Genomic DNA, 57,732 nt, shown 5'->3' with positions numbered 1-57,732 from the left:
TCCTTCCGGAAAAAATCGAAAAATCTGTTTTTCAAGGTAACCCTGTGCCAAGGTCAGGCCACACCTCCCTTTCCTCGCGTGTGTCCAAGACCCCGGTGAAATTATGCTATTATCCTTCTACAAACACGGAGCCGCAATTTCTTCCTGCTTCCTCCTGTCTCTGTTTGTTTCAGCTGATGACCAATATTGAGCAAACGTGCAGCTGCAGCCTGGGGACCAGGAACATCTGGTGCTGTTCTCCCGGGGTTCAGACATGCCAAGGGCCACAGTGCGGCAGGCTGTCATTGGCTTTGCTTTGTCGTCCCAGGAGGAGCAGCAGCAGGGCCAGCCGCCCCCAGAATTCCCAGCAGTGCCCCTGCAACCTCCCAGAGGATCGCCCGCCACCATCACCGTATTTCCGGGTATATAAAACCCCACGGCAGTAGGGAGTTCCCCTCTGAGGGCAACTCTGCCTCCTTTCCCCAGGGGACATTTGACAAGATCTGGGGACCTTTTTTGCTGCCACAGTTTGATGTGCATCTAACGGGTGGAAGCCAGGCATGCTGGTGAGTGCCAGAGAGGTGTAAGACAGCCCCCGCAAAATGGAGAATTATCTGGTCCCAGATGGCCACGGAGCCAACGCCGAGAAACTTTGGTCCATACTAGGGAGCTCCTCCAAGGACAGATTTTGAAAGAAAACATTCGCAGGTACTTTTCGTAACAATTATTTAAAATGACTCCAGAGTGGTTTTGCACTAGAAAGATATTCTGGTCTCATGCAAGAAGAGGTAACTTCTGTACTGACATCTGGATGTAAGCGGCGATCTCAGTGTGGTCATATTTTACCAACCGAAAATGAGGGTACAAAAACGCGTGGCTGAGAATACGCAAAGAGCCCAGACGTGCATTGACAGATGAACGCATAAAGAAGAGGTGGTCTATATACACAATGGAATACTATGCAGCCACCCAAAAACCGAAATCTTGCCATTTGCAGTGACATGGTTGGAACCAGAGGGCAGTCTGCTCGCCGAAATCAATCAATCAGAGAAAGACAATTATTATACGATCTCACTCCAATATGGAATTTAAGAAACGAAACAGAGAAGCATTGGGGAAGGAAGGGAAAAATGAAACAAAGTGAAATGAGAGAGGGAGACATACCATAAGAGACTCTTAATCATAGGAAACAAACTGAGGGTTGCGGGGGGGGGGGGGTGGGGTGCGGGGGGGGGGGGTAACGGGGTGATGGGTATTAAGAAGGGCATGTGATGTAATGCGCACTGGGTGTTACATAAGACTGATGAATCACTGACCTCTACCTCGGAAACTAATAATGCCTTTATGTTAATTAATTGAACTTTTAAAAAAGCACACAGCTAAAAATTAATAAATTGAGCTAATGAAAATCGGCACATAGCAACGTTCTGGTAGGATAGATTTAACTGTTCAGTAAGGAGGAATACACACATTACCTTTGATCAGCTGTGTAGGATTTGACTAAACTGAATGTTGAAAGAATCTATCATTGTTGGGGGCGGGGTGCTGTTATTGTTATGCTATGTGGTTATGCGGCCACTCGCCACTAGGGGGTGGTAGTAGTACCTGCTCTTTCATTTTCTGGCCAAGGTGCCTCCCGAAGTCTGGAAAGCAAACGCACTGGAAACAGGGTACATTTGAGATACACATTTTTTGGGAGGGGTGGAGGAGATATTCATATACATGTTCTAGTGTTTACCTCCAAATGTAAATTTAAAACACATCCGCTTTATGGACCTAGATCTGCTCCCGGAAAATGACGATCTGCAAACTTTTGGGAATCACCCGAGAAACCTGAAGTCCTAACATTCAGACACCGGGCCAGTCCCTTCAAGATTTAACAGATCCGGGCTCTGCATTTGCACAAGTATGCCTTAAATGGTGTGCGCTCGGGGTGGTTCCATTCACACACACACACGTTCTCTATTTTATGTCCCCAAACAGAAGTCTGGCCTAATAGATTATATTAATGGCCTCTATCCTTTGCTCCCTCCCGCCCTCACCTTCTCAACCCCATCCTCCGCCAGGTGACTGTGTGGTGCTCTCCCTGGAGGAGGGAGCTGGTTTCCCCTCCTTGCACCCAGGTAAGATCTGCAGCCCGTGTGGCGGATACGAGGCCGCAGGAGTGGCTTCCCAACTGCGAGCCCGAGAGAATGTCCATGTTTCCCTTCGCTCTCCTGCATCTCTGCCATCACCGTGAGTCTATACCCGAGCCAGTCTGATCCGGGACACGGGAGCTACAGAACACACGGTTGAGTGCCCCAGCCATCTCAGACAAGGCCAGTCTTCATCCGCCAACACCCAGACTTGGGGCCAAGTCCACCCAGGATGAGCAGAGCTGCCCAGCCCACCTCCAGCTGAGCCCAGACCCACGAACACCAAACACTGGCTCATCCACTCCCGTCTTGCAAGGGGCCACCATCAATCAAAGGAGGTGGTTTGGGGGAGAAGAGAGACCAAAGGAAACCGCTTTGCCTCCTTATTGTACGTACCTGCTCTTCTTCTCGCTTTCCCACCAGTAACAGGAGTGCACGGTGTCTGCTCTGTTTGGCGGGTTGCCACGGGAATCAAATGTAATGATACAATTCATGGGAAGATGCTCTGTCAGCCGGGGTTCTGGGCGGCTCCGCGAGCACTCAGTGTCCTCCGCACCGTGTCCCGCACATGGACTTCCTCGCTGAATCCCCACAACCCTGCGTAACAGCGGGGCCCACGGCCCTGTCCTTTCCGTCTCAAACCCTCCTAACGCAGGTTTCAGTGTCAGCATCACGCCAGCAATGAGTTCTCGCCTCCTGAGTTGCTGTCTTCCCATCACCCTGCCTCCTTCACGGGCTATATCCCAATTTGTAGTTTTATTTTTCTTGCTTGCGGTCTGTTTGTGCTTGCTATAATGAAGTCTCCATGAGTGTGTGGGACCTGTCTGGTCCATCCTTGCGTCTCTGCGCCTATCCCACTATATGGCGCATAGTAGTTGCTCAACACACATGGGCAGAACAGGAGACCAGACGGCCGGAGCATTACCCCATTTTGCAGATTAGGACACGAGGTCTGCAGCATCTTAGTCAGTTGGCAAAGCCTCCACGCAACTAGTTGCTGAGTCAGAGTGGAACCTGGGCCTGTCTGGTTCTGAGGCCCAAGTGTCTTAGGTGGCCTGGCCTTGCCTTCTGGGGAGGGTTTGATTGTTGGCAGAATTCCGGGGCCATGGCCTTGGGTGGGAGGGAGAAATGCAGCCATCAGAGAAGACAAATCAAAGCTCTGACCCCAGAGGCAATGAGTCAGAAACCTCAGCCCCTTAAAAAAGCCAGATGCGCTCTGTAATTAGCCATCTGCGTGGGATTACACATTGCCCTCCTGGGTCACTGCCGTCCCAGAAGCCCAAGTGGGGCGTGTGGTCAGAAGCGGGGGTGAGAGTATGGGGCGTGCCGGGCTTCCTCGGAGGCTGGAAGCCTCTGATGGTGCACATCCAGGTATGGCCTCACTGACATCCGTGTGGGATTGGGCCGTATCACTAGGCCAGCTTGAAAGAGGAAACTCAGGAAATCGTGATCTGGCGGAACCAGGCACACCTGTGAATTCCCTTACACCAGCAAGAGCATCGGTTCACGGGTTTTTTTACACTGCCATTACGAGGCAAATAACCCCAGTGCTACCCAGCTAGATGAGATGATACCTACAGTCACACCGCGTGGGGGGCAGTCACTGTCTTCTGACCGAGCAGCTATGGTCCCGACCCTATCTTCACGCCTCTCCATCTGTTCCTAGCCTCCCTTCTTCCTTGGAAAGGAGCAGTTCTCGGGCTCAAAGCCTCCACCAGACTATGCACTTAATAGCATTCTCATTTTAAATCATATCCAGGTCACTTGGGACAACCGATGCTGGTTTTCAACTTACCCGATACTTTCCTTCGGTATCAATGCATTTATGTTTAAAAAATAGCTGCTTGGAAGAACAATGTTCGGCAAACAATAGTGCAGACGGTACATGTCTACAAGCAAGGGGCCGTGGCTGAGAGACGCGTCCATAAAGCTTGGGAAGCATGAGCGGGTCAATGCGGAACGGGATTCCGGTAGGATGCAGCAGGCACTTGGCACTGGGTTCGACCGCCCAGCATTTGAATTTCCTTCTTCTGTTGGGGAAGTGCCTTCCTTCCGAGTCCTGGTGGGTGGCCGACCTTTCCTCCCCCTGCAGACGCTGACAACGCCTGCTGCCTATTTCCCAGCCTCCCTTGCAGCGAGGGCGTGGTCACATGACTCCCTAGCAGCGAGGGCGTGGTCACATGACGCAGTCTTCACCAATCAGGTGGACGCAGCGTGCCGGGCTCTGCTCCGGAAGGAGTCGGGCCCGCGCGGATAGATGAATGTCTCCAGGCGGAGCGATGGGCTGTGCAAGGTAAGTTCTCGGCGCAGTGCACCATCTTGGGGGGCCCGCAGTGGTCTCCCTGGCAAACGGTTCTCTGGAAGGATCTAAGGCAATGCCCAGGGGCTTGGCTGCCTTCTTCCGAAGCCCGTGCGCTGCCTGATTTCCTTTTACGGAACTCCTGTTCGGGGTACACCAGCCGGAGTCACTGTGGCTCGCATCTAAGTGATGGGACTAAACGTGGGCGCTCCAAGCCACAGACGCTCTACGGAGCCGTTGGCCGGCGGAGGCGGCAGAGCCGAGGGCGGTGAGGATCCCCTCTTCCAGGCTGGTATGGTCTCTTGGACAACCAAATCATCTCTGCCGCTGTTCTTTTGTTTGGGTTTTTAAGATTTTTCTTATTTATTGGGAAGAGAGTAAGTGACAGCACGAGCAGGGAGAGGGGCAGCGGGAGAGGGAGAAGCAGACTTGCGCTGAGCAGGGAGCCTGACACGGGGCTCGATCCCAGGACTCCGGGATCCTGACATATGTTGTCATGCCAGGGAAAGTTTTAGAAACATATCGGGGCTGGTGCCCTGTGCAGCTTCCTGGAGTTTTCACCAAGCTCCTGCGAGAAAACGTCCATTTGAGCCGGAAGGTGGTTCATCTAATAGCAGAAGTGGAAGAAAATACAGCTTTACTAAGATTCTGTCCAAAGCCCACAGTCTAAAGTCCAAAGATTCCGAGATTGGCAGGGATGGACGACTCAAATTCTAAGCCAGGACTAGGCCCCTTGGCCTGTAAAGGGCCAGCCGGTAAAGAGTTGAGGTGTCCCGGGCCACCTAAGGTCATTGCTGCATTCTTCTCCACGTTTTTTTAGCACTCTTTAAAAACCAAAATGCGTTCTTTGCTCTGGGGCCTTAAAAAAGCAGGCCTTTGGCCTGCGAACCTGTCTCGTGCCAAGCCCTGCTCTGAACCACAGGTCAGGGGCGTGGATGCCGAAAGCCAAACAGAATGGGTGAGATAACTAGAAAAGATAGGCCAGGTCCTAGTCTTTTCACCAAAGGGCCAAGCCCAGGGATGTAGCTAGGATGATGACAGCTTGACGGTATGGCCTCAGGAGACACAGCCACGGGTCAAGGAGACAGGCGTTCTCCAGCTCAAAGTCTGCCCCACCTCGTAAAAGACCATAAGGCAGAACCACCCAGCTATGCTGCTGCTGGAACCTTCAGGCACTGGGCATTGATTCTCCTTCTGCTCATGCATTTTCCAAAGAGGATCGTTTATGATGGACATTCTGTTCCTTTCCCCCGTTACATGTTGGGGACATCGGGCGTCTACAACTTAGCTTCCTGTCACAGGCTGCCAGGCCATGAGGTGCCACATCTGATAAAGAGGGTAATCAGTGTCACCAAATGCCCCCCGAGTTGGAAGTACTAACTGGTTTGGGCTTCAGACTGTTTACCTCTTGGGAAGGGGTTGGTTCATTTCATGAATATATAAGAATCTTAAAAATTCTTAACGGAGTTATGTGTGCATGTGGGGCAGCCCAGGGATGGACTGGGGCACACAGTGTCCGTCGCCTCTTCTCTTCTTTTTTTTTTTTTTTTAAAGATTTATTTATTTGACAGAAATCACAAGAGAGGCAGGCAGAGAGAGAGGAAGGGAAGCAGGCTCTCCGCTGAGCAGAGAGCCCGATGCGGGACTCGATCCCAGGACCCCGAGATCATGACCTGAGCTGAAGGCAGCGGCTTAACCCACTGAGCCACCCAGGCGCCCCGCCTCTTCTCTTTTCTAAGAGCGTGCTTCCTGAGTGTATCCCTCGCTGAAGGAATCTGATACCCAGCTAAGATGCAGTGCTCAGCGTGGTCATTTTAATGACCTCTGCCAGTGTCTGGGTTAAGCATGAAAACTGGAATCCTCAGGCCAAGGGCATTGGGAAGAGTTTGCCAGAGGGTTCTAGGAAAACTCTTCTTGTTCCTAAAAAGAGATACACAAAGACACAGTTCCCTTCTTGTATTAGACCAGAAGATGGCAAACATTTTCTAGAACAGGCCACATAGCATTAGGGCTTTGCAGGCTGTGCGTGTCCTACAGTAACTCTGCTAGCAAAGCAAGAAGGCAGCCAGTGTGATGGCTAGACAAGAGGGCATGGCCGCGTCCCAATAAAACCTTATTTATGGACACTGAAATTCGAATTTCATGTAATTTTCCTGTGCACCAAGTATGCTTATTTTCACTTTTTTTTTTTCCTAAGGGGACTAAGGTAAGTCTAGAGCAGGGCTGAGACTAGGTACCTAACACTGAGCACAGTGCTTAGGCTGTAATATACACATAGCTGGTGAATAAATATTTATGACATCCTCATGACGAAGTGATCCGTTTACCGTAAAAATGAACACAGAATCATTAATGCAATGTCAGAGCCCCTAGACACAAAGCAATATTAACAGATCCCAAGGGAGGGATACAATAATAGTAGTAGACTTCCGACCCCGGTCAGCAAGGGATAGATCATCCAGGTAGAAAAACCCTATGGATACCTTGGGATGGAACCAGACTTTAGATCAAATGGACCAGACAGACATCTCAGAACATTCCCTCCAAGAGTAGCAGAATACACAGTCTTCTCAAGCACGTGTGGAATGTTCTCCAGAATGAATAAGGCTAAGTCACCAAGATTTGGTGAATGAATGAATGACAGGCTTTCTTCCAAATGGAGGAAATAGATAAAATTGAGTTCTCTAGGGAGACCACCATCTACTTGCCACGTGGACCAAACCCCAAGCCAAGCCAACCAACAACCAACAGAAAACCCTAGAAACACCAAGAATACAGACAGTAACCACGGAAGGTTTTAGTCTGCAGCTCCCGTGTGGAGACAAGGGAACGTAGGTTCCCCAGATAGATTGCTTTTACTACCTTTGGCATTCCTTAGGTTAAAAACTCAAGATCTCTCTCTCTCTCTTCATCTATCTATGTACCTACCTACCGACCTACCTTCCTACCTACCTACTTATCTACCTATGTATCCAGCATCTTCTTCTTTCTGGCTGCATTTTTCATTTTTGTAGCAGAGTGTTCCATGAAGATAGTCTGATTTTCATCATCACTCAACCCCTTTAAAGCAACAGTCTTTATCAAGCAAACTGGAGAACAGGGCTGTCTCTGCAATCCTTGGAGACCACTGCAAATAGAAAATGGGGGGCTGCTGGCTCTGCTGTCGAGGAGAACTTTCAGATGGTACCACCAGATCACTAGCCAAGCATGGGGTCCCGAGCCCCTGCGGGTCCTTCTTCCAGGAATCCGGTTCCACGAGAGGCAGAGGCCGCTGGAGGCTGTCCTGTGATGAGTTGTCAGACATCGGTTGCTCCCTGCAAAGACCTCACGTGATTGTCTTGATGAGAAATCACATGGCACGTGTCACTCGAAACGGCAGCATTGTCCCCTGGCTGTTGGGACGGTCGGAACACTAGAGGCTGATGGCCTGGGTGATCTGGTTCCAAACTTTGTCACACACAGTTTCACGTTATATAAAATATAGGAAATAGACTACTTGAAAGGCACATGAAACAGAACGTACCCAGCTATCCTAAAATCACAATTCGTCCCCAAACCAAAATTCAAATTGAGCCCTGAGGCCTTTCCCTCACATTTCCCCCCAAAACCACTGCCCCCCACCCCAGTACACAAAACTGTCACCTGTTGTATTGTGAAGTAACCTTTCAACTATTAGCAAGTTATTTCCCTATCCAGGCAGAATTTTTTAAAGATTTTACTTATTCATTTGACAGAGACACAGCGAGAGAGGGAACACAAGCAGGGGGAGTGGGAGAGGGAGAAGCAGGCCTCCCATGGAGCAGGGAGCCCAATGTGGGACTCGATCCCAGGACCCCGGGGATCATGACCTGAGTCGAAGGCAGATGCTTAAGGACTGAGCCACCCAGGTGCCCCAATCCAGACAGATTTTAAACGAAGCCACAGCTGCTGTGGCTTTTCCAGCTATGTTTAATATGTGTGCCTGCGGCCTTGGGATCAGGGTTTCTCCATCACCAGTAAATATAGAGCATCCCAGAACTCCCATACGCACAGGCACACAACCTACAGCAGAGAGGATGTGGCGTTGGGGGCTGGGGGGGGCAGTGGGGGGGGTGTGGTAGGGAACATCCCCAATTCTCCTGTATTCAGGTCTGAATATACACATTCACTCAGGGCAACAAATCAGTCCTCCAAACTCATCTGAACAGAGACCCAAAGTAATTTTAATGCAAATAACAAAACAAGTTAGTCTGTCTCCATCCGTAGCCCCTCCACGCGAGAATTACAGTACTTTATAAAAATGTTCTAAAAGGCGCAAACTACAGTTCCTTCAAATACGGTTGTTACGGGTAACATGTTTGGTCCTAATATTTGCTTCTTGGGTGTCTCAGCTAATTTGCCGTGTTAGGTAACTGATAACAAGCACCGAGGGAGGGCTGGTTCTACCTACAGGTCAGAAGTTCGGGCAGTTTTGTCCTCCCCGCTTTCCCGGTGCAGGTCACACTGCCGGCGGGGTCGGGGGTCGCGAGGGAAAGCAGCTCTCGTATTTCACAAAACCTTGGTGTCACAGATGGATGTGGCGACCAGCTAGAAAAATCCATGAGGTCGTCACAGATGCTCAAGTTTGGGGGAATGATACTCACACACTGCCTGGCAGAGTAGGCTTTCCAGATTCCTGGCTCTAAGACTTTTTGTTTGTTTCCACTATGGCTACAAGAAAAATCTAGAAAAGCCACCCGGGTGAGAAGCCCTGGGGCATATCGCCCTACCTTCCTCTTTGGGGCTCACGTCGCATCTTGCAAACCCCAGGGGTGTGACCGACCCTCCCTACCCACAGCAGGGCTCACGGGAGTTTTCCAGGGAGGCACAGGTGGCCACTGGTCCTGTCTCTGTCCCTATGTCACCCTGCACGGTGTTGGGGTCCCGTCTCAGAGAGGCTGTCTGAATTTGCTTGCCCTGTGTTTTGAGAGCCTCACCCAGTGCCTGGCACATAGTAAGCATTGACTAGTCTGTTGAAAATGAACGAGCGAGTGAATGAGTGGATGGAGAGAGAACCCAGTCCTGCTCTGGTGTCCGTGGTGGCCCTAAATCACTCAAACCAGACATCTTCCCAGCTCCATGGGACCGGGGCTGATGAAGGTCAGGGGCAAGAGCACGTACATGGCACCAGCTCGGAGAGGGGGCAGACGGGTCCCCCACACGGCCCCAGCAGCGCACTCAACAACTGGGAGGCTACAGACAGCGAGGTGCGGAGAACTGCTTCACGGGCCCTTCCTGGGGTCACCTGCCTGGCCGCACACGGGCACAATGCTCCCACACTTAAGGGCAAACTACCCCCCCCGCCCCGCCGCCACCACACTGGCACCCCGCAGGACGGTCTCAGAATCGCCCGGAGCGCCCTTCACCCAGACCCTGCCAAAGCACGTTCCCTGGGGGGCAGTGCACGCACTGAATTGGAAAGCCACCGCCATCTGGAAGCTTCTCACGGCTTCGTTTGCATTCGGGATGCCGGGCCCCTCCAGATCCAGACACGTGTCCTCTGGGGGTAACCCAGACTACACCACCCCATGAAGGCACTCCGCATGGCTGGCTGGAGTGGTATTTCGGCCCATCTAAGTGCCTCTGGGACGGGCAGGGACGGAGCAGGCTCCCCCCCACCCATGAGCCTCGCTTTTGAACCCCTGGTTGTGTTCTCTGCCGCCTTCCTCAGTGTGCGATTACTTTTCCTAAGTTTCCAGCTGCGCTCTCCACGGGACGGCGAGCCCCAGAAGAGCCTGCCCACATGGCATCCCCGGTGCTGGGCAGGCACCAAGCCCCCTGCAATTTCTGCTGTTGAAGGAACAGCAGTGGGTGGGTCCACTGAGGCCAGCAAGCCTTAGAAGGCAGGGCAGGAGAGGGAGGGCGGGGCCTTCCTACTGAGAGGAGGAGGGAGACAGCAGCACCCTGAGGCTGTCTGGCTGGCCGTGGGGGTGCGGGGCCGGGCTGCTGTTGGGAAGACCCACCTGTGAGCAGCTGCGGGACAGACAGACAGGGAAGGCCGGGGTGATGGAGGCCAGCAGAGGCCGGCATTCACCATCTGGACACAACAAGATCTTTAACATTTATGAGGCGGCTCTGCTCGCCTGGCCCCAGGGCCGCGGTCCTCAGCTTCAAGGCGCTACGTGTCCCCAGGGAGCTTGTTAGAAATGCAGGTGCCCAGGCCCCGTCCCTGGAGCCTCTGATTCCATAGGTCTAGGGAGGGCCCCGGTTACTACTGTGTGCTGGGGGTCATGCTGAGATTCTTTGCCTTAGGAAGGTGTGCCTAAATCCGACCCCAAGTTAAAGACTGCCTCCCCTAAAGCAAGCCGGTAACCGTGTCTCCCAAGCTGGGTGGCACTTTCTCGACCCAGCCCAGCGCAGGAGGGTCGGGGCTTTTGTCTGGATATAGACACAACGCAGGGGTGACACCTGTTTCTCACATGGAACTTGGCTAAACATCTGAGCAGGCTTCACCCCTCACCCCACCTCCAACCCTAACACAGACAGAAGGGGGAGGGGAGGCTGAGCTGGGGCGGGGAGGGGTTCAGCGCAGCTCACGCCTAGGGAAGGATGTCCCCCTGAGACCTGGAGTTCTTGGTCTCTCGTCACATCACATCACATCCCCAGGGTTAAGAAACCTCCTGCTGAATGTTTTTGGACTTGAGCATCGCTGGACTAGGGGCTTGGTCTCGTTGAGACTTTCAGATGGGCAGGAATTCCGCATCCCAGCCTTCATCGTCTATTCTCTGATCTCAAGAATGCAAAATTCTTCTCTCTCTCTTTTTTTTTTTTTCTTTTTGGCTTTTAAAGGAAACAATATGTTTGCTAGAAAAACCGCACACAAAAAAATTGATTATATACAAAACGGTTATCTGAACGTAGATTTTTGTACTGTAGCAAAAGCGACCTCGCTCCCGGGCTTCTATTTGCGTTTCCTCAGGATCAGGTACATGAGGCCGCTGATGAAGGTGAAGGCGAAGGCCACCCACGCCAGGATGAAGGAGTAGCCGTAGCTGCCTTCCTGAGCTCGGTGGTAGAATTCCGTGTTGCTCTTGTGAAGGTCTTCACGCCGGTCTGTATATATGGAAGCTGCAATCATGACACAAAGGCCTGCCAAGAGCAAGTAAATAATCAGACACAGACCACATCACAGCGTGGGCCATAGACCCGAGGAGACCACGGCCAGAGAGAAAGCACACTTGAGCTCTGATTATGGGCGGGTGTTTATTTTAGTCCAGGGGAAAGAGCACTGCTACTATTTCATCGCAGGTCATGGCTGCCCACTCTGTATGGCTTCACTTCCCGCTTGCTGCTAGCTGAGCCCGATTTTGCCTGGGCAACTGGAAACCCAGCCCATAACTGGTCTAAGGCCACAGGTGCCAGACAGAGAATAGTTTGGGGTCTGTGTGCCACATACAACCTCTGTTCCAACTATTCAGTTCAGCCATGGTTGCGGTGGCTACGTGGACATAGCCGCAGGCATTATGCAAATGAATGGGCGGGGCTATAGTCCAGTAAAATGTTACTTACAAGACCAGGCAGTGAACCAGATTTGGCCCGGCACCATACTCTGCCAACTGTCCCCCACCCCCAGGCAATCCTGTTCCTGTTTATTTCTAGTATGCTCCAGTTCTGGCCACAGAGAAACGCTTCAGTGAAAAATATTACTCCTTGGAAAGAGACAGGGAGGATAAAGCACTTTTTTTTTGGTTGCCGTGCTTTCCCTTGTTAACTGCTTCAGATACTGTTAGGTCAGAAGGAATGTTTGGAGCTACAGCAGCCTTGTGGGGGCCATGAGGAGGTCATCGTTGACACTCTAAGGACGAAAGCATCAAAGGATCAAGTGGAGGTTCTTGCTGCTGCTGCTGGGCTGCCAGACCCACAATGGCACCTTCCACCTTAAAGCTTTTTGTTGTTTCAGAAAAGCAACAGTCTTTGGGGCTGAAGTCATTGTTAGTTGGATTTTCCTCTTACTTGAACTCAAAAGCATCCTGAGTGAATCACCAACGGACGTTAGTGGCAGGATGAGGTCAAGTACCCTGATCTTCCCTGGGGAACCTGTGTCTCTTCCCTCCGTACCAAGATAGCACATTCTTGATGGCAGCTCCTTCTTACCCTGCAGATCTTGGCTGAGGCTTCCTGTCTCCGGCACGCCTGCCTTGACCCTCTGTCTAAATCCCGACTCTGAGGTATAAAGTGTTAGGCCACAGCATGGCGGCCGGATTCTCCTTTCCAAAGCCTCGCCTGCTGCATGGCTCCTGGCTCCTGCTCACCGTGGCCGGGAAGGGAATGCTTATTCCAGGAAGCCCGTCGCTGTACTTACATGACATGAGCTGGATGATGGAGGTCAGCACGAACCTCTCTCCCTGCTTGAGGCGGAAGAGTTGGAGCACAAAGATGAGGAAGGCGATGCAGCAGAGAATGGTGGACAGGATCATGGTGGCCTGGACCGCCTGCATCGTGGGGTAATCTGTGGGGAGAGGGCAAGACAGCGGGACTGAGGACAGCAGACCCCTGGGCCCCTCCAGTGGGCAGAGTGACGGGACAGCTCCAGAGTCGGGGACGATGGGAGGCAGAAGTACGTTTGCACAGTATGAGCACAAGAACAGCCCAGGGGTCGGTCCCAACATCCCCTCCCCCAGTGTCCATCTGTGCACTGGACCAGAGGGTCCCCAATGTCTTTTTCTGGAAAAGGGAGTGAGAACCTCCTGCTCTGTCATTCTTCTCAGCACAGGGCTGGGGATTTTTTCTTTCCTTTTTTTTTTTTTAAGTACAAACCCTCGGGTTCCAACCTGGCAAACTCTGGTTTGGGAAGTCAGGATGGACGGGTCAGGATTAGGGGTATCCAGAGGGACTCTGGGGAATCTGGAGCTCACGGGGCTGAGTGACCTTCAGAAGTACTCTGGGAACTACCTAGTACACCCCGAAAAGAAGAGAGTTACCCTTGTGACCGCTATTTAGGAAAAAGAGAAAAGGAGGAGCTCCCTCTTGGAGAGCAGGGGTCTGCAGAGGGAAGTCTCAGCAGAGAAAGGAGCTGGTCTCAGATGGAGGCCACGGCACTCGGGGAGAACACAGTGGAAGCCCCACACTGCGGGTATAGAGAAAAGGTCAAGGACAGAGACTGGAACCACCCGCATGGTTCCCAGTTTCCTCCTCTGGAAAACAGGGATGATAACAGCTCCTCCCGTCTCAGGCAGGGTAAGTGGAAGGAATTCATCCATGCAAGGATTTTAGGGGGTGCTGCCAAGAGGGGAGTCCTGGGTAAGGGCTGAAGGTTATCACCAGGATGCAGCTAAGAGAGGTGAGGGGACAGTGCCTGAAGTTGCCCAGGAAAACCTAAGAACGAGCCTTCTCCTTTTTTCTGACTTTTGCCTGAAATTTACAGGGGGGAAGCGTGATTTCTAAATCCTTCATGAAATGCTTGGAGTAACGGGTGCTGGTTCATCCTGGCCACATGTGGGGATCACCCACAGGGCACCCAGGCCCTTGGCCCATTCCTTATGCTGAGGAAAGAAGCTTGACCACCTCCCCCCGACACACACACACCGTATGACTCTGTCTACACAAAGTCCAAGAACAGACGGGAGGAGACTAGGGTGACAGAGGTCAGAAGTAGTTGCCCTTGGGATGGGGCCTGTGGGAAACCAGTGGAAATAGGCCCCGGGGAACTTTCTAGGGAAGCAGGAAAATTCTCTATCTTGCTTTGGATGGTCGTTATGTGGGTATATATGTAATTGTCCAAACTCTATAAGCCGAGCCCTTAAGAAGTACATTTCTTGTTTGTAAATTATAGCTGCATGAAAAAGACAAATCCAGCGCACTACAGGGAGAGGATGTAGGTCAGAATCTCCGGTGTTGGAACCAGGCACAGGGGCGAGGTGGGTAAGGTTCCCCAGGCAAGTCCAACGTGGGGCCAAGGCTGTGACCCTCTGGCTAAGAGTAGTGTTTCCCAAATTGGCCCAATCTCAGAAATCACATGGAGGCTTGTTAAAAATACAGATTCCTTAAAAAAAAAAAAAAAAACCAAAAACAGACTCCTGGACCCCTCTCCCTGAGATGAGGGCACAGTGGTTCCAGGGCGGCCACCAGGAATCCGTATTTGGAATCCCGCAGGGGCGGTCCAAATACAGACGCTGCAGATGGTTTCCATCTCCTTAAAATGCTGATATCGAAATCCTAACCCCCGACGGGATGGCCCTGGGACGTGGGGCCTTTAGATTTACCCAAATCAGGTTGTGTGGGCGGAGGACCCGTGAATGGGATGAAGAGACGGAGCACCGGTTCAGCTCTCTGCCCTCCGCCCCGTGAGACCACGAGGAGAGGGCGGCTGCGCACCAACCAAGAGAGGCCTCACCGGAGGCCCAATCTTCCCGCACCTCGAGAGACACAGAAGCTCTGCTGGGTCCAGGAACAGGGAAGGGAAGGGTGCCCCCAACTCCGCTGGGCCCAGCACGCCCCCAGCCTCTGGGTTCTGCACACCCCTCCTGTCTCCAGCTTGCAGGGAGCCCGCGGCCACGCCCCTCTGGGGGACCCCGAGAGTGCAAGGAAGGGCGTGAAAGCAGCGAACAGGGGTTCACTGTTCACAGGGAACAGCTCAGGTGCGCTGCACCGGCTCGCCACTCACCCCGATAGTTCGTGTCGATTTCTGTGCAGTTCGTGTTGTTGACACACACTCTCCAGACGTCTGCAAAAAACTCTTCTCCCACCCACCAGGCCTGTGAACACAAACGGAAACACAGTACGGGCTGTGGGTTAACCAGGAAAATGCTCCTTCTACTCGGCTTCGAGGCACAGCGGTTGGTCCGGACTCGGGACCCGTGCTTCTCCGTCTGCCCTGTGCATGCGAGTCCCCGGAAGACAGGTTAAAATGCAGATTCTGACTGACAGCTCTGGGCTGGGGCCCGGGATTCTGCACTTCTGACGGGCTCCCCTATGCGTGGGGTGGCTGGAAAGTAAGACATGGGCCGGGGACCGGGCCCTCCCAGGGCACAGGGGCACAGACGAAGCTTAGTGGGGGGTCAGAGGCATGCACCGCGGTTAATCTAAAGAACTACAGCGGTGAAGTCGGCGGGGGGGGGGGGGTAGGGGTCAGAGAGGCTGAAATCTAGGGGCAAGGCCTGGTACAGAAGGAACGATCAGACAAAACCCTCCTCTTTTTGTCCAAGTGCCTGCTTCCTCTTTGTGCTTCTGCAGCTCCCAGAGGACCCGCTGTGTGCCTTCCACCCACCCAAACACGGAATCTCCCTCTCCCATCCTCCAGCCAACCGACGGTCACTGAACTCCACCGTGTGCCGGCTACATGCCAAGTGCAATTCCTAACTCCTGATGACACCCGCTGACTTCCCGAGAGGCAAAAACAGGGCTTGTGTCTTCTCAGTAGTGCACAGCAACACAAACACCCAAGGGCACCCGAAGGATTAACGGGGGCCTGGGCTGATGCTTTTTGGCCCCTGAGGTCTGTCGGTCCCTTTCGCCAGGTCTGGGACCCTTTCAGGATCCCACAGGGGTAGAGGCAAGAGACATTGCAAGGGGGCTCGGAAAGAACGTTCACGGTAGTGAATTTATGTCGCAGACCGTGGGGTCCTCTGGGTGATGGCAGACCCAATGCCTTAAGCCACAGTATCAGTGTGAGAGCTCTGTCCTGGACACTCATTCCAGAACCTTCAGGAACCGAAACTGATCACTGTATTTACCTACCTGACGAGATCGAGGGTGGGGAGCAGTTTGAATCCCAGCTCTGCCGCTTAGGGCTGCCTGCACTCCACAGGACTCACTCCCTACAGGGCAGGTGTTGTGATGGTCTGTTTGTTATGTGATGATAAATTAACACGTAAGACGTAAGCAGAGCTGGTGGCCACTCGTGAGGTACACCCGGGGCCTCTAGGAGCCATGTTTCTGACTCTAAATGCACCTGAGGCTGAACTGATCGGGATTGAAGCCAGGCTTTTGGATCAAGGTGTGGGCCACTGAGGACCTCGGTAGAAAGCTTCATTTCCTGCTGGGACAGACAGTAATCTATACCAATAGGTCATTTATCAAATGCATCCTTGCCATCTGGCTGCAAGCTGGGTACTTAAGTAAAAAGTTCCATTTTTCAGGGGAGCCTGGGCCACCGGGAAAGTTCCAAGCACGAGCTTTGCTAGGGAGGGCATAGCTCGGTGGCTCTCAGTTGGGTTCATGATTTGCAAGGGCAGGAGGGGCAGAGATCACCTGGCATGGGTTACCTAGGGCATCCAGGACAGCGGTCCTCAACTGAGGGTGGTTTTGTTCCCCCTCAGGACATCTGGCCATGTCCAAAGGCATTTTTGGCTCTCACAAGTAGGGGTGGGAGTGCTTGCCATCCAGTGAGCAGGGACCAAAGATGCTGCTAAGCATCCTACAGTCCACAGGATGGCCCCAGAGCAAAGAATGATCCAGCCCCAAATGGATCCAGCCCCAAATGGCTGAGGTTGAAAAATTTATCTAGAGGAGGGTTCAATCCAAGCAGCATCCTCAAAGAGCTCCCTACGCCCCAGCCAGCATGCCAGGCTCTGTGGGGGGCATCAGGGATGAGAGAAGCCAGGTCCCTGCACACCCACACTTGACCATGAGATGCTCCCAACCTCCCCACGGGAGGCCGAGTCCTGGGGCCTGAACTGAGATGTCTCCATAGGGAGTACAACCCCGTATCCTAATCAACTAGGGGAAGTTCTCCATCCTGCTTCTATGGACTGCAGGATCCAGGGGTTGTGGGATGAGTGGAAGGAATAGGAACTCACATTGTCGATGGTGGCGACGAACAGCAGTGCGGCAGAGGTGATGTGGAAGATGATGATGAAAGCCAGAAGCACCAACATTTTCACCAGGCGCGGCGGGGTGAGGAGTGGCGCTTAGAGCCCAGAAAGACAGAGAGAGAGACGCTAAAGGGGTGCAAAAGAGAAATACATTCGTCAATGATAGAACAGAATTAAATGAAAAACAGGCCATTTTTAGTGGGGTTTTAGAAAATCAAAAAATGGGGCACCTGGGTGACTCAGTGTGTTAAGCATCCAACCCACTCTTGATTTCGGCCCAGGTGGTGATCTCAGGGTCATGAGACCGAGCGCCGTGTAGCGCTCCTCACTCAGGAGGGAGTCCGCTTGGGAGTCTCTCTCTCTCTCTCTCTCTCTACCTCTCTCGCTCTCTCAATAAATAAAATCTTAAAAAAAAAAAAAAGGCGAAAACCACTCTTCTCATCATTCCTCGTCTGGAGAGGATTTACTGCACATAATCTGGCAGGAGGAGCTGCTCCCGGTTGCATCTAGATGCCAAATATTCCTCCTGGTGGAGGACAGGTGAGGACCAATTCGAATCTTGAATTCAGAAAAGCATCGCACCTCTTCAGAGTGGCGCGCTCCATAAAGGCGCCAGGGCAGGAAGGAGCGACCCTATGCCTCCTAAAAGGACTGCATTTCCCAGCTTCCCCTGCGGGGAGGGTGGAGCCTTGTGACTAACTCTGGCCAATGGGCTGCAAGCAAGGCAGGCAGATGTCATTTCCAGGCTGAAGAGCAGGTGTGAGTTCTCCCACATCCCTCCCCTATGACGTCGTTAGCATGGTGCAGCCCCAATTCCTCGAAGCCTCCCACTTTGGACAGATAGAGTGATGGACAAACAATTCCTCTGGATGTTAAACCATTGAGATTTGGTGGTAGTCTTTTTTTTTTTTTAAATTATGGCTGGACAGTCTGAATAATATGCAATAGGAAGTGACTGCGATGTGAAATCGGAAATCTGGCAAAACAGCTGCGGTTGTAGCTGGTTTTTAGAAGTGATGCTGGAGAGCTCTTGAAAGGGTGCCGAAGGCAGTCATCCATGAGGGCTTGTCCCATGTATGACCACGCTTATTCTCACTCATGGGACTCATTATTATTCCCTCATGGGGAAGGACTCTTGTGGGCTCACACAGAGTGGCTCCATAAGACCCAGGACTCCCTAACACCTAGCCAGGAGCCTTGGCTGCAGAGCTCAGACTGGGTGGTCCCTGCTGTAATTCTGCACGTCATCAATTAGAAGAACCCAACGAACCAGCTCAGAGATTCTCCCAATTCTTCTTAAAAGGACAAATACTCTTTTATTGATGCCTGCATCATTCTTCAAAAAAAAAATGTTTTTTATTAGAGAGAATGAATGGGGGGAGGGGCAGAAGGAGAGGGAGAGGCAGACTCCCTGCTGAGTGTGGAGCCAACATGGGGACTTGATCCCAGGACCCTGAGATCATGACCTGAGCCGAAGGCAGATGCTTAACCAACGGAGCCACGGAGGTGTCCCACACCTGCATGATTCTTAAATGTCATCATAGGCTGCTCCCAAACAGATTTCTGACCTTTGTCCAAAAGCCAACCTCATCGGGGAGGGCTATAAATGCCAGGGTGATAACAGACCTCCTATGTTATCCAGTTCAGATGACACAAAAGCATATGGACACATAACTAAAACTTTCCAGAAGAGGGGGGAAAGGCTGTAACTCAGTTTTCTCCAAAGTGTGGAACTCAAATGCTATAGGGCATGATTTTTGGTTGGAACATTGGTTGATACGGCAATAAATAACACTGAACCACGGAGTGAGAAAGTCCCCCTTCTAATCCTTCTGAGTTCACCAAAGAAAAAGAGCCAGTTTGTTGCTAGCCTGTCTCAAACACCTGCCATTTAAAAAAAGGAAAAAAAAAAAGAAGAGAAGAGAGAAGGAGAGAGAAAGAAAGAGGAAGGAAGGAAGGAAAGAAGGAAGGAAGAAAAAAAAAAGCAGAACTTTAGGTAGGTCAGTGTAGCTAGAATTTAACAATGTCGTTTAGATTTTAATAAGTTCATTTTTAAGGTTCCTTCTTTTTATAAGAAGTAAAGCTATTTATAGACAAATTTGAAGTTTTGAAAGTGAGTCATTTAAGAAAAATATTATGTAAATAAAAGGAATGGTGGCCTTTAGCGTTAACAAAAATCCTGAGGCTGGTTCTCAAACGCCCAATTCTGGGAGGCACCGCTTTAACACCTGGAATTCCAGACATTAGCAAGGAGCTCCTGCAGAGGAAAGAGTTAAGTTTTTACAATAGGTCTTGAGTTCAGTGTAAGAGAAAGATCGAGGGGGCATACAAGGGTGGCTACAGATCGGTTGGAACTGGTAGATGTCCAGGAAAATGAGGGCATAGAGAAGCAAATGCCAACTACTTAGTGCTCCCCCGTGATGACGTCTGGACCTCCTGTAAAAACAAAATGGGTTAAAAGATAGAATTTGTGCAGCTAGGACATTGCTCGTGACCTCATCAGGGGCTTTGGAGGATATCATTCATAAGTAGAAGAGATCCTCTAGATCTTTAAGAGAGACCCTTTGCTCCTGCGTCTTTACACCAGCCGTCTCTTTAGCTACTATCCCTGAGGCCACCGACCCACTTTCTTTCCTCCAGGGAACCAGTCTGCAGGCTTGCTGTGCGTCCCACCAGGAATAGGGGCTGCGTGGGAACACTTATTCCCCACTCTTCAGGTTTCCGTGTGGAGGGAACAGCATCAGAGTAGCACTTCTGGCCTCGTGCCCCGCCCTCCGCTCCTGATTGGAGGGGGCCCCAGCGTCCACTTTCTGGATTGGTGGAGCTCGGGGTTAAGGGCGCGCGGCGGGTTGTGCTCTCCCCCACACCTCCTCCCTCGCTGAGGGTAGCGGGACCGTTTGCGCGGGGGAGGCCCGCGTCTGCCATTCTTGGGGCGAGGTGTCCCCCTGGGCTGGTGCGGGGCGGGGTGTGGAGCCGCGAGCCCGTGCTGCAGCCCGGCTTCTCCCCGCACGGGAACCCTCCAGCATCACTCCCTTCCAGCCGCTGCGCCGCCTCGCCGGCATGGCCGCCCGCCTGGCGCTGGCCTGTGAGGCCGAAGCCGCGGTCGGCGGCTCGCCGGTCCCCACTGATGGCGCCTGCGGTCCTCTGCGAACATTCTTCGACTGCAAGCTGCACTGCCCGTGGACATCCTTACGCTTCTTTCTTTCTTTCACGTTTTACCTTGAACTATTCTCCGCTCCCAAGGTGGGGCTCGAACTCGGGACCCCGAGGGCAGAGGTCGCAGCTCCACCGACTGAGCCCGCCGGCCTCCCCCGCTTCCACTCACGCCCCTGCACACTCGCGTCAGTGGATCTGAGGGCAGAGTCCTAGAAGCGGGGGTGCCGGGCGGAAGGCCATGACCCGCCGTTGACTGCGCTTTTACCCTTTTTGTACTCAGCGGAGCCTCAGAGGATGGGGCTGTGCCGGCTCCGTTCTCAAAGGTGACCTAGTGCACCCAGGTCTCCTCTCTGACCCATTCCCGCCCGGAGTTCCGCAGGAAGCATAATCCTCGCGTCTACCCACCAGCCTCCGCCATCTCCTGGGCCCTTCCCAGCGGAGCACCCCTTCCCACGACACCCGCCACCCCCGTGCACCCTCTCTGCAGACACCGAGGACACACCGGCCCCGGGCTGGGGGGCGGCATGAACACCGGCCCACCCAACCCACGGCGGCACGGAACTGAACCCTGCCGTTCACAAAGATTTATTTTCCCTCCCCCCAAAATGTCACACTCAATGCCGATCCCTCTTGGTCCCCTTGTCCTTGTGGGCTTCGGGCGCGGTCTCAGTTCCCCGGAGCAGAGTTCCCGGAGGACTCCCTCCTTGCCACCCTCAGCTGGCTCTCCCTCGCACGGTCTAGGTCTCAGTTCCACACCCCCTCCTCAGAGAGGCGCCCAGATCACCTGCTGTGAAGCACCCACGCGCCCCACCCCCAATATGGTCTCTCCTGTCCCCCTGGCCTATTTTCTTCCAGGGACTTCCATGGTCTCAAAGTACCTCCTTTGGTCCCACGTTGCTCTCTCTCCCCCTCTGCTGCCGTGCTCGGAGCACAGAAAGCTATTTCTCATCATTCTTCATTTTAAAAAACGCGTAACTGTGCCTGCTCTTGAGAAGCTCAAAGCCCTGATAGACCAGAGGCGGGGACTGAGACCAGAGAGGGCCACAGCTTGCTGTCATCCCACAGTGAAGCAGGAGCAAGGTCAGGACGGGAGCGTGTCCTGACCTCTCCCTCCAGTGGCTCTTTCGACCTCACTGGGGGACCCCTCAGAGGACGGGAGACAGTCTGCCAATGTCAGCGAGCATTTCCCAGCGGCCTCTGCCCCATGCTCCCCAACCCTCACCAGGCATTGCCAGCTGCCGTGTCATTCCTTGGGCCATTCCTTCAGGGGCCGAGCCAGCCCAAGTTCTGAAAGGCTGCCTGGATTTGGGCACGGACCTGGCTGCATTCGGTGTTTCCAAGCTTCTGTCTAGAAATCAAAGTCCTTTTTTTTTTTTTTTTTTACAGATTTTATGTATTTATTTGACAGAGAGAGACACAGTGAGAGAGGGAACACAAGCAAGGGGAGTGGGAGAGGGAGAAGCAGGCTTCCCGTTGAGTGGGGAAGCCCGATGTAGGGCTCCATCCCAGGACCCCGGGATCATGACACAAGCCAAAGTCAGACACTTAACGACTGAGCCCCCCAGGGGCCCCTAGAAATCAAGGTCTTAAGACTTGCAGGACTTCTCTCTTAAACATACATGTTGAGGGGCGCCTGAGTGGCTCAGATGGCTAAGCTTCTGCCTTGTCAGGTTGTGATCTCCGGGTCCTGGGCTCAAGCCCCACATCGGGCTCCCAGCTCAGCAGGGAGTCTGCTCCTCCCTCTGCCTCTCCCCCTGCTTGTGCTCTCTCGGTCTCTCTCTCAAATGAATGAATAAAATCATTTTTAAAAAAACGTTTCGATCTACATAATACATGTGATGACAAAGGGGAAAAACCCCGCAAAGATAAAAGAACTAAAAGCACGTGGTGAAAAACCACAGCCTCTGCCTACACCCTAGGCCAGGCCTCCGGACACAGTCACTTTTAACCCCTTCAGCTGGGCTTTTCCCCAGAGTTCCATATTTCCAGACAACCTTCCTGTACTTCTATTTCCTGATTCCTCTGCCGTAAACACTGATTTCCTGCCCCCGGTGGCGGGGGGGGGGGGTTTCTTTGTCACCTTCGCCCCAACCCCCACACCTGCCCACTCCCTCAATCCCCGCAACAGTCTGGCCATCCCCACGTAGATCACCGCCCTTGACATTATATGACGATGCAACTGTTGTAAACTACGGAGCACATCGGGGGGCTGTGAGGGCTTCTTCTCTTCCCCGAAGAACCCTTCTGGTCCTTGGCGTGGCTAGCTGCCTGTCCCAGCCCACGGGGGCTCCGTGGGCTGTCCACACATCTTTAGTTCTCTGCAAAATTCTCATTCTGAGCCCTCAGTCGCTGCACACCAGGTGCTAAGCAAACGCACTGTCTCGGTTACAAGCCCACGGTCGGACATCCCTCGTGGGGCATCTGATCCAGGCAGTCCCGCTCTCCCAACCTGGTCCCCTCTGCTCCCAGCCTCAGCAGCTGCTACTGAGGACCAGCAAAGTCGCCCTGGACTGGGAGCAGGGCGCGGGATTGCCGGCATGACCCCAAGACACGGAGGAGGGAAAGCAGGTCCCGGCAGCAGGAAAGGGGTCCTCCGAGGGCTCACCCCACAGGACTCTCCAGGATTAAAGGCGGAGTGGCAGTTAATCATAGCACGTCTTGTGTCGGACCTTCACATCAACCCTGTGAAGCTGGTGGGGCAAGGTATCATTATCCCCACTTTACAGATGAAAGGCTGAGGCTCACAAAGGCGTCAGGTGATTTGTCAAGGTTGGCAGAGGTGGATTCCAACCCCCGGATCTTCCAACTCGGGCTCTGGGACATTCTCTGCTACCCTCCCTCCTCCTCCCATGTTTACGGCTAATGAAAATCACACGGGGGCCCAGTCTGCATCAGGCGAGAGGTCACAGGCAGTGTCTGCACCCTTGGCCTTCGGCAGGACCTCCCCCAATCTCTGTAGCAGGCCAGAGGGATCTGGGGAGGCAGCGTTTCTCTGCACTGGCCCGTGGGCCCAGGCTGGGATATGACCGGGGCGTTATTCGAGGAGGCCTGATGGAGAACCGTACACAGGTCTCCAGTTGCCTTAAAAATAGCGCTTCCTGCATTTTTGATCCCGGTAGATCACGGGCCCACTGAAGCCAGCGTTGTCTTTATTGATCTTCTTGGGAGATGGGTCTGGATCTTGGAGACAGCTTTTCCTTGATCACTGAAAGGATTCATTCAGAAAGTACACAGACTCAGCTCCGTTTGCTACGTGTATCCCAACACAGCCCGTTTCCACCCGGAAACTCAGGTGGGTCTCGCAGACCCCTCAGCCTCGATTTAAAAGACGCACTGGGAGAACCACAAGACAGTGTCTTGAGACTGAAGGCCTCCATGCTCTCCATTCTAGAAAATACCTACGAAAATAATCACATAAAAGAATAGCGAACCCAGGACACGAGAGAACATAAGATGCAAAAGAATTTTTTTTCAAAAGGAAAAAGAATCAGTAATGGGCAGAGGAGGAGCAGCAAATGGGTCTCCGTGGGCCAGTCCCCTCTGGAGGGACCCAGAGTTGGGGGGTGGGTGAAGCACCGGGAGGTGACTCTGGGACTCTGGGAACTCTGTGCACAGAACTGAGTATCTGCAGCTCGGTAAGCTTTAAGTTTGGACAGTGGACAGGATGAAGGACGGCAGTCCCTGAAATGTCCAGACCTCAGGGACCAAGCAGGACCCGCCAAAAATTGGCATCTCCTTGCTGGCTCCAGGGAGAGATGTTGTCCTGCTTTGCCTCGGCCCGATGTTTGCCTGACGTGTGTGTGTGTGCGCGCGCGCGTGCTCACTATGCATGTCCAGTTCCGGGTGGGGACAAGCCCTTGCTGGTGACTCACCGGCCCTCCCTCCCCTGGGAGCGGCACCTGGTTGGCTGCTGATGGTGGGACATCACCAGGAGGTCTCGCAGGTGACAAGGAGGTTATGGGGCCTGCCCAGGGCGGAGGAAGGGACCCCCCTCTCCTCCCCTCTGTAAAAGCATGGCTCCCTGCTGCAGCCCTGGCCTCTGAGGCTCAAAGGAAGGGGCTCTAGCCCTGGCTGGATTCCGTGCTAGGGAACCGGAGAGCCCACCGGCCAGCCTCCCGCGGGGACAACCACGCAGCCCACCTGCCTCCATTCCCACCCTCGGGAGCTCTTCCTACAATTTAAACCACGGCCCAGTCTCAGGCTGAGCTGGAGCCCGTTCCCGGAATTGTAAGCAGGAGGACAATCCTGAGGGGTGGAACTTGTCAAAACAGACCTGAGGAGTCTGGCGTCTGGAGGCCCGGGGTCGTTCCCTCCACCCAGAAGCACTCCGCCCACAGCTCTGGCTTAAAGGGCTGAGGAGGCTCCGGGTTGAACCCCGGGGGGAGGCCAGGAGGTCGGCTGCAGAGCTGGAGGTGCTCCCCCTGGGCTGGCCAGCAGGGAGCCAGGCTCCTCCCACCACCCACAGTGCTCCGAGGGGCAGCGGCTTTGGCCTTGGTTTTCAGGAAGGCAGAGGTCAGCTCGGCCTCCTGGCCTGGTATCTGGACACCAGCCATACTGGGATATCCAGGCGTCCCAGATGCCCTCGGGCTGGCGGAAGCCCCTTTGCCCTGGGCGGCCCTGCTTTGCGCTCACTGTGGCTGGGGCTTCTGGGCACAGCGCCAACCCTGGGCTGGTGGCAGAAAGGGCAACGGGCGGGACACTGGGATTTAGCAACGCTCCGGGGCAGAAACCACTGAGGCTGACCCTGCCTGCGCAGGCCCGAGTCTTTCCATCTACTGGAATAATCATGACCGCAGCAGCACAGCAGCCAACGTTCAGTGCCTCCGAAGCTCCTCTCATTCCTCACCAAAACACTGTGATGTCCGCGCTGCAATGAGCCTCTTTGAGTAGGTGAAGAAAGGGCTCAGAGAGGTTATGCAATGTCCCCAGCTAGTAAAGGTCACACAGCTAGTAAAGGCTGGATCTGGGACTTGAACCCAGGCACTCTGGCACTAGAGAAACTACCACGCTGCCCACCTGAAATCTGAATTTCCTTTCTGTCCTGGGGTTCTAGTCCTTTAAGGTCTGATCAGACGGGTCCGAAGTCCCGGGGCCGTAGGTGGCTCTGGATGCTGGCCAGCACTGCATAGCTTTACTCTAGGCCACACAAAGTGAGGCACAGGTCACCCAGAGTCCCCCAGGCTAAAAGCACCTCTCTTCACGGCACGCAGGGTCAACACATGTCAGGGAGGTGAGAGCCCCCCGTCAGAAAGGTGGGCAAGGGCTATGATCCCCTTTGCAGCCTAGAAGTTGAACTTGGAGGATTTGCCCAGATCGTGCAATTAGCAGGCGGCAGAACTGGGCTCAAACCCCAGGCTTCCACTCACTGTTTTTAAAATGGAGCAACAACTCCCACAACTCTCCATACGTATGGAGAACCCACCATGTCCCGGCCCCGGTGATGCACAGAAGAGTCAGGCAGGCCCGTGTCCCCTGGGCGCGGCCGGGTCGGTGAAGAACACTAGGGCGGGTGGGTACATAAGCCGACATGACACGATGGCAGGCGTGCTGTGAGAACACAGAGGAAGCGGGAGCAGCCCCACGGGGACAGCATCTGAGTCTTCCCGGGGGAAGTGACATCAAGTGACATCTGAGCTCGGTGTCCAAGGGGAGGGCGGGAGCACCGGTGGTTTGGCAGGAGAGCCCTGGGGACGGGCATGCTCAGAGGCGGTGCAGCACAAGGGTGAGTAGGGTGTGGGCAGGGCATGGCCTGGGGCTGGGACAGAAGCATCATAGGCCTTGGAAGCTTGCACCTTGTCCTAGCGCCCTCGGGGAGGGGCAGAAGGCTCTTGAGGAGGAACGTAGTGAGACCTGCCTCGGGAAGAAACGCATTCCACAGTCAGAAGATGGGTTAGGAGGAGGCAAAGAGGGGGCACCTGGGTGGCTCAGTCGGCTCAGCATCTGCCTTCGGCTCAGGTCATGATCTCAGGGTCCTGGGATCGAGTCCCACATCAGGCTCCTTGCTCAGCGGGGAGCCTGCTTCTCCCTTTGCCCCTCCCCCTTCTTGTGCACCCTTTCTTACAAATAAATAAAATCTTACCAAAAAAAAAAAAAAAAGAGGAGGAGAAGCAGGTGGGAAAGGGGCAGGTCCCTGGTGAGATCCAAGAGCGGGAGCTCCCAGAAGAGTCACAAAGCCTGGCACTGGGTTTGGGGATCGGGGGCCCCGGCATGAGCACAGTGGACGCTGGTTCCCCTGATGTGCGTGGGTTGGAGCAGGAGGAACACAATTGCCGGGCGAGGGCGACGGCCCACTGGGATAGCCAAGGCTGTTAACAATGTGGAAATGTGCCCCAGCAATGGGAACATGGGCAGGACCTTCCCTCCAGCGAGAACAGGAGCCCCCCCACCCTGTCACGGGCATGCAGGTGGGGTACGCAGTCGCACCGGGAAGAAGACTGGGGAGGGGGCACCAGATGGGGAGAAAGCGCAGAACAGACAGTGGGACCCAGAAGTGGAAGCCGCGAGAGGAGAGATCAGAGAAGAAGGTGTCGAGCAAACTTGTTGATGACAATCTTAGTGACATGAACCGAAGCCTTTCTTTACTCTTCTCCCATGGCACCTGGCCTGGCCTGATGCTACGCCGTCGCTGTCATTGTTTTCCTGCGTGTTCTCTCTTCCCCTGCTACCGACCCCTTGTATGGTGCGCAGACGGTCCTCCCAGTAGTCGGAGCAGTGCCCAGTTTGTAAACGGTGCCAATAAATATGTGTCCAAGGGACAGCTGATTGAGCCAGATTTCAAGGAGCTGGTGAGCTAAGAAGCAGAAACAGAGCTAGACGTTTCTCTCCAGTTTGGTAGCAGAAGGAGAAAGAGATTCTTATCGAGGGCCGGGAGTCCCTTCCCAAAGATAAAACTCCGGGCCCAGATGGCTTCACTGGTGAATCCTGACAAACATTCAAGAAAGAATAATACCAACTCTATACAAAAAAACCACCTCCATAAAATCGAAGGGGAGGGTTCTCCTCCGCCACACCCACACACCCGCTCTCATTCTACGAGGCCAGCATGACCCTGATTCCAGAAGCAGGCAAGACGTCACAAGAAAAGAAGAATGCCAACCAACATCCCTCAGGTTCACGAGCACAGAAGGTTTTAACAAAATTTTCGCAAATCGAGCCCTCCCTTTAAGAAGGAATATCTAGGGGTGCCTGGGGGGCACAGTCAGTTGGAATATCCGACTCTGGGGTTTTGGCTCGAGTGGCGATCTCGGGGTCATGGGATGGAGCCCTGTGTCGTGCTCCCACATTCTCTCTCCCTCTCCCTCTGCCCCTCCTGCTCAAGTTCTCTCTCTCTTAAATAAGTAAATAAATCTTAATCCCCCCAAAAGGGGGGTGGAATCTATTTCCCCACCCACTGAACTCTGGCTGCCCTCGTCAGTTGTTCTATCAATAAAAGGCAGTAGAAATGACTTGAAGCCAAGAGGCGTCACACGCTTCCAATCTCTCCGCTCAGTGACCGCAGGTTCAAGCCCAGCCCGGCCCACTGGAGGGTACGAGACTGCACAGAGCCCAGAGAAGCCTTTCTGGCAAAGACCACACCAGACCAGCCAGCCCCGGGCCGACCGCCAGCTGACCCCAGACACGTGAGGGAGCCCAACTGAGCCCAGCCCGTATAGCCCGCCTGCAGAATCGTGAACTAAATCAGCATTTTCTGTTTTAAGCTAGTATGTTTCAGAGTGGCTTGTTACACAGCAACAGCTAACCGGTACAGTGCTTTAACAGATTCCATTCTCAAGGACAGAGATCAGGCCTTACCCGTGTTCCTATGCCCAGAGCCCGAGGCTACTCAGCAAGTATTTGTTGAATGTCTGCTAGTTCGGGCAACTTTTGCAGAAGAGCTAATAGCCACCATTCTGCCGATGACCGTGCCTGAGCCCTCAGTTAAAGATCTCCCTGCTGGCTGCTGTCATGTGAGGAGCTCCTTGTAATTACGCCACCCGGCAAACCCACACGCCAGCCCAGAGAGGGTTGGTGGTGTCCCTGCGGGCTCACGTGTCAGCCTGGGGGTGAGGCGGATTTGGATTCGGTGGCTAGGGGTGAAGCAGGTGTCAAACACAGGGCATCACCCGTCCTCACAGCCATTAGGCTGCAGCTGTGTTCTCCTTCACAGAACACTCTGTATCAGTGCCTTTCAAGCAATCCCTGGGGGAATCAGTGGCGTTCATGATCACAGCCTTGTCATCTCTCCTAAGTGACCAGGAGCTGTCCTTTCCGTAAGTGCATTCTGCTGGCAAGTCCGGGACCAGAAATCACTTCCTACAACTTCACCAGGCCGGAGGAACCTTAGACCAATAGGGGATATTTCAGGCACCATCTCAATCCACCAGGCTTACGTCCATTTTCCCAAATCCATCGCTCCTATTCCCGCCTTCAGAATCACAGGGGTGCCCCATACCACCCTTGATCCGACAGGCTTCCTCACCTTTTAAGCTCACATCTTTATAAAAGGAGACCGGGGATCAAGACTCACATGGAAAGTCGGCCTTGCCTGCCATTAATCGAGGGTGCCAGGGAAAAGAACTACAATGAAAGCAAAACAATGTGATCAGATGCCCAGCTAGAAACAGTGGTTGCTGAAAGCTCATGACCAAGGCCACCTCTGTCTCTTCTTGCTGAAACAGGATGTCACATGTGTTTGGGAAGTGTTCAAGACACGCCAGCACAGCACTGAGACTTTCTCCTTGGAAGGCTGGGAGGGAACTCTAAAGGGGATGATTTTAAAGGGGTTCTATTTTATGTCGTGCTATGTGTCTATTTTCCCTAAAGCAGCTGTGATTGTCAGTTGTGTGTCCACATGGTTGAGCCACCATATTTGTGTGACGGTGTTCTTTGCAAGGGATTGACGTCTAAACTGGTGGGCTTTGAGAAAAGCAGATTATCCTCCCTCCCATGGTGGGCCTTGTCCCATCAGGTGAAGGTGTGTAAAGAACAGAAAGACTGACTTTCTCCAAGCAAGAAAGCATTCAGTCCATAGATGGCCTCCAGACTCGAGCTGCGGCATCAGCTCTTCCCCAAGTCTCCAGCCCACCAGCCCACCATGCAGACTTTGCACTCCCCAACCTCTATAACGATGTAAGCCAATTCCTTAAAATAACTCTCTCTCTCCAGAGGCACCTCCGGAATTTGTTCTGTTTCTTGGAAAACCCTGACCAACACTGCATCTCCCCATCTCGGTTCCCCGCCCATACAGATTCACTAATCTGAGAGATGGCAGGCCAGGCCCCTTAACTGGGGGGTCAGGAGGTGGGGAGAGGGAGAAGGACAGGAAGAGAGTCCCTCCGTGAAAGACTCAAGACCAGGGCAGACGCTGAGCCAACTGGGGAGTGAGCCACGGCCATGAACTTGGAATTGCAGAGTACAATTTCCCCACCAGGATGCCTGGTGACCGGGGGGGGGGGGGGGGGGGGGGGGATGGGCTGTGAAGGAAAGGCCATCCCCCAAGTCCCTTGCCCTTCTGACTGGGGCACCTTTGATGACGTGGCATCCGCAGCTATGACACCGTTGAGCCATGGAATTGGGAAACTGACCCCACACGATGAGAATCGCGAACTCACGCAGTCTCAGTGGAAAGGCGCTGGGTCATCACGCAGCCTCCGCCTGCCCCCTCCTGCATTCTTCTCCCAGCGCCCAGTTCCCATCCGCACGTGCCCCGGTACTGGGGACCTCACTGCTTCCCGACCCCACATCTGACTAGTGGGCCCTACAATTCAGAACAAGCTTTGCCGAGATTTCATTTGCCCGTCCCCTTTCCGAGGTGGGCAGTGGGATTCGACCGCCTATTGGTCCTTAAATAAACCCACTCTCTAACAGAAATACGCGTGTTTTTAAAAGCTGAAGCGGAAAATCAGCATCATTTGCCACAAATAGAGATTGACTGTAGAAATGAACACCCCCCCCCCCCAAAAGCCCACAAGTTCTGGCTTCGATGCTGCTGTCTGTCAAAGGGCTGAGCTGGAGACCTGCTCCGTGTGGTCGAAGAAGGCAAATGAGGTCGGAAAGGCACGAAACATGGCAGCCCCAGCTAAGATGTGCTTGTGGTGGGATCAGGACCGTTGAAAGAGAAATGAAAACGGGACCACGTTCTCACAAAGTGCTTTAACACCATTGAATGTTGTGTCCAGAGCCACCTGAAGTCACACAGAAACGCTCGGGTAGCCCCTACCCAGGGGACGGCAGAGCATGCGCCCCCCCTTCCTTCCACACATGCCCCCCTCCACCCACTCAGCTGGACCAGCCGGTTCCAGAGCCTTCGATGGGTCTAAGGGGCCCCAGCCGCCGGGAACCTGCTGGAGATGGATAGGAGCCTCAGCACCACAGGCACCCAAGGAGCCAGCTGGCAGGGACACGACAAGGTGAAGCAACTTGGTGCCACTCTGCATTACAGTCTGGTGACTCTTCATGCAACCACGGTGATCATGGGACCCCGCAATTCCTCTCCCAGGAATTTGCCCAACAGAAGGGAAAACCCATGCCCAGACGGGGACGTGAATGTTGACAGCCGCGTTATTTGCAATGCCCAAGAGGTAGGAGCAGCCCACGTGGGACAGGCTGGGCCGGGGCTCAGACCACGCTCCGGGACACAGCTGGGGGGATGCCCTGGGGGGCGGTCCACCAGCCCTGAGGCCAGGAGCATGGCTTTCTGGGTGCCTCCAGAGGGGTGGGGGTGGGGGCTCTGGAAATTCTCCGGAGCAAGGGAAGCTGTGTATCGTCAGCAGCCGAAGCTCACGGCATCGGGTGGAGGGGGGATGCCTACCACGGAGGAAAGGGCGCATGCCTGGGCACCCACGGTGCAAGGACGCCGCCGCTCTCGTTCCTGCCCTGTGTGTCAACACCTGTACTCCACGTGGTCCCTCACTGTCTTAACAACCACTGGCTTCTATCGATTGAATCTTTAAATGGGTATTACCCCATAAAAGGGAAATCAGCACCCCTTGCCAAGGGACTGACATTTCAGTCATCCACTTTAAAATAAACGTGAGCACACCCCAGTTCTGAACGCCCGCGCATGTGCTTCTCGAAACCGTCGCCAGAGGCCCGTGGGTGTGCACACCACGCTCTGGGCGTGGCGGTGATGAAGCCACTTTCGGGCTCCGGCCTGGAAGAATGTGACCCCATGTCACATCGATATAAATGGACACTGACCGTGCCACCCGGGCCTGACCCGGCTCCAGGCAAAGCCAGCTGCGGGAGGGAGAGAGAACAGCTGCCCGGCCTCAGTTATCCCTCACCCCCTCCCAGATCTCTCCCCTCCCTTCTCACTCCCTGCAGCCTCTAGCTGGCTCCTCGCCCACCCAGGGGGCCCTCCTTCTGGGACTCCTCCCCTGGGGCCGGCTGAGAGACAGGGAGCCCAAGACGCCGGGTGCCTCCCTCTCTCATGGGACAGAGCTTACCGGATGCCTACTGCGTACTTAGCTCTGGGCTGGATGCCGGGGGTACCCCGGTGAACTCAACAGATGGTGGTCCCTGCACCCACCAGCTGTCACCTCCCTTAAGACAGAGGGGTCTGACCTCCATGAGACAGGTTGGGGGGCAGCAAGCTCATGCTTGGGACCCTGGGGGCATCGATGGCTGACCTTGGAGGAGGAGCGCCACCTCCCAGACACCCAGCAGAACATCCGTAACAAAGGAACGTTCCTGGTCCAAGAGGCCGGGATTACTTCAAGGGGAGGACACAGATGCTGTACAGAGAGGGAAGAGATGGGATACATCAATTGTAACACGGTCTTTGGGGTCCACGAGGCTTGGATTCAAAGCCAAACATGGCCACTGGTGGTTGTAAGCAAAAATGTTAAGGCTCCACTCTTCCATCTATAAATGGGAATAATGACAGTCCCTACCTCATAGGTTGTTGTTCATTTTAAACAAGATAAAGGCTATAAAGCCCACGGCCCAGGAGAGACTGCTTTGCGCCCTACAAATCCTGTAATAACAGCAATGCTAATTATCATTCTTGCTCCTGACAACATTGGCAGGATCGAAGTCATTTTCTCCTACCCTCAAATTCCAGCCGAAAACACAGGTCCAGACCCGGGTCCTTGTGTGTCTCTGAATGCTCTTCTCAGCTCCCATCCCCCACAATGTCCTGGACACCTGGCTGGCGTTCTCAGAATGGCCCTACTGCAGCCACTGTCCTCACTGTGGCCCCCTCTGCTGTTCCCAGCTCCGGGACAGGAAACCCATCCCACCCACGTGGCGTTCACAGCAGGATGTCCCAAGGGCACGCTCCCTGGGGGCTGGAGGGCACCTAACCCTAAGTCCCCATGACCTCAGTCCCCGGGTGACCGCCCAGCCCCCACCCCGCCCTCTGTCTGCAGAGACTCCAGCAGGCCACCCCCCAGCTCCCAAAGCTCCCCTCCCCCAAACCTGCAGAACCCAAGCCACTTGCGGAATTCAGGGAAGAACATTTTACTATTCTTGAACTTCAGGTACAGAGGAAGCTCGTGAGTCTAGTCTCTCTAGTGCGGATGAGGCTGGAGTCCCTCTGGGCCTGCCTTCTACTGCTGTTCCTCCCTCCAAGTGCCCTGCACCGTGGGCGCCCCTGCCAGCATCTTCCGCCTCTCCTCTCTGTGCCCGGCTGCCCACCCACACCCATCACTGCTGGGCTCTTCCCAGCCCATCTCCGGTCCGACGGGCTGCAGGAAAGCCTCGCCTGCCGCGCGACCATGGGCTTCCCTGAAACCACATCTCCCGGCACGCGTGTCCTTGCACTCATCGTCCCCTCACTAGACGGCAGCCTCCTTTAAAGAGCACCCATCGAGATGAAAGTGGGCTAGCCAGACTCCCCCTCGGCCGTCCCTGAGTTCAAGCAAGCCGCTTCTGTCTTCATCAATGCACCAACTTCTCCGATACCTAGAACAATGTCCAAGGTCATCCCAGCAGCAAAATGATCCTCACTAAAGGTGGAGAGACTGCCCGGGAAGCTGAGGGGCTAGGAGCGGAACATAGGGCGTCTCTGCAGAAGAGGAGCTTGGGCAAAGAGCTCACAGCTGCTCCTGGAGAAATCCCCCGATTACTTAAAAAATGGTTTAGGGGCGCCTGGGTGGCTCAGTGGGTAAAAGCCTCTGCCTTCGGCTCAGGTCATGATCCCAGGGTCCTGGGATCGAGCCCCGCATCGGGCTCTCTGCTCAGCAGGGAGCCTGCTTCCCTTCCTCTCTCTCTGGCTGCCTCTCTGCCTACCTGCGATCTCTGTCAAATAAATAAATAAAATCTTAAAAAAAAAATAAAATGGTTTAAAAAATTTGGGACGCCTGGGCGGTTCAGTTGGTCAAGAGTCTGACTCCTGATCTCAGCTCAGGTCTCAATCTCAGGGTCATGAGTTCAAGCCCGGTGTTGGGCTCCGCACTGGGCATGGAGCCTACTTTAAAAAAAAAAAAGAAGGATAAAAAAAACTTTTAAAGTTGAAAGCATCCACTTTAGTTTCACTCTACCCAAAAGTATCTGGGATATTATGGGTCTGGGAGCAGTTTTTTTTCGAAATACCAGCGGAGAAAAAGACATTAATTGCTCTTTCGTGTTTCATGTTCAGCTGCAGAAACTTAAACTTCTCTTGCGCGTCACCAAGGACGACACGCTGTGAGACGCATTCATGAGAACAAGACTGGTGAGACAACTTTGGGTCGTTATTTATCCACTGCAAATTTTTAAAATTAGTTTTTTGGTTTTGGTTTTGGTTTTTTTTTTTTTTTTAATTTTTAAGGGGAGGCCGTTTGCCACATAAGCTGGTGATCAGGAGTGTCAGAGCAGGAAACCTTCAAAGTGCCTTCTCTGTGCACAGATGGGAGTCTGCACTCAACTGTCCATCCCTCCATCCTCCACAGCGACAGCTGATGAATCACGCGTGTATTTCTCCAGATCACCTTGATGCTGAATGTCACGCTGGTGACCCTTCTCCCAGCGCTAGACCTAGGAGTGCGAGGAAGCTTCTAGAAGCTGAGGTCATCCAACCCTGTCCATAGAGGGTGGGAGTGTGGGCCACCTCTTCACCCTCAGTTTCCTTTTAGATCAACAGAAGCCCTGCTTCCCAAGGACGGTGAGGGCCAGAGCAATTCAATCATCCTGGTTAATGATGACTCATTAGGCAGATGAGATACTGCGTGAACAAAACCAACAGTGTCTTCAAATGGGAGAGAGGGAGGGACTCATTTAGCCGGTTTGCCTCCAGCCCCCTCCTCGCTACATCCTACCCCAGGATGAGCCAACATCTTCAAAGTCTGCAGCTGTGCTCAAGAGTGACCCAGTGCCCAGTGGGAAGTGACCCACTGCCTAAGCATGGCTTCCTGCCCACCTTGCTCCCATTAGTACGTAAGTGTGGAAACCCAGCATCCCAAGTGGGACCCTGACCCTGGGGACCTGGCCTGGAACCCCAAGGACCAGTCCTAAGCCACTGGGCTCCTGGGCACTGAGTGCCTAGATCCAGACATCATCCTGGTTCTACTGCCAACCTCCTGGGTGATCTTGGGTGACACCTCCCCCCCCACCCGTGGTGCCTCATTGTCAGACTGGGACTTTCTAAGGTTCTCATGCCCTTGAAATCCCCCCGATCTTAGCCCATGACTGGCCTGAATGCAGAGAGCTCTCACCGCCAGGCCTCCCCCCAGGCCTCCGCCCAAGGCTTGGCTGCCTGGAAGAGCCCAAGTGACTGGAACAGAGCTCCGCTGGTTCTCCTGCGTCAGAGACACCCCCTCGGCCCCCACCCCGGGTATCAGGTTACTAGCGCAGCACTTGCTCTCCCTGGGTGGCAGCTCGGTCTGATATTTTTAGACTCCCCCCTTGGCCTATCCCTAACGAAAGCCAGATGCGTCTGAACACGACGCCACTCTTTGCCCTCTTTGGGTAACTCCTGCAGGAAGCCAGACTCCATCCCTCCTGGGGCAAGGAGGGGAGCCTCGTCTTCCCGCCACCCCAAACCCCACCCCCATTCATTTCCCCCGACAAGCTGAAGCCAACCTCCAAGAGTCAGGCCTCTAGTCTGTCCATGGCACCAGCTGCCTCCTGTCCCCAATTCCAGCTGCTGATGCCAACTGCCTACTTTCCTAAGCCCTGTCATGCGTCCAGAGCCAGTTTTTCCTCTGGGGAAGCCTCGTCACGGACTGTCACCTGCCTCTTCCGGGAGGGTTCTGCTCCCCAGTCCCAGCGCCTGGGACCCCAACCTCCCTTGGTCACCCCTTTGGGGGATAACTGCCACCACCCTGCTCTCCAGCTCTCCGTGGCCTATGTCCGAGGCCCCAGCTGTCCACGGAGCTGGACAGTGGCCACAATTTACAACACACACACACACACACACACACACACACACACACACACACACATTATGTGCCCCCCAAGGACAGTGACTAGACTCTTCCTCCCCAGCAGACACACCAACCAGCCAGTCATCCAACGCCATCCCATCTGGCCTGGAAGGGCATTTCTGTATTTTTGTCTCGACAGACTTCCCCTCCTGGTCGTGTCTGGCCGAGTTTACTATGGCCAAGGGCTGGCCTCTGCTGGGCTCCCCATCCACCCGGAAGGCGGCAGAGCCGGACAGGAGAGTCCCCAGGGATGAAAATCGGCCGGTCACGTCAACCTCTGAATCACCTGTTGCCGTAAAATGGAGAGTCTGTGTGCACACGCACGTGGGTCGAGCTTCTGCCTGGAATAGCACAGGCGAGGCAGAGAAAGGAAACTTAGGCGAAACTTTTGCTTCCACTCCAGGAAGAGAGGGCCTTATGAAACACGTGGGGATATGTCCTGCGCTTACAGTCACATGCCGGGGGCCCTGCTTGCCCCTTGTGAGCTGTGCCATGGACGCGGGGCCATGCCAGCCAGACACGGTGCCACCTCTCCCCCTGGGTGGGGTGCTGCAGCGGCTGCCCCAGAGCGTCCCCACCAGGCTGGCCACCTCTGTGCCTTCCACCACCAACACCGGTCCCCACGTCTTACGTGGATCTCAGTTTCCCCACTTTGGGGGCAGAGGGGGCTCCAGGTTATGTGGCCCGCTCTCACTCTCAGACTCTCACTCCCACTCCCCAATTCCTGGCAGGGGTGGAGGCCGCGGATCACAAATCCCTCAGTGGGAAAACAGGTTTGGTGTCTTCCTGCCACCCCCATGCCCCTCCCTCCGCTGTGGGCTTGGCATCTGCCAAGGCCCCCCTGGGCATCTGGGCCCTGGTTTCTCCAGAAGTTTCTCCCCCGCATTCCAGGAAACCCACCAAGGCATTGCCAGGTGGCTAAAGGGAAGGCTTGGGGAGAGGCTGATGGGGGTTCAAAGTCTGACTCTTGGTACTTACTGGCTCAGTGATCTTGAGAAACTGACTTCATGTCTCTGGCCTGGCTCTCCCCACCTGCCACCTGGGAGTGGGGATGGAGGCAGCTGGGTGAGGCTTCCAGAAGGGGAGAGCGTGGGCGCCCTGCACACTGCCAGGTGCCCTGCAAATGCTCCATTAGCTTTGGTTCTCATCTTGGTCCCTTCTCGACTCCTGGGGAAACCTGGGCTCCTGCCCCATCCTCAGCCTCCTTCCACTTCCTTATACTGAGGCCAAATTCTGGGCAGAGGTGACCTGCAGCAGTCAGTACCTCTGGGACTCCTTACTAATTCAGACGGAAGCAGGGAGAGCACTGGAGACTTTTTATTTTTTTTAATTGTGGTATAGTATACATAACCTACTATCAATCATTTAGCCACCTGTAATTGTAGATTTCACATACATTAAATACATCGAAAATGTCACGTAACCATCATCACTCTCTACATCCCAAATGTCCTCGCCCAACAAAAACTCCAGACCCAGTAAGCAATAACTCCCCACCCTCTGCCCCAGGCCCTGGTAACCTGTACTTTCTGTTTCTGTCCCTACCAATGTGCCCTCCTCAGTGCCATCGGCAGGATCACACAGGATCTGGGCTGCAGGCTTCTCAAACCCTTCACTTCTCCTCTGTTCGTCCCTTTTCAGGCTGGTCTCTCCACAGCAGACACAGCCAAGGGTAAAGATCACCCCCCCGCCCCCCCCCCCACATCTTTGGGAAGATGTAGTGAAGCTTTTCCCAAACCTGAAACTGGGCTGTCTGCCTCATTCCAAAATAAGGTGTTGGGTTCTTTGCCCTGTGGGGTGTCTGTCCTATCCAAGTACCCTCCCTGGTTATGTTCCCTTGCCAGCCCCAAATTAGGACCTCCCTGGGGGTGATGTTTAGGACCCTGGATTTGGAGAGTGTATAGTCCCTCTATATACGAGCTCTGGCCTCCCCTTTCTCTGGAATCCACGCGTGGGGTCTTCAAACACCCCCCAACCCCAATCAGAATGGGGAGCGAGAATCAGTTATCCCAGCGGCGACCCCAGGCTCCTCCAGCGTTCCAGACCTAAGGAAGTTGCTCCTCATCGCTGGGGGGCGCAACGGAGCCGCCGCCGGGCCGAGGAGGGGACCCGCTGGTCCCGTCCGCTCCGTGAGGCTGGGGACCCTGCGTCGAGGCGCCCGGGACCTTCCCGCGACGCCGGACCGCTCTGGACTCCGAGAGCCCTGGGAGCGCGGCTGGCGGGAGCGAGGGGAGCCGCCCTGACTCCTCCCCAAACTTTTCCCGCCCGCCTCGGCGCAAAAGGCGCAGGAAGCAGTCCGGGGGTGGGGAGGTGGAATTCGGGGTCCCGGGAGAACTCGGCGCAGTAGTGGGGGGACGTCCGCGCCCTGGTCGTCTGGCGGAGGACCGGCGGGTTTTCGGTACAGATGGGCCTCCGCTCCTCCCTACCCGCCCCCCACCACGGCGGAGACCCCCCCTCCGTGGGTGCGGGGGCTCGCGGCTCGCTCCCCAGGACGCACGCTGCCCGCAGCCCCCCGACGTAGCCCCGCGCCCCGCGCCCTGAGCGCGCCTCCCGGGGAGGGCGAGCCCCACTCACCGGGCGCTGGCGGCTGGACGGACGGACGGGCTGGGGCGCGAGGCGCGGCCACCGGGCTGTTTTGAAGCTCTGGGCTGGGACTGCGCGCTCTCCCTCCTCCCTCGCGGTGGCGCGGAGCCTCCTCCCCGAGTCCCCTCCTTCCCGGATCCCGCCTCCCAGGGCGTGATGTCAGGTGCAGGGAGAGCCGAGTGGGAGGGACGGCGGCAGGCGGGAGGGGGACGCTGGCGGGAAAGGCCGCAGCCCCGGGAGCGCCCCCAGTCCCCCCTTGCCGCCTCCCCGCGTTCCTCGGGCCAAGTTTGGGGCGGAGTCCGTCGCGGGGTTGGGGAAAGAGGGAGAAAAGCGCCGCTCCTTCGAGCCAGGAGTCTCTCCCCCGCGCCCTCTCTGACGGGTTTCCACTCCCTCCCCTCCCTTGTCCCAAGGCTCCCCCTTTCTTCTCTTCCCTTCCTTCCCGTAAGGGTGAAGAACAAGGGTTCTGGAATTGACTTCCTGCTTCAGAACCCCTTCTCGGGCGCTCTTCTTCGTGATCCTGTCTTTCACGTGTCCCGCCTCAGTTTCCCCATTTGGAAACCGAGAGGACTCATGTGCTCTGGAGGTTCTTGGGGGGGGGGGGGGGGGGAGATGGGGAGGGAGGCCAGAGGACCCAAGCCCCATCCGTGGAGGGGGGGCAGTGGTCAGTATATGGAAAAAGTGAAGAAATTCCAAAACGGAGCCACAATGGGACACTGTATTTTAAGCTTTTAACAGGTTAATGCTCTCTGGATACACCCCAAAATACAAGGCAGACGATTGTGCTACAGAAGAGAGAATCAGAAACACCTTTAGGAAGTACCATTTCATTGTGCACTAGCTGGTGGGGCTGGAAAGCCATGTTTAAATTGGCTGGTGCAGGACAGGCCGGCGGCTCAGAGGGCTGGGCGGCTGCCTTCCGCTCAGGTCCTGACCCAGGGTCCTGGGATCCAGCCCTGCATTCCGCCCCTTGCTCTGGCGGGAGCCTGCTTCTCCCTCACCCTGCCACTCCATCCCGCTTGTGCTCTCTACTCTCTCGGACAAATAATCAAAATCTTTAAAAATAAATAAATAAATAATTGTCTGATGCCTGTCTTTTTTCAATCCTGCTGGGAAGCTCTGCATGGGAAAAGCCTCCCTGGGTGGAAATCAGAGATCCTTAGGACATCCGGGTCCCCCTCTAAAGGGCCATCCCACCCCCCAAGGTCCTGAGGTTCCCCAGCTGCTCCAGTGGCTGACCTGTTACCTCTCTGTGAATTCTGGAATTTACTGGCTGCTCAAGACCGCCATCCCTCAGGCAGGGGACTTTCTGGAGGGCTGGAGCAGGGCCAGAAAGACAGCCATCTGAACTGAGACCCTGCCTTTAAAAGGGAAGGGGAATGGGGTCTGGCTGTTGCAGAAGAGGCCCAGGTCAGGGACTCACACACCACGGCGCCTGGAGGACAGAGGGAACTCAGAAGCCTCTCCCGGAATGGACAGTCCAGGTTAAGGGCTGGAGCAGGTGGGTTTCTACCCTTTGGGGAGTGTTTACTGTGTCCCATCACTTTGCAAATATTACCTTCGACGTAACACATGAAGAAACTGAAGGAGAGAAGTTACTTAAAGCACTTGCTCAAAGGCCCCATGGGACGCCTGGAGGGTGGATTTGAACCCAGACGGACGGGGCAAGCCCCACTCTTCTGTTCCGACCACATCACTATTTACCAAACACTAACCATGGCCAAGCCATCATTCCTGCCCTATTGCCCTATCAGACACGGTGCGTGAACGAGCATTCACTTATTTTTTTTTTTCTTTAAATCAACTCTGTTTATTTAGCTATATTTATTTCAAAAGGAAGCCCTATAACATCCCAGGAGACAGGACACCAGTACCATTCACCAGAGAGGACAAACTTAACAGACACAAACACTACCCCCCCACCCCCCAAAAACTGTGTTAGTATAAACTAGCCAAATCCTGTTGCCTGAAAGAGTCCATGAACCTGAGGTTTGGGATCTATCAGCCAGCCCGGGAAGTACCGGGGACTCGCTAGCCCAGAAGGAGACTCTCCTTGTCATCAGAATCGTGGCAAGATCCCCAGGAAAGGGAAACTGGCTCTCACTTTGATTCAAAGCTAGGAGGTGCTTCCTCCCCATATCGTTATCCAAACCGCCTCCCCTGCGCCTGCCGGTGGGGCGTGCCTCGCCGTGGGAAGAACCTGGCTGGACACCAGAGAGCCTCCCCAGGACCCAGAGAAAGGAGTGGATCCATTGCTCCTCTCTATTGTTCCCAAAGCCACTCCAGAGCCCCACCTGGCCTGCCTGTGATCACCTGTTGCCTGTGCCACATTGTTCGGTTTCTCTAAAGACAGTCCTTTCTCTCCAGTGAGACTCGAGGCAGAGACCTGCCTTTACCCACTTATGTTTCCATTCCGGGTGTTTCCATAAGCTTGAAACCTCAGCGCGGTACAGGGAGGGGTGGGGAGGGGAATAAGCGTGTGCTCACTGACTTCCCCAGCCTCACAGCCAGCAGAGCATATGTCCCCCCACTTGACCTTGAGCTACACCATTGACAGGCTTTGGCCAAAGAGATTCTTAGCAGACAGGACATGCATGCAAAGGCTGGGAATGTGCTTAGGCACCAGGGCTTGCCCTCTTGTGTTCCTGCCCTTTCCATAAGCAGAATACACATCCAGGAGCCCGCTATTCCCAGAAAAATGAAAGACTTGGGGACCTGCTCCCCTCGATGACCTACAGAACTTCCATCCTGGACACAGAGCTCCTCTAGCCAAGCTGCAGACACGTGAATGAGAAATGCATGTCTACGGCTGTGTGCACCGAAGCCTCATGGTTGGTCGTTTCATAGCGGTAACTGGGTGAGAAAAGGCTGGGGGGTCAGGGAGGAGGAGACAAGGTCTCCCGAGAACTCTGTCATCTCTTGTGTGTCCTTTCTGGCTGGCGCGTTTTAAGGTTCTGCCACTTCTGTTGACTTCGTTCTTACAAGGAACGACCAGGGGCTGCAGCGGGACTGGTCATGGAGAACGTGTGGGCTGTGCTTGAGAAGGATCGAGGCCTGAAAGAAAATTACCGAAATCCAGAAGGTTAGGATGGGAATGGATCAAATACGAACGTGATCTGCCCATCGAAACCTGCTTTTGGTTGGCGGGCCTGTTTAAATTTGACGGATGGCGGGGGGTCTCTCACTCCCAATCAATCAATATTTCCTTTGAAAACGAACTAGTGGATGGGCCGCTAGGACAGTCCCCCACGATCCGGCCTCCCCCGGGAGCTCAAACCCCTTGTGTAATCCCCTCCCCTGGAGAGCCGGCGGGACACAAACGTGTGGCTTAATAAGACAAACACGACGGGTGTCACTTCTGTGAGTAGGTTAGAAGAACGGTGACTTCTGTCCTGCGGGCAGACCATCTCTTGCCTTCTAGGCTTATGTGCTTCCGCGAAGTAAGGAACACATTAGAGAGGTCCGTGGGCTAAAAAACCGAGGACGGCTCTGGCCAACAGCCAGCTAGGAACTGAGGCCTTCAGCTCCCCGGCCCCTGAGGACCATCGAGTGCTGCCGACAACCACGTGCACCAGGAAGCAGACCCTTCCCCGGCTGACCCTCCAGGTGAGACCCCGATCTGGCCAACACCCTGACGGAAACCTTCTGAGAAGCTCCGGGGCAAAGAACCCGGGTAAGCCATGCCCGGATCCCTAACCCACAGAGACTCTGAGTTAATACACATGTGTGACTTTAGGCTCCTACGCTTGGGGGTAATTTGTCATGCTGGGATAGATAACTAACACACGGAGAAAAGACTTAATATCCGCCACCTCGGATGTGGAGGGACGGGTTCTGGTTGTGATCTTTGTATCGGTCAGGATAGGCTGGGAGATGCCATGGTAACAAACGACCCCACGATCTCTGGCTTGCAACACAGGTCATGCTGTATCTTCTATGTGCGCTATGGGTTGAGTGGGACCATGTGCCTGTATTATCTTGACTTCCGGCTGCAGGCCGATGGAGCAGCCTCTATGGGGACCACGATACGGGGACAAAGTACACGCTGCCTAATAAAACCATCTGCATGCTCACATTTCATGGGCAAAGCAAGTCACAGAGCCAAGCAGCAAAAAAAAAAAAAAAAAAAAAAAAAAAAAATCTCCCACTGGCCATGTTATCCTGGCAAATCATTTCATCTCCCAGGGTCCAACTCTTATCTTTGACCTTGGCTTTCAGCTCTATACCCCTCTGGAGGTAGGAAAGCAGCAAGCGCGACCATAGAGCTCACAAGCTACATTTTCTCTTGGCTCCTCTTCCAGAAGCAGGAGCCTCGGACAAGGAAAATCCTCAGACCCAGGGAAAATCCCAAGCATGAAGGCGACAGGCAGCTACTGTTGGGCCAACCTCCCCCCACCCCCAACCTTCGCTAACCAAATGCTCTGCCATCAGCGCTTGCAGGCTGGGATCAGCTGGCTGCCCATCCTACCATAAGAGAGACAGCTGCGAAAGCCGCTAGTGCTGCTCTACGGAGAGCCAAGGGACCCAAGTTCCTGGAGTGGGATCTGAGAAATATACTCTCTTGAGAGCCCATTTCCTCCTTGTCACCCACCTCCACAGACCAGGCAGGGGCGGTGGGATGGAGACAATGGTTTCCAGCAGAGAAACAAGCGCCTGCTACCCGTGCCTGCTCCTCGCACCCACCCCATGCCCGAGGCCTCCAATGACAGCTCAGAGCTCTGGATTTCATCGCTCTTCCCAGCCATAAAACCTCCTGCAAGTCACTGTACAAATATTGCCCGTTTCCCTTCAGACAGAGAGATTCGACTATCATCAGTCAGAGGGAGCTTCGCAGAATTTCCAGACCTCTGGAGATAGAGCCCATAACCGCATCATAATGGGCTTTCGTGTCTTTTCAAGACACCACGTGCAGCACGAATGCAAATGTACAGTGAGCACAACACACCTATAGGGGTTGGGTCTGGGTTTTCCCCATGATGGAAGTGCCTGGCGCTCAGCCCGAAGCTTCTGGCTGCTTCACTGTTGGCCCCAGGTTCCCTCAGGAGGTTTGGCACCAGAGGGCCAGAGTGTGGGAGCCCTCCCACATTTGAATATCCCCAAAGCACAACCAGAAAGAGTAACAGGAAGTGGGGGGGGTTGCTCTCCCCACCAGCATGATCACCACCCAAACATCTGGAGCCCAGGTAGTCCCCTGGGGTGTTCTTGGCAAGTCACAGAAGAAAGCCATCCAGTGTCTCACCCCATGCCAAGGCCCGCTCTCCTGGACCATCTTCTGCAACAATGGAGTCCAGTTGAAAACCGAAAAGGCAAAGGAGATAAGAGCCCCTGTTGTTAATAGCGTCCCGGGGTGTGCTCTTGCTTTCCTGGGATCTTAAGCACGTTTTCCTGGGATCTTGAGCATGGTCATAAATGCTATTCTTCAGGGTACAAGAGCATCCTTGGTGTTTTTCTAAATATTTTTAATTAAAAAAATAAATAAAACCTTTCCTTCCCTCCTTCCTGCCAAACAGTGGCTCGTGGAAATAATATTTTCCCAATCACTCGCTTCAAGTATACACAAGGTGTGAATGTCCCATGTGCCAGACACCGCTTGAGGCCCTGGGAACACCATGTTAAATAAGCAAGTCAAAGAACACTTGGTCTCATGGAACTTTCTAACCAACACGCATCTGTTCTCTTTATTACGCTGCTCGACAGGATACGGGTTTTGTGTTGTATTTCTTCCTAAGATTCCTGGATATCTTTGTGTCTGTATATGTGTGTGTGTGTCTGTGTGTCTGTGTGTGTTGGGGGGGGGCAGTTGTCACTTAAACTGAAAGCCCACGGAAACATTCCCCCAAGCTAAATACCCCTTGGTCCCACCAGGCAACCCCAGTCTCACGACTCAGGCATGGGCTTTGGTTATGGGTAAGTAAGGATGTCTTCTCTTTCCAGTGGAAGTCTCTCTTTCTCTCTCTCTCTCTCTTTCACACACACACACACACACACAGACACCCCACTCATGGTGCCCTAGTCCCAGATTCGAAGAATGACAACTCAGGAGGGAGGAGACCTAGAAATTCTTGTCCATTCCCGTGCTCTGGACAGGAAGGTACTGAAACTCTCGAGCTTGAACTTACACTTTGAATAGCCTGGGAATTCCCTTCTTATGTGAGATTCAGATGTTTTGGACACAGCCCATTTCTGTTTGCTCTTTTTGCTCCCTCAACTGCAGGACATACCCTGAGTGCTGGTGGCCCTGGGTAGGCAGCTTCATCTCCAGACTCTGGCCTCTGCCTCCAGCAACCAGCACAGGGTAGGGGGTCAGCAGAAGGGTTTCCCCCATAACTCTGTTTATAATCTGTGATTATATTTTTTTAAATTTTTGTCCATGCACATTTGCACTCATTGTCTTCATTCCCCCAACAGAACTCAAGTTCCTTAGGAACAGAGGCCATCTCTGTTTTGCCCAGGGCTTTTGTGATCATCTGACACATAGTGGGGGATGAATCTGGGTTTCTGTTGGTCTTTAGAGCGCCTTTATGAAAATTTGAAAAAGCCTCCGCTTCCGAACCAGTGACTTAGAAAAAGGCATCCTTTCGGTGCAGACAGCTTGGCACAAAGATGTCACCTTTGTGCAAAGGAAAAAAACAAACCAAAACACGCCCCTTTCTCTAAGCAGACACAGCCCCAACCTGCCTCTCAGTAGGAAGCCTTGTGCCTTGCCCAAACTATGTGACAAGAGGCAGGAACCCTGGAACCAAGAAATATTTGATGAATAAATTAACAAAATTCAAATCCTTGCAGATAGGTGGTAGTTTTAAAACGTCTTTGCAATTTCTCTGACACTCAGGCCCATTGAGAGCTTGGGCTCACTGATGGGCGTCCCGTCTACCAACAGAATATGGTGGAAGTGATGCTGTATCATTCTCAAGGGTAGGCCACAAACAGCCATGCAGGATCTGCCTGGTTCTCTGGAGCCAGGTGCTGGGAGCACAGTGATGAGTAGAAACAAGCAAAGGTCTGGTCCTCACGGAGCATAGAGTCTGGTGGGGTGGCTACCACTGGGACGGCCATATGACTTACCATCCAAAATAAGACACTTTGGAGAGCAAAGAGGGTGCTATTAATAATTTCAATGGGACAATAATCATAAATTGATCAAAACTGTCCCAGGAAGCCTGGGGTGCACAGTCACCATAACTATACTGAGTTGATGAACTAAGTAATCACTCAACTAACTGTGGACATGCTGGCGTGACAAGCATGTGTTGAAGGAAGGGGTAGACAGTGCTCTGAGAACCTGCAGGAAGGGGATTTGACCCAGGCAGAGATATCAGGGAGGGCTTCCTTGAGGAAGTGGTGCCAGAGCTTCAACCTGAGATCTGAAGAGACCCAGGAGTTGGCTTGGCAAAAGAGAAGGGAGAGGGCCACACGGAGAGGAAGCAGCAAGTTCAAAGGCACTGTGGTTGGGTGGGAGGATCTGAAAGAAGTCAGCGTGGCTAGAAAAGGGGAAGCAAGGTTGAGGTTGTGGAAGGCGGTGGGGCTAAGGTAAGACTGGGGGCTTCATTCCAGCTGTGGTCAAAAGAAGTGAAAGGGCCCGTCCTCCCTGCTCTGTGTGCGGGGAGAGATGGGAGCTCGTGTGTGTCACATCAAAGGAAGGAGTTATTCTAGTGGTACCCACTCCTGTTTAAGTCTTCTGCATTGGAGATTTGAGGCTACATGATATACTTTGTAGTCATAATCTGATGTGGCTCGAGAATTAGTATTGAATTTATAGCATGCACAGAACAGTGAAGTATTTTATGCATGTCCATAAATGGAATGCCTGTTCTTGCTCCACAGAGAACGGAAATTAGAAGTCAAACACCCTTTGTATTCTAAAACAAAGTCTCAAGATATTCTGAAATTTTCATCTAAATTGTTAGAGGAGGCTTGGCGCCCTTAGCTAATCTATCTTCCAATATACTAATACAGCACCAAATCAAGGATGCAAGTTCCCAGTGGGGAATGATCAGTCAATAACTCTGCTAGTAAATGAGGTATTTTTCTTCAATACAGTTGCTTGAAACTAATACAAGGAAAAGCAATGACATGGCCGGCCTAACTGCTGTGTGGAGGTGAAGGAGGGAGCCAGCATGGGCTCAAGAAGAGACATTACGAGGTGATAAAGGATAGGGACGTGGAATGCAAGACTGCACTCACACTTTAGAATGGCACTGGGTCTAGGAGAATGAGCCAGAGGGTACTCAGATGTCCCCTCGGGGACATGTGTAAGGCAAATAACATCATAGGGAAGCCTGAAGAGTCCAGGGCTCAGATGAAATGGCTGAGTGTGTAGGACGTGGTTTGGTCCACTGGAGTACTTGCTGGTGCCGTGCCATGCAAAGATGGGCTGGTCTCAGGGGACCAGTTGGCTTGATGTGTAATAGGGAAGGGTTCACTGGGTTGCTTCTATGTGGGCTGCACTGGGATGGTGGGTTCACTGGCAAGAGGAGCATCAAAGGGGCAGGGTGGATCCCTAGGACACCTAGTCGCATATAAAGGCTGGTGTATTTACTCTACTCTCTGGCTTCCAAAGGGGTTTGAGGTGGCTTATGGGCTTACGATCAAAGACGCAATAATAGAGCTGACACAAAAGGAAATAAAAACCATGTACACAGACTGAGGAGGAGACAAATATATGAGCCCAGAGACTTTGAAAGGCAAAAGCACCTATGAATCATCTGGGGAGCCTATGAACCATGGAAATTCCTGGGCCCTGCTTCCAAAGGCACTGGAACACGAGGTCTGGGGTGGAGCGTGTCTGCATATTTTGCAAGATCTTTCCTGGCTCCCCAACCACAAAGTGACTCTGATACCAGTGCTGTGGACCACGTTTTAACATTGTATTAGTCCTTTAACCAAACGTCCTTGAGCATCCAATTTAACACTAGGGATATGTGGTGAGTTGCCCTCTTGGCTGGTGGAGGGCCACCTTACCTTCTCACCAATGTGAGCCCCTAGGGAACCCCATCGGTTCAACTGAACTACCTTGTCCTACTGCTGTACCTTTCTGTGTCCAGAGAGGGCGCTGGGTGGGTCCACGGGTAGGGTGGAGACCAGATATTGTTGCCACAGCAGTGTGGAGGACCAACCCCTGGGACAGCCAGGCCAGGTGCTTTAAGCTGGTGGCTGGGTGTAGTGAGCTTTGCATTGAGAAGGGAGGCAACCTGGTGAGGCAGAGGTTAACCTATCACCTTGCAGGGAGAGACCCAGTGTAGGACCATCTCTGTTCAGACTTCAAGGTCATGTACGCCGGACACCTCTGAAAGCCTGCTGCGCCATTCTCAGCTAAGCCTCTGGAGCTTCATTGGTTCTGAGCTCCTTGAAATTTCTCCTCCTTCTTTATGAATGCTTTCTTGGGCTTCAGTAGTCCCTTCCTTGCTTCTGAAACACTGGACGCCTCTCCTCGGGTGTTGAGCAATGAGAAAGGGGACAGGGGGTGGTAGGAGGGAGAGACTTTACCTACAACATCGCTCCCTAAGGCACGATCCACAGACCCCAAGAGAACCCTTGAAAAATGCTCAGGCCCTACCCATTTAGGGAATCAGAATCTGCATTTAAAAAAACTCTCCAGGGGAATCATATGGGTGTTAAAGTTCAGAAGCATAGCTATCCACATTTCTGCATCCAACAACCGCTTACTGAGGACCTCCCGAGGGCCAGGCTCTGTGCTGGGTGCTGAGAGATGAACGAAACACACAAGTCAGTGAAAATGACATGGTCCCTGACCCAGTGGAGGGTACAGTTTGGGATGGAGCCCTGAGATAAACAAGTGAAGAAACAAACATATAATTATAAGTTGTGGCAGCTGGTATTAAGGAAGTAAAGACAGACCAGTGGTCAGAGGGAAAGGTCAGTGTTCTTCCAAAGAAAGGACAGACACTCTGAAGAGCTATCTTTTAAGCTTGGAAAGGTAGCTGATCCTTGGAGAAGGAGTTGGAAGACTCTAGAATGGATGCCCAAGGCTTGCCCAGGATCACTCAGTGAGCTGGAATCAGGTTGTGATCTCAGGGTTGTGGGATCAAGCCCTGCTTTGGGCTCCATGCTTAGCACAGAGTCTGCTTAAGAGTTTCTTTCTCCTTCTTCCTTTGTACTCAACCTCCCCGACACTCTCTCTCAAATAAATAAATAAAATCTTTTTTTAAAAATGTCCAAGCAAATCAGTAGAGCCAAGCATTGACCTGAGGAGTCTCAAGATGCTTGGTCATCAGGCAAAAGCCTAGGAGAGACAACCTCTGGGCATCATGGGCCCATGGGCTGTCATGGACCCAGGCTGATCTTAACTGGTCAACTTTATAGTCCCCAAAGCAAGCAGCATGTACTCTGGCAGTCAGGGAGGTGTTTCAGGCAATACATAGGCACAGAATTAATACCATTAAGTTATGGAGTAAGAATGCTATTCTCTTCCAAGGTCCTCTTCAGTCTCTCTGATAACCACAAGGAGAGAGTCTCAGTTGGGTGCTAGGATGCCTTCAGCTCATACGGATGGAGTTTGGTTACACCTGGGCTCTGCATCTCCGTGTGAGTCAGCTCGGGCCGCCCCAAGTACTACAGACTGGGTCGCTTGAACAACAGAAATTGACCACCTCACCGTTCTGGAGGCTGGCGGTCCAAGATCAAGGTGTCAGCAGGGTTGGTGTTTCCTGTGGCCTCTCTCTTTGGCTTGTTGATGGCCATCTTCTTCCTGAGTCTTGACATCATCTTCCCTGTGTGTGTGTCTGTGCCTCCATCTCCTCTTATGAGAATGCCCATCAGATTGGAACAGGACCCACCCTAACAACCTCGTTTTAACGTTAACTACCTTTCTAAGGACCTTATCTTCAAATAGAGGCACATTGTGAGGTACTGGCGGTTAGGACTACCTGTATGAGTTTGTGGGGACCACAATCCAGCCCCTAACACCCTCCTTAGTTGTGTAACTTTCACAGATCTCTCAACCTCTCTGTGCCTCAGTATACCTATCTGATTAAAGGGGATGATGGTACCCACTTCATAGGGTTATAGAGTCTAACAAATGAGCACAGATGAAAGGCACCAAGCAAGTCCCAAAAGGGCAAAAGCCATTACAATGCCTGGCATACAGCAGGTGCTCAATAATTACCTGCTGAATGACTGGAAGAATCTTATTCTTCTAAAGAAAGAATGCTCAGGTCACAACTCAAAATTTGGTTGGAAGGGGGAGAAGGGCGGAGGGGCAAAACAGGCAAAGGGGATGAAGAGGTACAAACTTCCACTTATAAATAAGTCTTGTGGATGTAACATACAGAACACAGTCAGTAATAACAGTAATAACTTTGGCAACAGATGGTAACTAGACTTATAATTTCACAATGTATACCAATATTGAAGCACTATGATGTCCACCTGAAACAGGATATCCTACATCAATTAAACTTCATTTAAACTTCAATAAAAAAAAATTGAAACAAAAACAAACAGCAAAAAATAAAAAAGTTTAGTTAGGCAAGAGCACCTAGGTAGAAATGAAAAATATTCTTTTGCTTTCATTACATTTATTTTCTCCGGTGCCCTTGTATTCACAGGTAGGGAGGCTGATTTTCAATTTATAGCAATGATCAAAGTTTCTTTTTCTTTTTCTTTCTTTTTTTTTTCTTTTTCTTTTTTAGAGAGAGCAAGAGCAGGAGAGGGGGTAGGCACAGAGGGAGAGGGAGAGAGAGAATCTTAAGCAGGATCCATGCACAGTGTGGAACCCACAGTGTGGAATCCCATGACCTGAGATCATGACCTGAGCTGAAATCAAGAATCAGACACTTAACTGACTGAGTTGCCCAGGCACCCCAAAAGTTTCATTTTAAAGTTAAGTCTATTTAAGTCAAAAACACATGTTGTTTGTTTTTTTTTTAAATGAAGCAAAATCAAGAGTTGGCAAACTTTTTCTGGCAAGGACCAGACGGTGAATATTTTCGGCCTTGGGATCCCAGACCTCACAGGGTGTGTGTCTCAGGCTCACAGCTCTGAGGCCAACCGTGGATGAGTGGACGTCCCAATAAAACCAGTTACCAAAGCAACCATGGGACTGCATTTGGCCCCCAAGGTTTAACAAGCTCTGACATGACGGCATAGGTCAGAGGTACGGAAATGGCAGCGAGGCTGAAGGTGATACTCAGAGGAACAGATTCAGGGAAACTTGGTCTAGAATAAATCCAAGTAATTAGGAACAAGGACTCAGGAAGAGAGGGACTCAAGGCCTCTTCCTACACGCACCCCCCAGACCTTTTCCTGGCATAGCCTTTTTGATCCTGTCCTTGTGTCAGCCTCGCGCAGGATATCTCTGGGACCCCCAAAGACATGTTATAGGAAGCCTTACTGTCTCCCCACTTTCCTCCTACCAGATGTGTGAGCGCCCGCCCATCCAATACCCCCAGGGCTGGGTACCAGTGCTCCCAGGAGAGGTAGGAGAACCCAGGAAGCCCCCTTGGGCCGAACTTCTCCAGTCTTACCGCCACTCCCACCCTGGGCTCCGTGGAGAACGTTCCTTTGGCTTCTCCAGTTGTCACTGATTAATATGTAAATATTCCTACATACATATTCCTCATTATGCCATTACCCCATTACTACAATCTGCCATTAACACCTGAGCTAGAGCCATTACCCACGAGTTTTCCAAAGTGACCGGACAGATTACGGAACTGGAAGAGTCCAGAAGGGTGGAGCCCTTTCCTAGTATCCCAGGCAAGGAAAGTAAAACTTTGCCAGGAGAAAAAGCGAGAGTTATGGGAGCAAGACTGTGCTCAGTAGTTCGCCCCTGAGCGCCTCTTCGTGCTAATTTTATTGAGCTAGTACTGAGTGCCAAGCACCTTACCTGTCCTAGCCATGTGGTCCTCACCCCACCATGAGGAAGTGGGCACGGTGATCCCCATTCTACAAACGAGGAACCCGAGGCTCACACAGGCTCATTAAATACGTGACAGAGCCAAGATTCAAAGGTCTTTGGGGCTCCAAACACTCAACTCTCTTATTTCCCCCACTGAGGCTTCTCTGCTGACTGCCTCTTCCTTCATCGACTTATCTAGAGCCGATCTCTATGCTCCGGGCCACTCCATTCCAGCCCAGAAGGCTTCCTCCTCGCCTTGTACCCGGATGAGACGCTCTCGGGAAGCCCTGTTCGGGTGATCATAGCCCAGCACCTCCCTGGCTCCTGGAAGGATGCCAGGGAGACTCGGTCTCTTGTGGTGATGGTCCCACACCGGAGCCAGTGCTGAGGAGCTGGAGAGATACTGGGAGGTCAGCTGTCTTCCCAGCGTGCCTCTCCACCTCCAGGATGGGGGTGTCACAGTTCACTGGCGGGCACCGTCACCAGCCCTCACCCCGCACTCACCCAACCGGTCAGACCACACCACCCACATGCCAGCCGGATCCGTTTGGATGGCTGTATGGCAGGACCCAGCTCGCCTGCCGCCTGTCCTCCCATCCTCCCACCCTCCCCAGGGTTCTAGGGCTCCTCTGTCCACACCAGAGGGCTTGGTGTTTCTCACAAAGAAGAGACGCAAAGACTCCTTCCTGGAAGCTCGGGGAGAGAAGAAAGGGAGCCTGAAGGTCAGGGATTCCCTGCCCCTGGGGGACTTGGCTCACGACCATAGGAAGTGACCCCAAAGTTGGGGTAGTCCTGCTTCCATGGTGAAGCAAGGCCAGGTGAGTCCTTGATAATGGCCTCCTCTCCTCTCCATGAGGGTCAGCTTTCCCCTCTGGAAATAGGACAAAGGGTTCCCTCATGAGCTCTTTGAAGTACTCCCTGCGAGGATTCCCCGGGGTCAGGCTTAACCCCATTGCCTCATTCCTTCATTCAAACATGATTTCTTGAGCACCAACCACCTGCCAGGGGCTCAGCCATGCTCAGGGAGGTAAGACACACAGAGAAGGGCTCTCACGGGGTTTATGTCAAGTGAGGGAAGGCAGACAGAAAGAACCCAACAAATAAGTCGGCCAAAGGACCCAAGCCATCATTGTGTACCGTAAAGCAAATACGACTGGAGGATATGGTAGGACACTGGCCAGCCAGGTGGGGCAGGGGCCTGGCTGGGTCATCTCAGAAGGGCTCTCTGAGGACCCCTTCCGTGAAGACTGAAGTGACAAAAAGAGGCCAGCAGTTGGAAAGAAGATCTGGGATGGAATGCTCCCAGTGGAGAGAACAGCAAGTGCAAATGTCCTGGGGTGGGGAGTTTGCCCTGCCTGAGGAGTAAAAAAGTGCCAGGGTAGCCTGACTGTGGTGAGTGATGAGCAAAGGACTGGAAAATGAGGCCAGAGGGTTGGGAAGGGATTTCTGGGGCTTGTGAGCATAGCAGGGGGCTCCACGGCTGCCCCAATGGACACCTTGGGAGGAGTCTGGAAGTGGGCATTGCCTTCTTCCTTCCCTCCTGTTTCCCCAAGCTGAAATTCCTATTCGGAGAGGGGATTTGACTGGCTCCGATTGGGTCATGTGGCCATGAGTGGCACCTTGTTGGACAGCCCCCTCCCTTCCCTTGCCCCGGTTCAGCCAGTTCTGCATGGGATGGCCCAGGGGTAGTTCCCAGAAGAGAATGGGGTGCTGTGAGCAGAGGGAGGGGCCCAACACCATGTAAGCAGACACTAAAGGCGTGCACTCCACCCCACCTCCAAGTTCTCTGACCTAGACCCTCATGCCTTTCCCTGCCATCTGAGCCCCACTCCCCGTCATCGCCGCAGCCCCCACCCTGGAGTCTGTGTGACACTTGTTGGTGACACTCATTTGTCACTAGAATCACATAAGAGAGAGGAATGCCCATCTCCTTTGCACTTTGGTAATGGGGAAACTGAGTCTGGGGTGGCAGGAAGCAGTTGGGGCTACTGATTTACCCCATCGTGGGATTCTGCTCCTCCTCCTTTCAGGGTTTGCAAGAGAACCCCCTTGTTCCCCTACTCCCTGCCCTCTGCAGCCTTATTAAGGCCCTATGGGAGTGGCCACAGTATAATGGACTGGATTTCCTCTGCCCGTGCAACCAAGCCAGCTCAGCGGTTTGCATCCTACCTCCTGCCTCCCCACAGACAGCACAGCATGGGGAGCTCGCTGCACCTGGGTTTGACCAGCTGTGTGACCTTGGCCAGGTCACTAACCTCTCTGCGTCTTCATTTTCTCATCTGTAAAATGTGAATACTACAACTTCATAGTATTCAACGACTTCGCAGGGTAGTTGCGAGAGTAAGTCTCCCCTTAGAACAACCCCTGGCACATACTGCATTTGGGAGGTACGTGCATTCTACGAACCGCTACCATACCTTGCCCACACTGCATGCTTTGTAACTCTGTCAATTTCTCTCATTCATTTATTCAGCCGAAACCTACTGAGCATTTGCCAGACCCAGAAACTCAAAACAGAAAGGCCAGACAAGGTCCCTGCCCTTGAGGAGTTTACTTTCTAGGGGTAGAGACAGTCCATAAAGAAAAAAACCTAAGTTAATAAATAAGACATTTTTAATAGCGGTAAGTGTTGGGAAGAAATAAAGCAGGGTGAGAGAGAGTGATGGAGGGAGGTGGTATTTCAGGCAGGGTGATCTGCTCTGGGAAGGACAGAACAGAAGAAAGACCAGCCACAGGAAGAGTACTTCATGTAGAAGAAATAAGTGGCAAGTCCCAAGGTCCTGGGGTAGGAAGGAGCTGAGTGAGGAAAAGGAGGCTCTTGTACAGGCAATTTGCACGGGGGAGGGGAGAAATCAGAGAGGCTGGGGTCATATGAAGCAGCTCTCATGGCCCGTAGCAGGAGTTTGGATTTCTCTTCTGGCAGCAGGAAGCCCAGGGAAAGTTTAAACAGGGGCGTGATGGATCCAGGTCAGTCAGTCCAGCGGGGGCCCCATCCTCTGTTCCTTCCCACCTCTGGGGAGTGCCCAGGGCAGAAATCCGGCCCTGCCCACCCTGGGCTGTGCTCTGATAACCTTCCCAAAGGGGAAGCCGATTGTTTGGAAGGAAATGGTGCAGAAGGAGGCAGGCAGTGGCCATGCTGAAAATAGGGCTGGGACCTGTTTCCAGGGCTGAACTGGGAGCTTAAAGGCTGAGATCCCAGGGGAGAAATCAGGAGGACTTCCGGGGGTTGTGGTTGTGGGACTCCACGAGGCACCTGCTCCGGCTGGCCCCAGGGGGCTCAGAGCCACTGCGCTAAGCGATGATGGACGTGATGGCTCTTAATCCCCAGTTCTGTGAAGTGGGCTCCAGAGAAATATCCCAGTCCCATGGAAGGGTCCTGGGGGCTGACCCAGAGGGCAGGTGAACCCTCCCTGCCCTGCCTCTTTCTGCAATCTGGCATTTTCCTGTCCACATCCCACCCGGCGGAATGGAGAGAAGGACCGGATATGGCAACTACAGTCTCATGAACGCACACTGGCAAACCCCAGAGAGATTTTAAACGGGACCCTACCACCACCCAGTTCGGTGAGGCTCCGGGGTAGGGCCCAGGCTCTGGTCTTTTAAGGAAAATCTCCACCCCCCCCCCCCGCCCACGCACACACAAAACTCCCCAGACTATCCTAATGTGTAGCCAAAGTTGAGAACCTCCGCGTCAGAAAGTTTCAATACTGTGCTTCTCGACCTTGACAGACCAGCCCATTCTCCTTGGTGGTTTGTTTTGTTTTTAAAAAACCCGTGTCTGGGCCCTTCCTTGGGCCCCTTAGGCCAGGGTCCCTGAGCAAGGCTGCAGACCATATTTTTAAAAGCAACCACCACCCCCGCCCCCGGAAATTCCAAAGGGCGGCCACAGTACAGCAGCTCTGATGGGCCCATCTCCCAGGTGTCCAGACAGGAAGACTGAGGCCCAAAGAAAGGTGCCTGGCCCAAGATTGCACAGCCCACCAGTGGCAAAGGCAGAACTCCAAACCAAGACTCCAGCTTCTCAGGCTAGTTTGCGCCCTGCACCCGGATGGAGGAGGTCTCAGAGGACGTCAGTGGGGCACTCCTGGGGCCGGCGGCTTGCCCAGGTCGGCAGAATTAACAGAATGGTCCCCAGGAGCCCTCACCCTGGGGGAAGCCCTTCCTTTAGGTGTGGGAGAACCGCTGGGTGGGGGTTGTCACCTCACATGGCCATTTCCCTGGAGTTCATTCAAGGGGCCACTATCCAGATGAGCCTAAGTGAGTCCCACGAGCCCTTGGAAGGCAAGAAGTCTCCCCCGGCTGGCGGCAGAAGGGGAACTCAGACCCAGGCAGGCCGTGGAGGACGTGGTTTGCCGCTGCTGCCTTGGGAAACGGGGGCCGGGTGAGGAGGAGCCGAGCGTGCCCGCCGACAGCCAGCAAGGAGATGGGGACGGGACAGCCACCGCCAGGAACGACATTCTGTGGGCAAGCAAGCAGGAGCGGAAAAAGATTCTCCTCCACGGCCCCCACATGAGAGGCGGCACCCTGAGTCCAGACCCCTGAGGTCCAGAGCAGAGAACCCGGTTTTCTGACCTGCAGAACATGCAGCCCATAAATGCGTGCTGCTTCCCGCCGCAAAGTGTGCGGGGATTGGCTCTGCGGCTCTAGAAACCCAAGATGCTGGCTACGGCTGAAGGAGCAGCTGTGGAGTCCTGGCTGACCCTCAGCCCCCCAAAACCAGGCTTTCCCCAATGTACCTAGGAAAGAAGGACGTTCCAAGCAGACAGAAGGAGGACGGAGCCGGAGGCCTGTTAAGAGGCCAGGCAGACGGAGCAGCCAAGGGGACGGGCACCAACAGGTGGGCATGGAGCCCGGCCAGGGCCCCGCGCAGAGACATGCCATGGCACCCCCACTCCTGCGGGGGGCCCCCCCCGGGGTCAGCACGTCTCAGAACTCACGTGGGCGCCTGGCTCGGAGCATGAATGCTGTGGTCTGCGGGCGGGAGGGGATGGTGTGGGTAGGGGTTTGGATGCCGGCCAGGGACCAATCCCATTCCAGAGACCCCACCCTGTGCCCGGGGTGAGATCTGGGGCCCCTGGGAATGTAAGCCCCCTACAGGGCAGGACCTTGCCTCCTCTGCACTTGGGAGGTAGAGCAGCTGGGCTCCTCCAGCAGGGGAGCAGAGACAGCAAGGCCGACCTTGAACTTGGGCAGGGCAGAGGCCCCTGCGGGAAGTTTCTTCTTTCTTTCCACATTTTTGTCCTTCTTTCTTTCCCTGAGGGTTCCTAGGATGCCCTCCTGTGCCTTGTTAAGCGCCTAAAGCCCCGCCACCTTCTGTGGGTAGCGTATTGTCCCCCTTATATACTGCACCCCCAAGCCCACCCGCCCGGGGTTCCCCAGATGTCCACCAGACCAGACCTACTCCTTGCCCCTCAGGGAAGCTCTGGCAGGTCCCTGATGCTCCCAGGGTTCTGAGCTCAGAAACTAAGGAAAGGAGGGTGAGGCAAGCCATGGCCCGGACAGCTCCCAGGGCAAACATTCCTGCTCCGCAATCCCCAGAGCTTGGGGCTTCACGAGCCATTTTCGGTGAAGGACCAGTCTGCTTGTTGGGGGGGGGGGAGGGGGGTCCAGGCACCACAAGCCCATTCCATAACATACAAGAAAAACAATAAAACTTGCCACGTGCCTGCAAGTCACAGCGATGGAAAACAGCTCCCCAGATTTCTGAAGCTGACTCCCCCTGTGGTGCTCAGCTTCGTGAAACGTGCAGATGGACCACGCGCTGTCTGGGCATAGACGATGGACGATGGCACGAGTGGGTGGGTGCTGCCTGCTCCAAGTCCCCAGATGCCCGCCCAGAGGCTGGGGACACCAGAGGACCAGGAACTGGGGAGGGAAGGCCCTAAGGTTTACACAGTCTGTGACCCAGACAGGAAGGAGCCAGGAGAAAACCCCAGAAGGCAGGGCTGGGAGAGGCAGCCTGGTGGAGAAGGGGCTCCCCTAACCCAGATCTGTCTCTGTCTCTGAGGGAAGCTTCTGCAGGGGAGGGAGCAGAGTTGCCCAACTACGGGCCAAACTTCTCTGGAGTTTGTCAAGCACCTTCTGGCTCAGATTCCAGTCGGAGGAATGCATATTAACAACTGGAAAGCAGGGTCCGGAGGGCCTCACAGTGACATCTCTAGGCCCAGCCTGGGGACAGCTGGCTTCAGCCTGCCTGGTGTCGGGTCCCCCCGCAGGGTGGGGTGACACACCGTCCCTGTGTCCCTGCCCGGTGTGCACACAGAGATGGCACCTCAGATCGCTCCGCCCTGCCCCTCCCTGGGCTCTCAGAGGAGAGGTGAGATTGAAACCGCCCCACTCCTTCCAGAGGGGGCTGAACCCGCACCCCGCGGGCTGGCTGCCATGGTTTCTGGGCAGGGAGCTTGGGAATGCCTCTCCCCCACCCCCATCTTGCACACAGTAGGCGCTCTCTGAGGATCTGCCCAGGCCTGCGTGAGGTCTGCAGCCAGGGCTGGATGGAACCTGGCCCCGCCCGGAGTCACCTCCGGAGTCTCTCAGTGCGTGGTGGCTGCATTGTTCCAATTCCTCCAGGTTTGGAATGTCTCTGTTTACCATCAAAGTCAACCTGACTCCAGAACGTCCGGCTCCA

General features: G+C 53.8%; 1 protein-coding gene across 1 annotated transcript; it reads right to left on the bottom strand.

The window, feature by feature from the left end:
- Positions 1 to 8,486: 8,486 nt before the first annotated feature.
- On the bottom strand, positions 8,487 to 38,468 carry EMP2 (epithelial membrane protein 2). Its single transcript, XM_045994146.1, has 5 exons — positions 38,240 to 38,468; positions 17,169 to 17,309; positions 15,035 to 15,125; positions 12,734 to 12,880; positions 8,487 to 11,520 (listed from the first exon to the last, which is right to left on the bottom strand). Exons 2-5 carry the CDS (start codon positions 17,244 to 17,246, stop codon positions 11,333 to 11,335), a joined length of 504 nt encoding a protein of 167 aa, XP_045850102.1. The 5' UTR covers positions 17,247 to 17,309; positions 38,240 to 38,468; the 3' UTR covers positions 8,487 to 11,332.
- Between the last annotated feature and the right edge of the window lie 19,264 nt (positions 38,469 to 57,732).

This window comes from Meles meles, chromosome 21, assembly GCF_922984935.1.
Source record: "Meles meles chromosome 21, mMelMel3.1 paternal haplotype, whole genome shotgun sequence".
Taxonomy (NCBI): domain Eukaryota; kingdom Metazoa; phylum Chordata; class Mammalia; order Carnivora; family Mustelidae; genus Meles; species Meles meles.
Note: the sequence above shows the minus strand (reverse complement) of the source record. Positions and strands in the feature narration are given on the sequence as shown.

Excerpts from the sequence above, each read along its gene's own strand:
- EMP2 (XM_045994146.1), bottom strand. The coding sequence starts at position 17,246 with ATGTTGGTGCTTCTGGCTTTCATCATCATCTTCCACATCACCTCTGCC. Across the intron at positions 15,126-17,168 it reads TCGTCGCCACCATCGACAAT|GCCTGGTGGGTGGGAGAAGA; the intron begins GTGAGTTCCTAT and ends TTGTGTTCACAG. Across the intron at positions 11,521-12,733 it reads CATCATCCAGCTCATGTCAT|GCCTTTGTGTCATGATTGCA; the intron begins GTAAGTACAGCG and ends TGCTCTTGGCAG.